General features: G+C 35.9%; 1 protein-coding gene and 1 long non-coding RNA gene across 3 annotated transcripts; one reads left to right on the top strand and one right to left on the bottom strand.

Annotated features, from left to right (window-relative positions):
- Positions 1 to 27855: 27855 nt before the first annotated feature.
- Positions 27856 to 51383, bottom strand: LOC132548302 (RNA-binding protein 38-like). Its single transcript, XM_060212157.1, has 4 exons — positions 50922 to 51383; positions 49258 to 49381; positions 44886 to 44937; positions 27856 to 32368 (listed from the first exon to the last, which is right to left on the bottom strand). The coding sequence occupies exons 1-4, from the start codon at positions 51093 to 51095 to the stop codon at positions 32056 to 32058; spliced, it is 663 nt and encodes a 220-aa protein (XP_060068140.1). The 5' UTR covers positions 51096 to 51383; the 3' UTR covers positions 27856 to 32055.
- A 166-nt stretch (positions 51384 to 51549) lies between these two features.
- On the top strand, positions 51550 to 52804 carry LOC132548301 (uncharacterized). Of its 2 annotated transcripts, none has more exons than XR_009554148.1 (2): positions 51550 to 51964; positions 52136 to 52804. It is a non-coding gene; the product is annotated as an uncharacterized LOC132548301 (long non-coding RNA). The 2 variants fall into 2 exon arrangements; XR_009554149.1 differs by having other exon boundaries at positions 51550 to 51978.
- The last annotated feature ends 19285 nt before the right edge of the window (positions 52805 to 72089 follow it).

Genomic DNA, 72089 nt, shown 5'->3' with positions numbered 1-72089 from the left:
TTATATCATCAACGAGGCTTCTATCTTGTTAATCATTTTTGACTCAGCTGTATCCAATTCCAAATTTGTAATGAAATGTGCTATTTTTTTAAATGTCTTTTGTGTTATTTGCAGAGCAAGTTCAAGGTCGCTCATGTTGTATCTGTATCTCTTTGTTTTACATCATAAATCCAAAATAATCATATGGACGTCAGCTTGATAGAAGGAATGAATGATTATGTTCACATTGTACAAAAAACACACGTAAATAGACAAATTTAGAATCAGATAGAGAAGAAACAAAAAATGAGTCAAACTGCACCATACATCCATTCGTAAGGTAAGGCAAATACGTTACTCATGGTTCGTTTGTACATATGCTAACATATTGGGACGAAATCAGTGATTTTCAAACTGGACATCCTTTCGTTTGATACTACAGTTGTGACAAGACTGAAAACATGTTCATACCTCAAAAGGGCAATTTGAAGTCTGACAAGTATTCATGGTTAAAACAGCATCGTATTACGAGCAGCATTCAAAGTCTCTGACGTCATCATTGGTTAAATACGCTGATTCATTGTTTAGTTTCGTATCTATTATTGTTAATTTGATACAGTTAGCCAGTTATTCTTTAGTGCTGCATGCTGGGATATCCGGATATTTGTTTGTTCTACAGAATGTATTATGTTTACAATATTACAACCAGACTTTACCTCCGGGATAATATCACAGACTTACCATTAGCATTATTTAGAGTGTGATTGAAATACTTTTTCCTATCGTTGACCTTAAAAGATAAGTGCATGCATTTGTAAAGTGTTTACGTGCAAAAGCTTTCCTAGCAATGTTTTAATCGTCGTTGAGTCAGTTTTGACTTTCATCAATCGCCAGTATGAAACCTTGCCATTTACTGTTTACTAAGGCATTCTTGTAATGTTGTCATGATATACGTGAAATATAGCAAGTACCTGCGGCTTATAATCGAGTACGGTTCATAGAAGTACCTGCGGCTTATAATCGAGTACGGTTTATAGGCAGGAAAATACGGTACCTCCCCCCACCCACCACCACCACAACCACAACCACCACCATCCCCGTCCTCCTTACCCAATATCCATTGATTCATTGAGATTTTGAAAGCTCTTTTGATAATAGTCTTCAGTCGCCTCCTAGGTTTCAATCATTAGGCCCTTAGCATCACTGACGAGTTCAAGAAGAACGAAACAGCTGTATGATGCAGTATAATTCATAAATTCTAAATTTGTTTTGAAAGGTGTCATTCACTTGTGTGTCTTTTGTAAATCTTGCTGATTGGTGTTCTGTAACCTTTTGATTGAATCTACATTCAATTTTATAAATTTATCAACGATCAGTTGTAAATTAAACAGAAATCGTTATTGAAATGTCACTGTTGCCTCTGATCTTATTTGTTTTAATATTCATCTCAGTAGTGTATATGTTTCGAACGAAGTTATAATAAGTTATCCTTATTGGAACAATGATATTATCTTTGTAAACATAATATTAATTCTAAAATAATTTGTGACTTAATTCGTTCGTTGGTCAATAATTGACTTACTTTGATTCTGCTTGATGTATAGTCCCTTTGGTTGTTTTCATTTTAAATAGGTAAGTCTGTGTTTAAGTGTTTCTAACACTTATCGCTTCTGAGAGAGAAGTTGTAAATCATTCAAAATTGGGGCGAAGCTGGTACCTGTGAACCTGTCGAAGAATTATACGGTAACTTACTCTCGTCATCGAGGACGATCGGACGGTTTCATTGGTCACATATCAGACGATCGGACAGTTTCATTGATCACATATCAGACGATTGGACAGTTTCATTGATCACATATCAGACGATTGGACAGTTTCATTGATCGCATAGCGGACGATCGGACTGTTTCATTGATCGCATAGCGGACGATCGGACAGTTTCATTGGTCGCATATCGGACGATCGGACAGTTTCATTGATCGCATATCGGACGATCGGACAGTTTCATTGATCGCATATCGGACGATCGGACAGTTTCATTGATCACATATCGGCCGATTGGACAGTTTCATTGATCACATATCGGACGATTGGACAGTTTTATTGATCACATATCAAAACTAATTAAAATTACAAAAGTAATTGACAAATTAATAATCATCTTTCCGTTGTATATTTTCCAAAGTATACAAATAGGAAGCATTTTGTGGAAGACGCAGAAAACACCATGAATAACCCAGGACACCTTTGCTGTTTAATGCTTGCCCTTCCCGTCGGCGTATTCAACCAAGAAAACGTTAAAGACCTCTACATCATTTGGACATTTTGTCTTTCTCAAGTTTGAACACATGTCATATTCCTCCTCCAAGCAAAGATCTTCAAATTACTTGTATATTGACAAAATCAATCGAAAACTGCGGGGAGGTAAAACAAGCAAACGTGCTTTAGGTACAATATATTATAGTTTTTATAAAGACAGAAGACACGTTCATGTCAGATCGCCTTTCAAATATGAGATTTGCGATTGGCAGTGTTCATGTCATATAAAGATTAATTTTCTGTATCAAACGGCTGCTATTGAAAAGAGAGGGCGGGGGCGGTATTTTTTTGTTTTTTGATCTGGAACTATTTCGCAAAGAGTTATGATCTTAGAAAAAAGAAAAGCTGATGTGAATGTCAAGTTAACGATATGTAAAAACATCTGATAAATTTTTTAAAATCGACAAAAACATGCTAATATGTCGGTTATAATGGAGCAGAAGAGATTTAGAAAAAGTATTAAAACAAGGATATTCTGTCGAGGTCGTCCTAATGTTATCTAGGGAAAGCACAACTGAAAAACATTTATCTATAGCTCCATAAAACTAACCAAATACTTATTCACATCTGTTAGGAACAGTATGAGCCGGATAGGGATTCCGTAACATTACTTAGTGGTCGGAACCAGGAAGTCACCGTATCTATAAATGTTGATTACACCAAGTACCTAGGTCCTTCAAACGAACGGTCCTCTAAACACAATATAGGGCACGCGTACCAATTAGAAAGGGGGCGTGACAGTTTCAGAATTGTGGGGATTGCTGTACATAACGATAGCCCGGTGAGAAATGTAGACTCACAGATTTATTGTGAAAGCTGGACATTTTGATAAAGATTACTAACTATATCTGGGCTTAAAAGTAAACCGAAAAAAAAACATTGCACAATATCTAAGAGAGATAAAACGCCTCCTCATTTATAAAAGAACTTTAAAAGTAAACTGAAAAAATGCACAATAGCAAACTCTCCCCTTTTCATGAAACGGTTTCTTGTTTAGATATCAAAACTAAAAGGCTATTAAGCTTTTCTGTAAACATGAAAAAGGAAGTTATCTTACAACGATTTAACCCTTGGAAACATTGATTTAAGATTTAGATAGACTATTGGGAGCTCCTTTTTACCAATATTGATGGAAACAAAATCTTGTTTTTTTTTGTTTTTTTTTTAAAGCCAAACCGAAAGGAAAGACAATTACATCGGCAAGGCAGAAGAAGTTGACTCTGTAAACGTCACACTTTTAGATATTTTAAACCTTTCGGTATAAATTAATGACGCAAACTGCATCATACTGTTGTTTCATCCTTCATAGACTCGTCAGTGATGCTAAGGACCTAAAATTGAAAATTGATTGAGAAAATTGTCAAACTCTTAAAGGGGAGGGGATGCACTAGCTCCACAATTCAATTAATTTCGTTATCTTATGTCTGATATGCTTCCTAGAGTGCCAGGTACATGTTCATGTGAATGATCGGTACAGTGTCACTGAAAAAAAAGACGGGGATTGCCAATGATGTAATGGAACTAATACAAATAAAGTGAAAAACTTCAACAGGGTGAAGTCAAAATCTGACAAATCATAACAAAACAGAAAAAAAATAGAACAATGTAAATAATCCATTGTTCAATAACGATTGTTAAGTAAATAATTTACCATTTTCACAAACAAGTGAAGTTGTTTAATCTTAGCAGACACTTGTTTAACCCTCGAGGTCTGACGTAACCTGTGTGCAACCTTTATTACACTCGAATAGTGACGTTCTTTTGAAATTATTCAGTAGTGAAAATTATATAAACTTTACTGAGTTCCGGATTGTTGATCTCTCCGTCTTGTTTTTGACATTTAGAATGAACAATTTCGACTCTCTCTCTTTCACATCCTTCTAGAAAGACGAAATAGCTATATGACGCAGTTTCAATTCATTATTTGATCAACTGTACCTAACTCTTAATTTGTATAGAGAGTTGCTTTTTATTTGTGTGTCTCTTGTATGATCTGTAATCGTCACATTTAAATATAAACATATGAAATAGAGACAGATAGACAAACAGACATGCAGACAGTCATGAAAATATACCAACGCAACCCCTGTACAAAGTGCAAATAGACATACACAGACAAACGAACAGACGACGATCAATGACACATAATTGTAGGCTACTAAACTACAGTGTCGCTGATGAATTGATAGGGGACTCCCACAGTGCCTGGATTAAAGTTATATAAATCTGATAGACTTAAATTCTGTAGAAGTAAACATTTTTACGGAGTAAATATGATGAAATATTACATGATAGGCCGATTGAACACCTTGGACACATTCGAAACCTAGTGATGTGATATCTGTGTAAAATACACGTTCTTTCAATCTCTATTGTATCTCGGCAACATTGTATTACGATCTGATAAATACGGAGTATACATGTAGTGGAAAAAGAAGTGATGACATAGCCGAGCTTTGATCTAGAGTTCCTTCGACCTCAACTTCTGAAAAATCCATTTTTGAAGTCTTCGGTGAAAAAACAATTCGAAATGAAAATGAGGTAGAACTGATGTTAACAATTTCAAGAAATTGCCACCATGTCGACACAATCTTCGAGGAAACAATGGAAGTTATTACAAACAAAAGAAATAATTACACTGGTTGCCCCGAAAAAAAGATGAGGGCAATAAGACCAGATGTTTAATAAGGTTAAGCGTCATCTTCTTAGTGAGAATAACTGATACGTATTTTTTGTCCGTTTAAGTATTCAATTTAATGACGCTTCCCAAATGACAAGATTGTACAAAAGACACTTATTTAGTGAATAGCACACCTGAATACTGTTTCAAAATTAGACACAAATTACGGAGACAAATTATGAATTCAACTGCATCAAACGGCTTTGTTTACCTTCTAGACTTGTCCATGACGCTAAGAACCTGAATTGTTGAAACCTGGGGAGGAAATTTATGTTGTAAACATAAACAACATAATGAATACATGCTTACCATTGTATCGGGTGAAACTGATGAGAAAGGGAGCTGTACTCTCATATAGGAATACCGCCACATCGTAAAACAATGAAAATGTCACTTCGTTTAGTTATATACTGGGTAAAGTTTTATATCGGTGTATATAACTGTGAAACGGACAATAGTTTAAATATATGTATATATATATATAAATCACTTATCACGCTGATCACAGGTCGTGTAACTGTACATATATACGGATATGAATAGCCTATGTATAACATTAAAGGGATGTGTTGGGCTGGGTAATTTTGACTCTGATGAATCATTTATGAATATTAACAAGTTGGCATATAATTATCAACTGGTTTTCTGTTTCAGCTATTTGTTGATATTAACCGGATACGTGTTTGGAGGGTAGTATTGGGTGGTTTCATTACATTAAGCGGATTATTTTACAACACCTCACTAACAAAATCGTAAATTTCTATTGTGGCATTTTAACAGTGATATTTGATCTTGTATTCTGAAAACATCATTAAAAAATATGTATTCTGACAGTGTTACTTTAAAAGAATACAGGTAGGACCTCTATAATCAAACACCAAGCTCTCAGTGACCAGCGCAACAGCTGTCTGCGTCGGTGATGTGCAAATACCAGAAAGCATAGGCAACTTAAACAAGGTGTTCCAATACCTCTCGGCTATCGAAACCATTATAAAGTACGTTACAATATGGTTGCATTTAAGGTAAATTATTGGTGTTTAAACATAGGGGTTTTGTGCACTTGTTTATTTATTGTACTTTGAAGAACAGCAAAGGTAAAATATAAAGAGTTCAAAGATAGTGACGTAGGATGAAAGTCTTAGTGCATGACACAGCATAAAAAATCGGGAAGGTAAGTTCCACATTAGTCGCCTCCTGTGATAACCATAATCGAGTATATATTTAATACAACAATGCAAAAATGACATTGACATCAGATATATGTGCACAAGTCTGTTCACCACAAACCGGAATTCTACTAAAGCACCTGCTTTGTATGACGTAATCATCTCTAGATCCGTAGTAATTTAGGATGATTAATTTCAATAAAATTGTTTTCGTTACAAACAATGGATGTTCTATATCAATTCGCTTGCTCCGTCTTCATCATTATACCATTAAAATTATCTTTATGCCAAATTCTTTTTATATTAAATTTTGGAGGATATTTTCAGCATGGATGCTTGTGAAGTTGGAATCGTGCCCAGAAACATTTTATAAATTAATTCTGTTTTATATTGTTGAGTGCAATAATACAATTTTGCATGCATTCTGTACAATCATTTCATAAACGAATTTTAATTTGACAATACTCCAACATTGCGATGCCTGGGACCGAGACAACAAGGCAAAATATGTGTAACCATTTTTTAATCATACTTCCTACGATTATCATGTACGAAGTCGTTGGCGTACGTTTCCTCATAAACTCTGAAATTCACAGTAAACTCTTCAAACACAAACACATGCATTGAGGGAACGATTATATTGTACAATTGTGTTGTAGATAGGAACATACTATGAAACTTTGTTTTTAGACATCATCATCTTAGGACAAAAAAGTAGAAAATGAATTATGTATATGGTATATATTTATCTATATGGTATATATTTATCTATATGGTATATATTTATCTATATGTTATATATTTATCTATTTATCTATATGGTATATATTTATCTATATGGTATATGTTTATCTATATGGTATATATTTATCTATATGGTATATATTTATCTATATGGTATATATTTATCTATATGTTTATCTATATGGTATATATTTATCTATATGGTATATATTTATCTATATGTTTATCTATATGGTATATATTTATCTATATGGTATATATTTATCTATATGTTTATCTATATGGTATATATTTATCTATATGGTATATATTTATCTATATGTTTATCTATATGGTATATGTTTATCTATATGGTATATATTTATCTATATGGTATATATTTATCTATATGTTTATCTATATGGTATATATTTATCTATATGGTATATATTTATCTATTTATCTATATGGTATATATTTATCTATATGGTATATATTTATCTATATGTTTATCTATATGGTATATATTTATCTATTTATCTATATGGTATATGTTTATCTATATGGTATATATTTATCTATATGGTATCTATTTATCTATATGTTATATATTTATCTATATGGTATATATTTATCTGTATGGTATATATTTATCTATATGGTATATATTTATCTATATGGTATATATTTATCTATATGGTATGTATTTATCTGTATGGTATATATTTATCTATATGTTTATCTATATGGTATATATTTATCTATATGGTATATATTTATCTATTTATCTATATGGTATATGTTTATCTATATGGTATATATTTATCTATATGGTATATATTTATCTATATGGTATGTATTTATCTGTATGGTATATATTTATCTATATGGTATATATTTATCTATATGGTATATATTTTATCCAAATGAGTTATTTCTTTCTATTGATTGATTCCATTACTTGACTTTTCATGGTTTTCATTGCGAAATACATTTATTACGAATTTTATGAAATTATGAATGCAACACATTGTTGGTCTGCCGCATCACAGGCGAGTCATAGAAGGACGAAATAGATGTATGAAGTAGCATCACTGACGAGTCCTAGATAGACGAAACAGCTGTATTATGTAGTATCAAAGATCCAGAAGGATGAAACTGCTGTAGGATGTAGCATCACAGACGAGTCCTAGAGGGACGAAATAGCTGTATGATGTAGCATCACAGACGAGTCCTAAAAACACGAAACAGACGTTTTATTTAGCATCACTGACGAGTCCTAGAGGGACGAAACAGCTGTATGAAGTAGCATCACTGATAAGTCATAGATAGACGAAACAGCTGTATGATGTAGCATCACAGACGAGTCCTAGAGGGACGAAATAGCTGTATGATGTAGCATCACAGACGAGTCCTAGAGGGACGAAACAACTGTATGATGTAGCATCACAGACGAGTCCTAGAGGGACGAAACAACTGTATGACACAGTTTCATTGATTATTTGACTTTATCTGATTATAAATTCCTATTAAAAGTATTTATTTTGTATAACCATTGAATTATCTATCCTCCCTAGTGTCCTTGTGAAGTGAGCTCTGTTGAGTTCTAGTATCTTAAGCTTTGAGTCAACAATATATCTCTGGCTGTATTTGCGTCTTTGAATTTATGGTGTTAACTACTTTCTGTGACATCTGCAACTGTTTCGTATACATATACTATTTGCATGAGTTTTTGCAGTGTTTTGTAAGAATGGCCGCTAACACTCAGTCGGTTAAACCTGTCACCTACGTAACCCCAGGTAAAGATCCGAGCTACTTGGCTCGAAGCTCTGTACCCATTACGACTTTTACTTCTCGGGAAGCTGAAGAACTGCTGAAGAAGTTTGGTCCATCGGTAAGACACTTTCAATTAATTATTCGTAATGTCATTCCGTATGTCATTCAATGACGTAGCCACCACTTAATAAAAAAAACTCTTCAAAATGATCTGAGCCGTTCACGAGACGATCAACCATTCAAAGAGCATTGTATCCTTATATGGTAAAAAAAATCATGATTTGTTTTTCTTTTTATTTCCCTGTGGACAGGAAGGACGCCGTGGCGAGCATCAGATGACACAAAGATTTCAATGCATAATTTAGAAACCAACCACTGTCTTGTCGATCAGGCATTAAACGACTTTATCGATTAGTTCAGCCTTGAATCATCTCTGTATGCATTCTTTATCCTTGTTTAGACTATTATGGGTGCAAACTTGTGAGTCTGCTATCACCGGTTCTCCTGATAAAGCCTGGCGAATAACTGACAGAAAATCGTTCAGATTTCACAAAGCAGGTAAGCCTCGTGCATGGCATGTAGACACTGCAAGGACATTTCGTACAGGTCTTCAGTGGAACATTTCAATATAAAGGCCTTTATAAGGTCTTTTTCTGTTCAGGTCAGATTTAACAGATTTCGGCACATTTTTCAGTGTCAAGAACTGTTAAAACAGACACCTTTCCCTCTGTATGATAGCCTTGTAAGAACATAACTGAATCCATATTTTTTTGTACGAAGGTCTATCAAGATCAAAATAAAATCTAGGTGGAAAATTTTCCTGGACATTTCCACATACAAGATTTTAAACACCTTATAAGGTAAAGGACCGTTGTAGTGTACATCTTTGGAGATGTTTGACAAGCATGAGGTTGATATTAGCACCAGAGACCATTATGTACAAGCCTTACCAACCCTGTCCTCAGCCCGTGAGATTCATTGGAAGTCCATGTGAAAACAAATTCCTGTCGAGTGTTCCGACTAAAATCGAACCACGGTCTCTGGCGCTTTAACACTACATACAAACCACACCAAACTGCGCCTTTTACTTATCAATTTATGGGACAATACCTAGTCTGTTATGTACAAAATGTATATGTCAGGATATTAAGTCTTGACTATGTGCATAGTCAGTGAGTTTATCAAAGTACCGATTTTAGAATTCTCTACATAATATATTAATATAAAGTGACGAATGTGACATATCAGTTGAGATCCTTAATTTTCATCGGATACTTAAAAGTTTAAAAATAAAATTCTGAAGCTGGAAGTATTCCCTAGTAATTCTATGTGAAATAACCAGTGCATCAAAGTTCGTGGTGAAGTGTGATTTATCAACCCCCCAACCCCCCACCCCTCACCCCACAATTATCTAACAAAGAAAAAAGAACGTCTGAACTTGAGTGTGACTAGGGAAGCCTCACATGTGAGTTACCTGTCATCCATACGACCCACGGCTGTGTTCGTGTGGCGTGCTTAAACATACTTACTCTGTCAGACAAATAACTCTGGCGTGTCTGATGTCAAAATCAATTAAAGATTCTTGATAGAGTAATTAAGTAGCATACCAAGCGAAGCCTATTATAACTGGACACATGGAAGAAACGGAACTCCTACAATATATATCGAGGTCGATGATCGAGACACTAGTTGACGAGCCTTTGTTAATTCAATAGAAAATGAAAGTAGAATCAATTGTTCTCACTCACGCCCAGGTATGGTCGCGTAACCACAGGGAGTCTTTAATTAGTGGTCGGGAATTAATCCAGGATACCGCAGTTCCCGTGGGGTCAAACGCACGTGCTTATAATAGGGAACGGGAAATGCTAAAAAAAGGGACAACAATATGTTTTGTTATTCTTTAAAACCGTAAAGTTTGCTTACAATGAGACAGACATATAAAAGAAATGGACACGAAGCAGCGGCGGTTTCGAAAGCGGTTCCGATGTCGCATTGTAACTGCCGTTGTTTTAATGCTTGATAAACTTTACCTACATGATAGCAAACACAACAGACAACTAATGATGTACGTATATTTTGATGTTGCGTGTTAAATATATCTTGAATTTGTTTACCGGTTTTTACTTTTTTTGCGGTTTCAATTAAAAATTTCGTATTTTAATAAGTTGTGGTCATTCAAAGTCCATGATAGCACGTGACAACTTCCTACCGGAAGCAGGGAAATGAAGTCAGTCGAGTGTGGGAAGATGCCATTCATGTGGAACGGTGTATACAGAAAACAGTAAAGTACCTTGATTGTCTGCCTGATTAGTCAACGGGTGTCTATATTATTAAGTTCCGAAACCAATAACAACCAGTGGTTGTGTTTAAATGAAGTGTATGCTCAAATACATTTTAACATTAACGTCAAATTACAGAAAACGTTAACGAATGTCTTGTTAGTCAAAATATACCTAGATTACATGGAAAATGATTCTTAGATTACGAATCACTGCGACAAAAATACATTCTGTAAACACACGTTGTAGTGGCAATTTTATTAACGTTTTTCACGCCGAATATAACGAAGTAAAAAAAGGATCGCGCTAAATGCAGTTAATGTATGCTGATAATATAAAAATATTTGTGGAAACGCTAATTCATCATCACGTTTATTTACCAACAAAGTGATTATGTGCTAAATTAAACATGTCTACAGTGCATGCAAATGTTTAAAGACATAATGAAAAAATATGTATCTTTTCCTAAGTTGCCATTACGCAAGAAATACCATGACATTCGCACATTTTATATATGGATCTTAACAACCCTAAATGATGTTAGAAATACCTGTTCTTAAATGCAACATAGTTGATATAACATCTTTAATAAAAAAAATGTTACCTCGTTGGAAATTGAGGTCAGGATTGGATTCATGAAACAGCCACCCACGCCAATTTACTTTTAATTTTGGTATTATCTATTGGACCATTGGATGTCCGACTCTCATGATCATTCGAATTAACAATTAAGGTTCCTCTACGACTTCAAATGGACCGGAACGGTTACTGAATATTTCATCCGGGTCAGCTTGACTTGAAAGTCGATATGTTCTGATCTGTCGCTATCCTACTGTATTAGTATTCATAATTCCACTGTGTGATATCAAACGGATGAATTAACTATAGCTTTGCTTTGTTCAATTTTATTGTTCAAGACAAAGTTATCAATTGTACAGTTTTGTAGCTATCTGTATTTATTAATTATTCAATGTGCTTTCATCTCGAGTGTTTTATTTCCATTTGTATTGCTAGTCAAACTTTCACAAAACCTTCTCGCTTTATATCGATAGAGCTTTTATCTACCTGGCTCATAAATTTCGTTTTTTGTTAGTTTGTTTATTTTTTTCTTGTGTGTTTTTCCCTTTCATTCTTTTAATTGCTAGCTCAGTTGTAACAGATTTAATACATGTCATATCATATGATGATATATTTCAGCTGCAAGCTTTCGATATCAGGTTAATGACGGGAATCTGTTCAACATGGTAATGTTCTGCATTTGTTATATAACAAGTATTGCGACATACGTGAAACGAGACTGAAGAACAACAACAAACATGAACAAATTTAGACCAAATAAACGAACAACATATATTTTTAAACGTTTTTACTGTCATATAGCTTTCTTACCGCCCATGAATTAAAATCCAACTAAATTTAGAACCAAACACGTCATTAAGGGGACCAACAATGACCTCCGCGAAAACAAAGACGTATTACCTCAAATCATTTATTTTTATATGTGTGTACTATTCTCGTGTCACAAATTTGATATTATACCATTTCCGGTATGTTACAGATATAAACAAAAACAACAATCGTAGTCATTTATGCACTTGTGGTTAACGTAATGTCCTGAAAAACACGCCACAGAGAACCACAGAAGAGGTGTACATTTACAGGTACGACATAAACCTGCCCGTTCATGGAATCCACGTTGCTTTCACATATTACAAAACTAAAAGTTTCCTTTTGTTCTTTTCTGTTATACGTATTTATTGTGCACGTGGGATTTCATCGTAACATTAAAAAGGAATTGTTTGAATTTCGTTCAGTAACAAATGCTGAAGAACTATTACAATCAGTTTGACCGGCTAAATGATGGTAGACAAGATAGTCACGGGGTCATGCTTTGCACTTTCTGTTTTTAAACGGGTAACTTTATGGTGACTTGATGATGCCGTTCAGTAGGATTGTTCTCGTACATAATGTATGATCCCACATTCCGGGTACTTCAACTCTTTGTTTATCGTGGGTCGAGTCATATTTCTGAGTACAAGGAGTACTAACGCCCCAGCGACATGCAACCTGTTTCAAGTTGACCCATGACTTTGCGCGATGTTCCTCACACTTGTCATTGTATTCCTAATTATAAGTTTACAGAACTCTTGTCAAACCACAACTTTCATAATGGTATGTATCACTACCTACCAGAAATTGTGTATATTCTGCTGTTTATCAAAAATACTTGCAAGCCGACGGTTTGTTGACAAAGGCTGCGATTTTCATATGAAAGAATTAATGGACACCAGTGCATATATAGCACACAAGAACAACATCAAAACCTGTATTCTATAAAACAAAAATAAACAATAATAAAAAAAACCCAACCAACTGACTGAACACAAGATGGACTGAGAAGTAAGACTATGACCGGCAACAGAGACTGGACAGAAGATTTTGGTGTTTTTGAGAGGTGGATATATTTTACCAATGATATTGTAAAGATATTTTGTATTTAATTTTAAAATGAATAACAAATAAAATTTTGAAAGTGACTTTCGTGTTAACAGATTGATATCATTACAGCCTGCTTGTTTTGTAGTTATCAGGGCTTTGTCAGGCCTGTCGAAGTACAGGTGTACGTGTCAAATGTCACAATAATCAAGCATTTTCCAAGTTTGCCGTAACCTGGCATTTTGGCATTTCTTGGGTCTCTTTGTATTTTCCTCAGTCGCTTCGTAGGTTTCAAATTTCAGTCATTAGCGTCACTGACTAGTCCTAAAAGGACGAAACAGTTGTATGGTGTAGCATCCATCACTGACGAGTCCGAGAAGGACAAAACAGCTGTAAGATGTAGCATCACAGACGAGTCATAGAAGGACGAAACAGTTGTATGATGTAGCATTACTGTCCTAAAAGGACGAAACAGTTGTATGATGTAGCATTACTGACGAGTCCTAGAAGGACGACACAGTTGTATGATGTAGCATCACTGTCCCAAAAGGACGAAACAGTTGCATGATGTAACATCCATCACTGACGAGTCATAGAAGAACGAAACAGCTGTATGATGTAGCATCAAAGATGAGTCCTAGAAAAACGAAACAGCTGTTTTTTCTTAGCATCATTGATGAGTCCTAAAAGGACGAAATAGTTGTATGATGTAGTATAACTGAAAAGACCTAGAAGGACGTAACAACTGTATGTTGCAGTTTAATTTATGGTTTAGCTCTACTGTATCTAATTGTAAATCTGTTAAAAGGATGTTATTCAATTGCGTGTCTTTTGTGCAATCTTTGGTAATTTGCCAGTCCTTTACGTGGTCGTTAACACTGAATGCACACGTCAAAACACAAATGCACGTCACCTTAGTTTGTCGAATAAAAATCAGAGATAAGAGCACGTTTAAATGTTGCTATGGTGGGCAACATTCAACTATCGGATAGACATCTCAAAGAAGACGGATTCTACTCGAAAAATATATTTCCTTTTCTCCTGTATAAATAGAGCGCTTTCCCTACAGTTACACCGGCCTTAAGTGGTGCTAGTATGATGTCTAGATTACCGGGTATCTTCAGTACTCTAGGAAACGTTCCCAGTATGTTGCCCAGATTGTACAGTAAGTGTTAAACATATATCACATCAAGTGTAAAATATTTACTGTAATGTTGTGCAGTGAAGTCAGTATCTACAATTTTTATCACCGTCTAAGGAAACGTGGATCCCTCGTCTAAGTTACTCCAGGTATAATGAGGGTAAAACCTATTATTAGGGATTACAGCTACCGATATTTGTGTTTCTGTGTGGTGTATCAATCTAACAACGTTTGTTTTATTGATATATGTTGATCCGTGGCTTTAATAAATTTTTACAGTAGTATTCTTACTGTTATGTATGTACTATAAAGATCACAACAGTAAGTACAAATCAACACAGGGATACATCACTAGGCTTTTCATGACCTATTACCTTCGTTGTAGTTTTGTCTCTAAAAAGAAAAAAAATATTTGATTCTAGATTTCAGTTCCGGTAGAGCAACATTGCTTAATAAAAACAAGAAAATACCAACATGTCAACATAATCATAATCCAAACTCAATTTCGATAAAACTAATTTAACGAATATGAACAAAAGAAAAATTTACACGGCGTCTCCAAAAAAAAGTACAACGAGAAAAAACATGTGTTCCGGAATAGTAAGCTTCCTCTGCTTTATGTACAACACCTGCCATAATAATCCTGGTCAATCCAGGTAAATAATGTCACGTTCTCAAATGAGAACACGGTAAAGAGCAAGACCTACAGGTACATTTTAATAGGTATGTAACATAAAGAAAATATGAATTTCAATATTAGGTAAATGTTGGAGAGATGGAAGAATTTTCCGGTACCAGGTATTACTTTAACGTGAAATCTCCTGCAATGAAAATAACTGAGCATTATTTCCGCTTTCTGTGATAAGAAACAGTTTTCCATATCATCCAGAACTAGCTTAACAAGTGGATTGCACTAGTATCGTTTGAAGCAAACAATCAGACGAGACAAAAAGGATGGAATATCGAATATAGACTAACATTTTCTGTATTGACATTGAATGCAGTATAAATCATTACAGTAGAAATAGACACAGAGTATGTGTGTTCCCATGGACCGCGACCACAATCAATTTCACTGTATGTTTCATTGTAGCATTAAACTTCATAACTAAGTCCCAAAGTCTCATCTGCAAATTTCCATCTCACCTGGACAAGATCAACATCTGAGAAGCAAAATGTAAAAGTTTCAACCCATTTTGTTCAGTATTTTCTGGAGATACTCCTCCATGTGTGTCACCAACGTCAACCATATACATCCGGGTCTGAAGCAGAGGTGAAAACAGGACTTTTCACTCGGGATCACACAGCCCAAAATACACGTTCAATATGAAGGATTTAAATACACACTGATAGTGATATTATCCTCTCTGTAACTGATCTACACCAAATTTAAAGACAAACATCCAATTCAAACAGGGATATCTTTTTTTCAATATACATTCATTTTTAGGGACTTCATTCATGGGGCGTGAACCCGAAGTATTCAATTGTGGTCTCAGTCCTATTGTGTAAGAATACAAGAACAGTATGATGAAGTAGCTACCTATTTATTTACCTCTATCATCATATTATCGCCTCAGTTAGTGACAGAGGTATAAAACAAACGAAATATTACAGTCAATTCCTGATTACAAACTAGTTGGCGTGACGTTGGTCTATCCTTTGGAAGCATATTAATGAGCATCTAACATATCTAACTTCATATCACACATCAGAACCGCCAGTCATACCACCTAGCATCGAACGCATTTAACTTCATATCGCTCTTGGAAACTTAATATTTTAGAAGAGATCACAGAGGCAACCATTAGACTTAACCATTAAACAACAAGAATACCAGCATGTCAACATAATCATTATCCAAACTCGAATTCCATAAGATATGGGAAAATATAAACAAAAGAAATATTTACATGGAGACTCCTGAAAAAGTACAAGGAAAATAATACCAGGTGTTCCGGAAGGGTAAGCGTCTTTGCTTCATCGACGACACCTGCCATCTAAATCTTGGTCAATCCAAGTAAGTAATGTCACGTTCTCAGTTGGAAACATGGCATACAACAATGGAACCTACAGACAAACTTACTCATAAAGAGATATACCATTTCAAAATGAGATTACTATGGCGATCGTTAAACTTCCCTGTAACTTTCATCAACTAGCATGCTTTCAAACCTTTTATTGGAAGTTTCCTAGATGTCGACATCTGACATGGAAATCAGGATATTGGGAAGTCTTTCAAAATCGTTTTTTTTTTCTAAAACAAGTTTTGAAACGATTAGAATTCACATGAAAAACACGAACAGCTAAAGCAATCGTGACCTTGGAAACCGTCCATGATGTAATGGAGTTGTAACCGACACGACATAGCCTCTGAACTGACACGAACATGAGCCATAACAATCAACATGACACGAATTAGCTATCGTTACATTCTAATATGTTGTCCTTACTTAAGGGACTAGTTGGCCAAATGGTTTGCAGCTCCTTTAAATGAACTTTCATAATTGTAAAAGGTTTTTAGAATTTTACATAATGGTAGATGTGACTGCTTAATTAATAAATGTTTCTGCATCACGAACGACACAGATGTCTCCTTGTTTTGTCTGTGAGAATTTAAAGCTGCCAAATTCTCCACTCCCACCACGACACCAAAGATTCTCTGTTAGGAAGTTTCCTGAAATCTACGGTAAGTAAAATATTTTTGTTATGCAAAAAACACCAACTCATAAAAAGTAAGATGAATTATAAAAAAACAGTCGAAGAAAATGACACAGGAATGTTAAATGATTGATATCATTTGTATAAGCATTGTCGTTGATACAAAATCTTTGATATAATTCATGTTTTCTTATATTTCTCTTAATTTTGAAGTTATTTCTACTAATATTCAACATAACGAATACACGATAACATCGATATATTTGGTATGTAACACAGGTAACATATAATACAACTAGTATTTAAAGTACCATAGGTATAAGTGAGATATCATTTAATGAAATATCATTCACGTTAAACATAAAAGATATTTATCAAGTCTACTTTTTCAGACTTGAGTGACGAAACGTAATCCTATATTTGAACCAATTGAATTTGGGTTTGTTTTTATAACTTACTTGATTAACGTCCTCTCAACAGCTATGATATTTTATTGACATCCTGTTTGTCGTGACTGTGAGTGTTTAGTGCTTGTGATTATACCAATCACAAAAGCAAAACTCATTACACTCATTTTGATCTCATGCATGAAAATTAATAACATTATTTTTGTTTTAAACTTATGGAAAAACACCAACAATCTTGGCCATGCAATAACCAGTCTGTACATTACTTCTGCATTACAATTACATGTATATTGCCGTACTAATTACTGAAGACCATAAACATATACTACAAAAACGAAATACAAATATATCATTCCGTAGATCGTAATGACGTACAGACTTTGACCTCTCTGAACGGAGAATCTCCGGGTCTACATTGTTGCATTGGTTAAGTGAATGTTAGAGTGTCCGGATAGCTAAAAGTTTTTTCGGCGCCCCCATGTTGGCTACCTTTGATTGGCCATCGAGAGCTAGGATTTTCAGGTACCGGCAATCGGTCAGTAAAGTTAGAATTAGACGTAGAAGAAGTGGATAAACGAACGAGAGAGTGCGAAAAAGTTAAACGTGCAGACTAAATGTTAACCTTTGAGCGATGACTTTTCTAAGCTCGATCAGGAGAAAGTGCTTTTTCCATGCGAAAGAACTTGATCACAGCATCATTCCGTGTGAAACTAGCAATTAGTTTTGTGACTTTTATTCTATATATTGTTGTTTTCTTGTTTTATTTCATTGCTTTCTGTCGACTCATTAAATTTTAGTCAAGAACTGCCCGTCGAAATGATATACTATCATAATCTCATGCTACAACATAAGGGAGTCTGAACGAAATCAGCAATCTTAAATACACAGTGACAGGTGGAGGTGAATTAATTTGGAGGACTACCCAATGAAATAGCATCATTCATTTATTTCTGTTTGTTTCTCAATAAACGTTGGATGATTAAATATGATCTAAACCTTGTTTAATCAATACGAACAAGGATTTGAGCATACGTTGAAATAGTGGTACAACTGTGTATAAACACACCGTTCAGATGAAATTAATCAAATTTAATTGAATACCTGAACTCTGAGAAACCTAGTCACCTGTTAGCTATGTAAATTGTGTACCTGGGAAATTTACCTGTACCATATAGTGAAATGTGTTCGATATCTGTAAGCATCATTAGGGTATAGTGTTGAAGGTATGTCGATATTTAGGTCAACTGTGAATTGGGACAATGAGTGTTGATTTCCTATATTCAACGTTTTGGAATGTTGATGATATAAAAAATTACTCACCGTGCTCAGGATCAAATATTGAACGTAACGGGTACAGGTAACTCTCGATGGCAAATGGTATTTTTATTGCCGTTACTTATGGCGAGGTTTCTTTAACACTTGTTAAAAAGGGTCAGCTCCTAATTTTATATGAATTGTGTTTATCTATTACTTAACCTGAAAAGATTGAAATTCAATGTTTTTAACAGAAAACAGAACTCCAAATTACAGTGACAATCAAATAATGTAAGAATACAACCAAAATACCATATACAATTACATAGTAAATGGAACTTCACACCAAATACTGTCAAATAGTTAAAACAACAAAATACCACATAAAATTAAACAGTTAAAGATAATTAACGATAAACACAATCCAATGCTGAATACTATACCATTAAAATTTCGAATGGAATAAAATAAAAGTTATCAAACATAGCATACAATCTAGAACGTAAGCCATAAAGTAAATGCATGATACCATAAAACACTGATTCAGTTAAATAATTAAATTTGGAAGTGTTTGTGTTGGATGTGTAGTTTTTTGGTTTACAGGACTGAACGTCCTAACAACAGATAAGGTCATATGAAGACGATTGTCAAGAGGGAAAAAATGAAGTGCAGAAAAGAAAGACCAAGAAAGGAAAGAAAGCAAAAACTCAAAATTACAAGCGTTACAATGGCGGTCCTCAATAAAAGACATGCAGCAGTCCCTTTTCTTTGGCTCTCTGAAGAAGGCATCACAGAAACCAGCCTGGATATGCAGGTCATGACCCATAGTTAGTTACCAGGTAGAGACATACGGCAGGCGGAAGTCGCTGAACAATGCATTGATACCATTTCTGAAATAGGTAAGTTTGCAGTAACGAATTGTCATCAAGACCTATGACCAAATGCCGAGAACAACAATATTGCAGTTGTGATGAAGGAAAAGGCATTTTCAAAGAACGACCAGTGTAATTTTGAGCGATATGAAGTAGGCTTCCTTATTGAAACTTCTAGGATAAGTAGGATATTGTGTCTTGCCAAAGGACAAACCAGTCAAAACTTCATGGAAAGTACAAACCACGGGTAAGACAACGGGGAAAAGGTTCAACAAGAGAAATGTTCGATAGTTTCGACTTTGGACTTGTTGTTTTTGTCCTAAAAGAAGCTCGAATTTTTTCATGTCGGTAGTGGGCCTTCTGATGGTTTCGATGTTAATACACATCGGTTCTCATATTGGGAACGTGACATCATTTGTATTTGTAATGATAGAGTCGCTGTTTTTACTAAGCCTATACATTCGAATTCAATAATATTGATAAAGATAAAATGATAAAAACACGAATTCAAACAAAGCAACAAAAACTATAGACAAGAAAGAAAAAATAAAACAAAGAAATAAAAAACAAAAAATATAAACAACAAAATATTTTGATCCCCTCGATCAAAAAAGCTGTAAACATTTTTTTGCTAGAAAACCATGATGTCTCGATTACCAGGTAAATATATTTTCATGTTATAATGTCCAAGCCTCGTGTTTAACGTAAAAGTAGGTGAAGGTGTTATTTTCACAACCCTCATTTTCCAGTCACGATTTCGGACAATCGCCCTCTTGAAAAAAGAATTGTAGTAGTTAAAATTATGCTTCAATAATCAGGTCGGTTATGTACATTTTAATTTCTTTATCATTACCTCCCAAAGCGTTAATGATGCATTTCACTTCGCCCAGTGAGGCAGACTGTCAACAATTCCAAGTCCTGCCTTGCGCAGAAACAAGAAGTGAATGCAAACCACCTTGGTATCAAGTGCCTAAATTTGATGCTAATTTCAAACGAAAAAAAAAAGACATATTTTTTCTCGACAATCAAATTCTATTCTGTTGTACATGCAATTGATTAACGAAATTGGAGCATCAGTAAAGACAACGAATTTGAGAATATTTTCTGTTTTCATTAGCTTGTGAGTTCAAGGCAACACAGCCGCAATAACATGAATTCTGTTTCAATGTTTACAAATCGCATTTAACCGAAAAGGTCAAGTGAGGAGAGTGGGGGCGTGTAATGAACGTGCACTGTTTGGCTCCGAATTATCAGAGGTATGTAGAAACATGATACACACAAGGTTATATAAATACACATGTATATCTGGAATAGTTCGTGCCTTAAAATAATGTTTACGTATTAGAATAATGAGTGTGGTGATGTCACGGTTTCCCTAGTGTATCACACGCACATTAAACTTTAACTGACGCTACAATTCGTTACCAGGCACACAGTAAAACAAGAAATTAAATGTATGTCGTGTGGTCATACATGGGCAAATCGAAGGACTGGCCACATTCTGCCTGTACCGGAGACTCGATATGATTTTAATTCCCAGTCTCTACATTGGGTTGATGGAGGGGCGCTGGAGTTAGGAGAAGGGCCACATTCTGCCTGTACCGCAGACTCGATGAGATTTCAGTTCCCAGTCTCTATATACTTCCGGCATACACGTAAAAGTAATTGGATGATGGAGGGAATGGGGATAGGGTAAGGGTAGGAGTATGAAAGACCTGTCATTAGCAACAGGCTAATAGGCATGGATGAGGGTAGAAGTTGTGAAGGCTGGCAATACGTGGCAGTGGAGAGTGGGCATCAGTGACTATGCTGGTTGATACATTTGTGGGAAGGGGCAGAAGGAAGAGAACTGGCCATCGGCGAAGATTTATGTGTAGGAAGGAAGGGGGACTGCAAATCATGAGAGTCAGGGGGTGTTAGACTTGAAACCGTACAGGCTTTAGGGTCGGGTATGTAAAATTGCAGGAAGTGACAAGTGTGCTTTGAAGAGATGGTGAAAGGGTTGTCGGTATGGAAAGAGATGTCTTGTTAAAATGATTCACTTCGATCAGGTGTAAATACAAACCCTGAAGATTCGGGATGTATTCTTGGGTATATTATAAAGTGTGGCCTGACATGTGTTTTGTTAAACTTGATGATGTCGTTAGTCATGAAGTCACAATTATACCTCAATTGAAATTCTTCTCTATTAACATCAACATTAAAAAATTAAATAGAAATGCTGACTTGATCTGGACGATCAGGTAAATAAAATACAAGGTTAGAGGTATGAGTCACCACATTTTTGTTTGCATTAAAAACGCATAGGCTTGCGACTGATTTTCATTCTTTTTTTACATGACTTGGAATTTTCTCAACTATGAGGTGCAAACACGAGATGAAAGTGGTATGACGTCATCAAATCATAGACCTACTTTGGCGGCCATATTTGTTTATTGTGCTGTTGATAATTACGACCGCCTAAGGTACTTGCCGCGTTAGAGTCTAAATAGTGGTGATATTTTCGTTGTGATTTTGTGATAGATCAGAGAACATACCGGGAAGGGAAAATGGGAGTATACTGACTAGTATTTAGTCTACAAAATAAAATGTTGATGAAATCTTCATTTGTGGCAAATGAGAACCCTACGGTAGTTGTGTCAGTCAATCTATCATTTGTTATCCATATTGAAGTGACTTCTCTTTCGGTGATATTCCTATATATGTGTGCCTAAATCATGAGACTTGATGTTGTTTGTTTTAAGAAGTTTAGACTGAATAAGTGTATGACCCTAGTTTAAACAGTTTGATCCAGTGTTCTCATCAATTAAATGTTAAGATGACAAGCATGCTCAGTGTACAGTGTAACTAATACTAGTGTTGTCAGGATTAAGGAGAGACTGATTTACACTTAAAAACACAAACTGTATATATGACTCTCTCTCTCTCTCTCTCTCTCTCCCCCTCTCTCTCTCTCTCTCTCTCTCTCTCTTAACCCCCCCTCTCTCTTTCTCTCTTTCTCCTACTCTACCCTCTCTCTCTCTCTCTCTCTCTCTCTCTCTCTCTCTCTCTCTCTCTCTCTCTCTCTCTCTCTCTCTCTCTCTCTCTCTCTCTCTCTCTCTCTCTCTCCCCCCCCCGTGTATTTTTGTATTTAAACATGTCGTTTTGTCTTGTCATAATGCATTTTGTCAAACTTTTTGGGGAAAGGGCTTGATATAAGTTGGAAAAGTTGTGTCCAATCCCATTGAAATTGTTTAATAAAATATCTTTATATCAAATTATCTTTATATCAAACATGCTCATTCTTTGTTCTCTGTTTTATATATCTAAAATCACAAAAGAGACCAAGAACAAATCAGTACAACTCAAGAGCACAATATCCAAAATACTGAAAGTATGTCTTTGTATGTAGTATGTGTATTTATTCCAAAATGTTTTCTCAATATTTCATGTATTTTACTACCAGTTTATCCCAATATGTTTTGTTGATATCCCAATATGTTTCATAATTTGAAATTTAGCAGAGAGGCAAATACCTTTATCTACATATATGTATTTCCGATACAAGAAAAGAGAAAATAAAAACATTCTCCATTGGTTTTATGTCATATAACCGATTCAGTATTAGTATCAAACGGATCAGTTCAGAAACGAATTATGAGTTAAGTTATGATAATTTTGGAGGACAATGTTGACGTCATCCTGTTTGTTTACATAATGAAGCAGTCACGTGTTTCTATGTGAATACATTAGTCTGTTATGGGAATGATTTTATGTCCTGTTGATAGGTTTCCATAGAAACAGACCAGGATACGACTTATCAGCTGAAATCTACGTAATTGAGTGGTTTCATAGGAATTTTTTTTAAACGGTCGTTTCTCCGAAACTTGTGAATATGACAATAGTGACTAAAATATTTGTATTCATTGAAGATTTGTTTTCGTCGACTTTGAATGTTCATACACTAAACGATTTTTTTTTGTCCACGAACATTAAAAATGATTGTAGGTAGATTTTTAAAGTTATACTTATCCACTTAACCAAGTGTCCACGAAATAATATTTTTCTGAAAACCATGAAAATTACTACCCACAAAAAATATGATTCTGCAGTAAATAAAAAAAAATGATATTAAGTAATATTAAGGCAGTACAAAAATATATGTGAATAAAGAGCTAGTCTATGATATTTGTAGGTAACGAAGAACATCAGTTTTCCAGCTTCACGTACTGGCAGACATCACCTTGGGGACCAGCCGACACGAGCCTTGTCATATACATTCACAATATACATACATTTTTTACTAAACATACAGATACATGTCGCTAGCACTGACAATCACTGGAGCAGCATGTAAATCCTCTAATTTTAAGCTTCAAGTTTAAAAACATTCCCCAGCTTAGTGTGAAGTATAAGTGCATAATTAGGGACATGCGAGAAGGTAATCGGTTGTATTCACATACAAACGAGCCTTTCAAAAACATGACTGAGGAGAAACACATGAAAATTAAATTTCCAAAATTTGAAACATCAAACTAGTATATGTGTGTGAAGTAATTATGATAAAAGGGAAACGCATTTATTTACGAAAACAAAGAAAATATCGTTTTTGTTTGAACCAAAGAGAGCATGTTCCTCGTCATGCGCAATTGTGTTTCTACAACAATGTAAATTTTTTGTTGCAAATGGTTTATTTGGATAGTCAAACATTTATCATTGTTTTTTATCTTTAAAAACTTAAGAGTACAACGAAAAGTAAAGTGAAGACTCCCAATTTCTCGTTCCGTTAGATCTGTATCTTCTAACGGAAACACCAGCGGTAACTTTGAAATGCAATATCAGTAGAAAAGCCACGTGACTCTGGAACTGACATGCACGTGCTCACAAAAGGATATATTACTCATGATAAATTCATGTCTGTTTCAAACAACTCTATTTAATTACACAATATAGATACATTGAAACCTGCCTCTAATATTATCAAATATTTCCATAAATGAATCAAAACGTCTTGCATTAATTTGCCAACAAACCTTTCTCTGGATAAAAAATGACATAGGAAATGTCCAACGAAAGCGGATGTAACAATTTATCTATTGAATTGCCCCTATATAGGAAATTCAAAAGTAACACTCACCGTTCTTTAAAGCATTCAGACAAATAAACTTTTAAGCGGAATCAAGTTTCTAGTTCTTACATTTTATGTAAACGATAATAACTTGTATTGTTTTGATTTGTTAAATTGAGGTATCTGTCTATCTCACGTACTATTCCGACCTCCAACGTAAAAAGGAGTGGGGATCTAACTGCTCTATAAGATTATACAATCCCCGCGAAGTAAGTTTCACCTGAACCAAAGTCTGTTTAACTTGCCTATGATAATACCCATTGTTTATATATTGAAGTCTGTTTCATATGATCCTCTGTACCAAGGCTTTTTCCAGATCTATAAATAAATAAATACGGATTTCGCGGTATGTTTTTTCACTGAAACACATCTTACGATTCCTGGAATGTAATTTTATTTTTGTCACGGTTAAGATAACAATGCTTTTGCTAATTAGAATCCGGATATGAAATAACATCCCCGACCTTGTATAGCGTTAGTGGAACCTCATCGATACACTGTAAAACATCTGTTTGTGATATACCCAAGGCAATGATCGCTTCTAGTGAATAAGACGTCGGATAAATAACAAAAGAAAGATGAGAAATTCTTTTCAGATCTCATAATAAAAATCTCGAGAGATTCCACAATTGTTATAGAACAACTGATTATAAACACTGTCTGTGTTTCTGTCCTTCATTCATCCTTCCATTTCACACTTTCTGTTTATCCGCTCTGTCCTTCCTTTTCACAGAAAATCTTCTATATCATAAGTTCCTATTTCGCTTTCTATCTAACCTGCCCTCTAATCATTCCCATCAGCGGATAAGCTGTTAGAAACCCATAATTTGTCGTGTGTATCATAGCAAGCCTGAGAAGAGGGTTGAGGGTACCCCGGCTCAGAATGACCCTAGCTGTTTACAGGGTGATAAACACAGCACACAAACAGGTAGCGTGGTATATTGAAGCTATTGACATGTTAACTGGCTATCCCTGGCTATCTATAGAAATGATTACAGCTAGGTAAGCAAGGATCTGGCATATTTGTTGGCTGACCAATCTAAACTGACCATTGTTATCTAGTCTTGTCAGAGATTGATTGTGGGCCCACTTAATATTTAACACAGAAAAATAAACAAACGCGGACCTGGTGTCGACAGACAAATACAGGTGATACTATCAGTATTACCTCTTGTATGTTAGCAGAACTGGTTTTACACCTTCTCAAGTGTTTAAGTGGTCACCTATTCTGTTCAGAATCGATACACACCACATAACGTATAGAAGGAACCCAGTATATTCTCAATTCAGATAATATGCCATGAGTACGTGACCGGTGCTGTGTTTCTGATGTGACATTCTCTCTATATATAACGCTACTAACCCGGGGAGTACTGAAATCATTACTGAGACCTTGACCTACTTTGATCTTGACTGTATGGGTACGTTCAATAGGCATTACTGTGTCCTTGACCTATTTTGACTTTGACCTATGATCCCGTAACCGATGGGTTCCCAAATCCATTCTGTGGTCTTGGTGGTATATCGAGTATAGAATCTTGACTTTTACGTTACAGTCCTAGGGTATCAAACCTAATTGTAGTGAACCTCGACTATTGTGATACAAACCTAAGATATCATTAATCCTTTAATTTGTGACGATATCATTTATAATCACCCAGAGGTGATACTCTGAATAGCCATTTACGAAATGTCATAAAAAGTTTTCAATAAATAGTCAGAATTTAAAATCAGAATGATATCGAATTTTGACCATACGCCATGACACGTCGTTTTGGGAAACAGAACGAGTAGTAATGCAGATTGATTGGTTTCACCTTGACATATAAGGGACCTTGACCTATGACTTATAGTTGAGAAATGTGATAAATTATTAATTGTGTACACCATTGTTATAAGTTTTTCTTCAAATATTGAGACACTCATATCTTCTCCTTCTTCTGACGATGATGATGAAATTTGACTTTATAAACTTAATTTAGTATTCGCAAACCTAAAACATATCCATCAAAAACTTGATACCAATGAGTTTTTACAACAATGTTATTTCAATCTTCTGCATAGTTTTGGAGAGACAATGCTAGACTTTTGCCCTCCCTCCTTTATGTTAGAACAATAATAACATAAGGTCTTAATCCTCTATTCTCAAATATACGTATATCATATCAATTTATAATATAGATTATATAGAAGTTGATCTTACTAAGACACACTGCCGAATACTTTACGTATTTAGGATTTACAACGCATGACATCAAATTAAAACAGCGAAGCGAAGAGCTTTGAAATCTCTTGAAGGATTTTTGGATGACATGGAAGCGGACATCTGATATAGATAATTAAAAAAAATGGAATGAAATTCTCCATGACATTCTGCTTCAGTGGAGTTAGTGGTATGATGTGGCCATGTAGGGTATCCAGGTTCCAACATTTCAGTATGACCACACTATAAAAATGTAATCCAATAGCTTCATCATCAGTGGTTGTTTCGTGAATGTTGTTCTCATTTCAGAACCTGATATCATCGTTGGAATAGCCAAGATTTACATAAGATTTTTTGTTAATATTTTCCCTCTTTTCATTGTGTTTTAGGCATCAATTTCATTGAGTTGTTGAATAGGTTAACATATTGTCAATTTCTTATCGTTTTTGACGTTAGTCAATAAACAATTTTATATAACAATCAACAGGGTATTCTCTCTGTTCTATGGTAGAAATATTTGACGTTCTGTGCATTTTCCACTAAACATTGACCGATAACTCTGTCTCTCTCCCTTAAATTGATAGGATTCCCTTTAATCAAATAGATCACTGTGACCCGGAACTTATTAATGATCTTAGGGAGCATAGGTCACGCCAGGAAACTGTCTACAAACACGTGATTTAAAATTCAAACATAGTAATGACGCTGTTACGTCAAAAGGTCATAAAGGTCATAAGGACAATTGTTCACTCAGAAACACGATTTCCATCCCCTTTCGTATTAACACTGTGAAAGGTCAAATTCGAGGTTACGGTATCATTGACATATATATATAAAACAAACAACAATTCATACATTTTACATTTTTATTTCCATGATTTTAACATAGGTAAATTTAAACATAATAAATGGTCTGATCGTTAACAGTAAATTATGCTTACATACGGGTCTTTCGCCCGGCTCAAGTATAGTACTGATTTCACTAAATACTTTAAGTAATGTTGATAACTAAGCGAGAATTTACGTGGCATGACGAGATTTGATCGTCAAATGATTCGCAATGTAATTAGTTCTGTTTTTTTATAAGTTAGCCATTCACATTTAAATTTTAATTTTAATTTACATACAATCTTAATCAATGATGCATCTATGGATTAACAAAATTTACATATATATGATATATCTGCACATCTGATCACGTGACTTAACTAAAACATTTTGGACATTGTTACAGCGGCTATTTTGATAATAACGCTACTTATCTAATTTATACAGAGGACAATAATGAATGTAAAAAACTACAATAAACTACTCGATGCCGTTAGAATTCTACTTGAATTTCTTCCTACAAATAACAGTGAAATACTTCATTAAAACATTACCGAAGTACATCGATCAATAGTTAAACAAAATATGTAAATTAGTCACGTGATCAGATTTGCATATTAATTCGCTATATACAATAACGATAGCTTGGTAATAAATAATATAATAACAAATATTCTGCCCCTGCTTTTTACATACATGTGATGGCTTCTCAAAGCAGAGGCTACAATAAATAGTGTAGACCAACAAATGTATCTTGGTGGAGTCATGTTAAATTAAAGCATTCGGCAAAAATCGTATTCTACGAAAAATGTCGAATAGCTTTCGGTAAATGTCGTATATGCGAATTTGCGCTACGAAATCGAATGATTCCATTCAGAAAGGAATTGAGGTGTTTCTCTTCTGTGGTGAAGCAATGCCCGTAACATGACGTTGAATTGTGTGCCTTTACCAGTAAAAGTCCTGTCTATTCTAAAGAAAATGAACCGTTGCTTGGAAAAGAAAAACTTCGAATTACACAATCTTTACAATGATATTGTATCAATGTTACTAAACATGTCTAAAAATAACCTCTTTCACAAAAGTAACATATTTTTTATCTTTGGTTTTTTTAAAGAAAGATGAATATGCTTGTGAATGACGTGACGTCATCGTACCTGACACATTGTCAATGGAACAGTTACCCCTGAGCTTTTAATAGTGGCACATTGTGGAATGCAGTGGGCACATGTTACAGGGAGAGCTCGACAGAAGATGGACCACAATGCACTGCGCCAATAAACAATCGGAGATTTCTAGATTCCTAACACATCATTGATTTCCAAGCTTCAATGAATTCGAGTTACTCAGGACACGATTTACATATTTACTTTCAACAGGACCAGGCGTTATTGCAGGATCTTAAAAGTGCATTGTGGGTTTACCATCGGTATGAGAAACACGTCACTTCCGGTCTTGATAATAAATAGATGAGCTGATATATGCATTTGATTTGATGGATCTTTGTTCTCGGAGGGAACACATCTCTTATCAAGCGGTATTGTGAATGTGAGGTTCGGACGAGGAACTGATCAGGGTTTGAGACAATGTTGATTGTATTAAGCTAGCGATGAAACCCCCTACAACTCACAATCCTTCATCTTAACTGAGATTCAAAAAAGGCTTAATAAATAGAAATAAAAATATAACTTTATCACAATCACGTGACATCTGTACAACCAATCAATGCATTTCAATTTCTGCATCATCTCATTTAAACTTCTCAGTATCACTCATGCTTATCACCTCAGCGTTGCTTATTATCACATCACATAACCATTACACAAGCTTACAACGTCACAAATTCCAAAAATTTGAACGAACCAATCACGCTTCGCTATTCACCATTCGCTCTGTAGTGTGTATATACATAATAAATATGGGGCTTTTTTTTGTCAAACTAAATGACGTCATGATGAGACATAGTCTTCCGTGTTATTTTAGTTATAAAATAAAAATAAATAAGTATAAAAAGCTTTTGATTAACATAATGTACCATCTCCTTCCGGGACCCATCAGATATAACAGTTCATTCTCAGCTAATTAATTAGCCCAAGGCACTACGACACTTTGTAGGCTGGCTCGTTCAAATTATAACAGTCTACGGTCTCATTAAATTAGTATTCCTAGATATGAAGATTCAGTAGTTCTCGTATGTAAAACACACTCGGATGGAGCGTTTGAAAACAAACGGTTTTGCTTATGAGACAAAGACTAGATTTGTCACCATTGTTTCAATAGGATAAAATGCACTATGTTTTATTACAATGGTGATGAATTTTCGACATTTGAATTTTTTCAATGACTGTATTCAGCTTCTAAACTTATAATATCAATATAGCACTTACTAAGGCTGCTACTGTTCTACTAAAAATACAACAGTATATATCAGGATTCCAGAATACATTGCCCAAATAGGAAGCATCCAGTAGGTTTCTTAAATTGATGGTCTCATGTCTAAGCTAATTAACTGAACGTCTCGCGATAACTAGGATTTTTCGGGTATATTAAACTCATTGAACTGATCCTATGTTAATGATATTGAAAACATCGTCTCGCAAAGTCTTAGATGTTGAACATAATTGTCTTATATTTAGACATAACACATATCATCTTAACTGAATTTCTGATGTTTAATTCATTGAACAGATCTCTTAAAAGACCGTATTGTGTTTACAATCTGGTCGTTTTTATAGTTAAGACATTAAACTAGTCTTAATTTATCTTCACGTGTCAAGACATTGAAATGGCATCTAAACTTAATTTCTTATGTTATAACATCGGACATATATCTTCAAAAGATCATCTTTTATTTATGGATTGGCCGTTTAATGTTTAAGACTCTGAACTCGTCTCAATTGATCTTCAAGTGTTAAGACGTTAAACATTTCGCCTTAACTGATTTTTTTTATGTTTTTAAACATCGGACAGATCTTTTAAACCCATCTATGTTTATAATCTTGTCGTTTTATGATGAAGACGTTACACATAATCGTCTCAATTATTAATCTTAGGTTAAGATGTTGAACAGATCATTTGACTGGATTATCATTTTTTCTGTAATCTGATATACTACTCTAATTTACAATAGATTTAATTAATGACTAATACAATTACATATTATGAATATTGATGAATACACTAAATATGCTATCAGTTATAAGTTTATGAATGATACATGAAATATATATATATACAATGTATTATGGTGACGTCATACCTACAGCTACGATGACGTGAGAAACCGTTGATTTTTTTTTGTCTCTAAAAGTTTATAATATATTTTGTCTAAAACTACCCAGTAATCCCTTACAAGATTTGTACTGTTGCATATTCATGAAGACTCATTAAATATTCATTATCATCATGAATATGGATTATACTTATGAATAATGTATCCGATTTATTTTACTTATTATGAATATGCATCAGACTTTTTTTCTTTATATGCCTTTGTCAAGAATAAATCACATTTCATGTGATTCATTGATAAAAATGAAAATTTATATGACCTTGAAAACCGGCAAGGCTGAGCAGCTGGACGTTGTAGCCATGGTAACAAATATATTATATGAAACATGAAAATTTGAACATTATAGTAACATCGACAACATAAAGTAGCTTATTAAAGCTAAACGTATGAACAAATATTTGACAATAATGATAATAATAATAATATTAATGATAATTAGAAATAATATTCATATGCATACGAATGTACAAAAACTGATGTTGTAACCATATTTACGTCTTTTCTTCCATCTTCCATTTACCACATTTCGTCTCGCACAGTCTCTCCATTCACACAATATATAACTCACATTGGGATATTTCAATGCTTCAGTCATATACATACATTTACAAACGACTTAACGTTGCAGTTTAGTCATATACAATGTTACTTTGCATAGAGATCAACATTTAAAATGGGCATGCGCACTCACATTTATCAAAATGAAATAATCCATTCATGGCGCAGCAAATTTCGACAGTCTTTGTAGAAATGTGAATGCAATGTAACATCGATCGTGTACAAAATACACGTTCAAAGTTCGAATCCAAGTACTTGAATGAAAATCTCTCTCTCTTTCCTTATTTTATCACCGAGAAGGATAAAAGTTCCTTGGTCATTCTTGTCCCTAGCAGTAAATAAAAGTATTGTTCTATATATCTTTGAATGAGCTCTCATTATTGCATCCTTTCTTGAATCTGTTGTGGCTGGTAGTGGATAGCATGACCACCTGCGGCGATGGTCGGCGGCACGGCATAGGTGTATGCCGCGGCGGGCGTCACAAACCCATTCGTCGAGGCGGTGTAGGGGAGCTCGTACGCGCCATTGGCGAATTGTGAAGCATAGGCACTATAGTCAATGAATTGCCCAGTGGCGGTTGTGGCCGCTGTCGGGCTCAAACTGCTGTGTTGCATCGACGCAAGGAGACTCGGCGACGTGGCTGCGGCGGCAGAGAGGTATGCTGTTGACGGGTACACATACTGTGGTATTCTGAAATGTACAAAGGGTTAACTAAAATAAGAATGGCGTCTAATCAGAAAAATATACCAGACAGCATTTAAATTTTACGAGGGTTAAAAAGAGTGAAACTTTAACAGATACCGTAGGAGTTTTTTTCAATAGACATGTAACACAACTCATAGCTTACATATATAAGTTAATCAGACACATTTCAACATTTTACCATGTATGAAGTATCAGTACAGTATCAATTCACATTTTAGAGATGTTGAAAACAGAACAGGATTAAACTTTTGTATGATGCATAAAAAGTTTCCAAGTCAAAGTTAATGATATTAAGTGAGTTTACAATTATTTCATTCAATCTTCAACATTTAGCATGAACCTTATACCGGGGAGGTAAAAGGAACACATATTTAGAACAGTAAAGAAAACCAATCAAATCTGTGATATATGCGTGCGATACTAGGCTATTCCGTCAAACATACACACTTAAACGTGAGGATTAAAATTCAGTGTTTATATATGGATGGACAGACTATATATTAATAGGGGTCGGAAACTCTCCACACACAGCGTGGGGAATGATCTCCCTTTACTTAGCTAAATAAAGCCCTAAGTAGGAAATAGGGAACTACGAAGCAATTCAAAAATTTAATCAAGCTTGACATTTGGGACATGATATATCACACCATGTGACTAAAGCAAAATATATGTTGGCGTTATTATTACGATAAAGAGAACGTAACAGAGCGGTACCCTACAAAGTGTGGAGACTCTTAAACCTTGTCGTATTTGTAGAATCCCTGTTGACATTAAACTATCAAAAGTAGCTATGATAGAAAAGGACAGACATGGCAAAATCAAAACACTTTCCCGTCCCCACGCCCCTCCCCAAAAATAAAAACAAAATCAATGACCACTGTTAAATGAAATGACCAAAGAATGACCGATGACCATAGAAAGGAAGGTAACTCCTTGTTGTCCATAGACGAGAGAGAAATGTGCATTTTGCCGATCAAATGGATGTAATCAGCCCAAACAAACATGTGACACAACAAAACCGGAAGTACACGAATTAGTAGCTAAAAGGAATCCTCGAAATATGCCAGAACTTCACTTAACGAACAGCTGAATGGCTTTTGTATTGAAAACGATAACATGTCCACATCAAAAGTGACAAAGTTGGAATCAATAGGCCGTATTTTATCTGTGAATACATGCACTGAATGCCAACTATCGAAGTGAGGAAAAGCGCAGAAAGTATTCAAATGCGAAAAAATGGCAAACAAAGCATTTGAATAACTCAGACTTGTAACAAGCATTATGCTGACCTTGAATAGTTCGACACGTGTTACACAACCCACACAAGTAAATAGGACATCGTTATTAGCGGGTTTAAGTTCGACATCGCCCTACGATTATATGATACTATATATGATAACCCCCTTCTTTCTCTAAGTGCCACCCTTCGTAAATCAATTTCTTTACTTTTTGCCTCAAAATGAGCCATGATTTATTTTCTGTAATTAAACTCCTCGTATGACGGTGTCCTCGGCCATCAAAACATGCACCTTTAACGCAAGCTTTAAAAAATGTGATTTTTATGTGATGGCTGTGCTGAGATAGCTTTATTCGTAATTAACCAGTGCTAAATTAAAGTACACAAATCATTTACCGACTCCAAGATTTAAACTCGGAAATCTAAACACTAACTGAGAACCACGCATACATCAGTATTATATCACGTGTCCTCTGTTTTCAGTAATAAATTTACATCTAGTGAAGACATTTATTCGAAAATAGTTGTTCTATCCAGCCCTGTTAAAGGCATTTCTTTTCTATATATACTCGAATACAACAAAAACGTAAGTAGAGTTGTGTACTTATTGAAACTCCAGACACAACATATGTCTAAAATCACCTAATACTAGAAACCCTTACATAAAGGACATTTAATCTTTTCTAAAGTTTCAAGGCGTAACAATTTTAGTGTGTCATACCTAAAATCACCTACTTAAAATATTTTACCGATTATAAAGCAAATATTTAAAAAGACTATCACAACGTTTTAGTATTGAACTTTATGGCAAGATCACAGAATTTGAATTAAATTGTAAAATAAACTCAGATTGTACTGAGAAGGGCATGTTGAATACCAAATGACCCCTGGTCAGTATTTCTTGACCGTTGGTCATAACCACACGTAGAGTATGGATTACAAAGTTATCGTGTCAATACTGTCACGCAACAATAGGTGAGATGACCAATGAGTTCGGTGTTGAAGAAAATGTTCTTGAACAATACGTCAACTACGGCCACAAGCTGAACCGGTCAACACCAATGAACTGGGCCCATTAGATATCAGTTAGAATGCTTCAACGTTTTTAGTTGATGTAAATTTAGTTTTTGGAAAGTCTATTTTAACGTTGTGAAATTGGACACACTACAACAGCAAAGTTCTTTTGTACGGCAGCATGAATATCAGTTTATATAACGAATTAATATATCGTTTCGTGTGACACAACCTTCTTTCACTATGGACAAATAAATATTGCTCAAAACGTTTTTCATGACGCTTGGTGATATGGTAATTCGATGTACGACAGACTACAAATAATTCATGGCAAGTTAAGCCACACACGTCACATCATAACAAATTCTACTTCCATCCTGCTTTAACGTATCAACGTATTTGTAAAACAAAGTCACGTTTGATTGGTCAAATAATGAAACAACGTCACGTTTGATTGGTCAAATCGATATCAAAGCGATCGGTCAGGTAAATAAGACGTGATGTTTGATAAGCAGGTTCGATTGAACCTGATTCTGTTTCTCAGATCAGTCATATTGCCGTGTTACATCACGAGCTTATTGATATTTTCGCCGGTGGATCTTGCATGTTTGCAAAGGAATTTCTGATCAATATTTTCCAATCTATCAAATCCGGATTCATGGCTTGACGGGACCTAATCCGGTTCTGTCTGTTAGTGTGGGATCACACGGTAAAAACGTTGGGCCGGTGTGTTGACGAGTACACAATAACGAGGGGCTCATTTTCAAACATTCATGCTTTTGGAAAATCAGACAATGAATCATCGACACGATTTTTTTTTATCTTTGCCTTCTTCACATTCGATCACATTAACTGCTCGTTTACCATTTATCCGACAAGAAACGTCTACACCGCGCCCCAGACAGACTTTACTAATTATTACCAAGACAGATCATAAGGAACTCGATTGCCCGTTTAATAATCGATTTCTTTTTCTTTTCACACAATTAATGAACTTCTTTGCTTCATAAAAAACAATAGCAAATGATAACAACACTACCCGTTGCTTGCTCTACTAAGCATGTCATCCTACAGGTATGAAGATAGACACAGTTCCCGTTAGTGTAACGGTCAATACTATGGTACCGCGTTCGTTTATGTTGGCAAACCTACCGGACTATATTGTACAAGAGAATGGTCGACAAGCGTTTGTTGTTTATTCTGTATAATGGAATAATTAGCACTTAGGTCGATCATTGTTAGTGAAAGGTTCAGTGCGGAGTCAAAACGCAGTACTTCAATCTTACAATGCAAAAAAAACCTACTTCTCAAAAAAGTTCGTGTTCAAGAAAAATAATTTTAAGAAAAAAATGAAACACGAAGATATGTAAACACGTTATGGATGAATAACACACTCTCAAAGTATTCAGCATTAATTAGTCTTCCTTAAATCCGTACCAGATAATTGGCATCGTTCCACTTTCAAGCTAACATGGGTAAAGTGAGCGCGATGACGATAACACGTCTCTCTATTCCATTGTTTTCTCTCACAAGTATAAACATATTGTTTCAGCCAGCGTCTCCTGTGAATGAATGGTAAACTCAGCCGACGGGAAAAAACTTGTATTTGGCATAGTTAGATGACTGGACGGCTGGGCTAACGAATATAAGTGCGCAATTGATTTTTGCTGTCTATAGACGTCTGAATTGACAGAGAAATAGTCTTTTTAAAGTGTCGTTCAGCTTTAGTACTAATTGGCGGTCTCTGAACATTCATTCATTCATGAACTACATTAATATAGAATATAGCACGTCGAAAGACTGGTGAAAGCATGAGATCTTGTAACGACTCTAGTGTGATTTACGATGGAACAGCAGACTTGCACTACAGGCACATAGGCTGTTCCATGTGTCTCGTTGCACAATAAAGATTACGATAACACTGTATCCATGATTTCTACAAGTGTGATAAATTAGTCTTATCTTTTTACTATCTGAAAGATATTTTCAATTTATCACTTGTAAGTCTATAAAAACCCGAAGGCGAGTACGTTAAAGGTGTTAGTGAAAAAGCTTCCCGTGTAAAAGGGTGGCGGCGGTGGGATAATATCACAGAAAAAAAACTTCGATAATATGAATCAAGAAAAAAATATGGGATAAAACGAAAGATAATTTGTTATTTTTAACTTAAAGCTTTTAAGGGATTGATAGCAAGATAGGCGCACAACGCGACCGGTTTTTACTTCTAAAATCGGACCAAAAGTAAACAACAAGGTTCGTCTTCTATATTTACTTAAAACTGAACTCGTATGTCCTTAATTGGTTCACCAGGGTCACAGGGAAAAGTTAAATAAAAACAGCAAAGTCTATCGTTTTTTTCAAACAGTGAGAATGTTTTTAGCGGCATTACTGTCTGCCTCGTAAGGGCTTTAAAATTTAAAAATTTAATTTAAAAGCAATATATGAATAACCGGCACAAATGTTGTAATGAGGTATATACAAACCTAACATTACTTTAGATTACGAAGCATATTCCTGGCGTGGAAGGAGGTCTTGAGCTCGTGCTCTCAGACCCTACTGTGTGTTGTGAAACTATATCTATTACTATAAAGTCTTGCTAAATCCATCTACAAGTTTCTTATTATACAGCGGTAACGTATTGGGATCGTATCCCCTTCAATACCCACCTACATCCCACTAGACAGGTTACGGCAGACGTTTTAAACTAACTCATTTATCACAAATTAAATCTAAAACGCTAATTTGCATTTTTGTGCGTATTTTTAAGACTTCTTGATCTTGCGAGATACGTCGGGAGCTGATTGCGTGGAAGATTTCATTTTTGATTAAGAGATTTTTTCTTTAAAGTTTTATTTCAAATCACGTGTTTGTTTGATATCATGTATTTTATTCGGATATACACCTTTTTCGTACATGGAACACGTGCACGTGTGAAAGTTTTCAAAGCTCAATTATTCTCATCTTCTATCTCTAAATTGGCTCTTTGTCTTCTTACCAAGCCAAAACCTAAAGGAACAGAACATGTTGTTTCCAAGCGAGACCTAATTGTATTGGCTGACGTAAAAATGATCGTATTATTTAATTATTTTGGCCAGTGCTTACGACAAGGAATTATTCTAACACCAATCAATGTTCAACTTGAACATGTAAAATCCTTTCCCGTGATACCATTCACACGATTTTCATTTGCCACAGGAAAACGCGATGAAATAGACACAAGCACAAGGCTTTGTTTTATCGTGTTAGGCGTCGGCTGCACTTGACTGGTAGTAGGTCATAATCTCATGAATAATACCATTGTATTCTAAAACAAGATTTACGTCAATGAAAGATTAAAATTTCGTTTTGAAAAATGAATTAAATTATCCGTTGATGTGTAACAGCAGACCTTTCAATCCGGAGATATAAGCATTGTGTTTTAAACTAATTTCAAAGATGTTAAATTTTTCATCTTTTAATACATCCAGTGACTGTACCTAAAGTTGAAACTTTCACTAACTTTGGCTGTTCAGAGCGTATCTTAAAAAAAGATTTATCAAATGATGCGTGTCTTTAGGTAGGACTAAAAATAAAACAAACATGATCTACATCGGCTGAAGGTTTGGAATGCCTGTTGATACTATCAAGGCACTTAAGGGACGGTACCTATCCCCCAACAGACCAGACTTGGGGTTAGAGATTATTCTCCAATGTATAGGGATTTCAAATTTCAATATATACAAAACTGTCTCATTTTAGATATAAAAGATGTTGATATCACAGATGGTGGATTTCTAAGTAAACTGATTAAGACCCCTTTCAGTATCTGACCATGGCATGTCTGTTATCATTGTCAAGTAAAGCGGCGAAAATCTCTCATTTTATCGCGAGATAAAGCGCGACGTCTGACAATCAACATTTACATGTTTCCATGGTAAAGTTCCTGGTACTAAAATCTCAAAGCAATCTAAAAAGTGAAAAGAAAACAGTTTATTCTAGATTTAGCAACAATCCGACAGTTTGTAAGCCAAGCAATCATTTGTTCACAACAGTTTTAATCACTTATATATTTGGGCGTGTTATCCTATGAACAAATCCGGAATTGTGCTGTAATCGGTTCTTTTCTTAACTGAGTAGAGAATAAAAATGTATTCCGGAACCCCGGCGAGAACTTCTTTATTATATTGAATACATCTGTGCCCAACCAAAAACTCATAACTTAGCCGAAATGTGTGGACGAGGCATGTTGTAATGATAAAAGGTTTAAATAATTCACTTCAGTGTTTTAATGCCCAAGAACGACCTTTTTCTATAAATCTGCTGCTAATAATAACAACGGAGCATAAATACATAGAATGCAGAGCAGAGAAAGTGAACTGTTTAACGCTCTAATAAATCTATGTCGAACGCGGTAGCGGACCGGAACCTAACAGTTGGCTCCCAGTATTTTCTCCGTGGGGTGTGTCTAATTTGGTGTATCATTATAAGTTCTGGAGAAGGGAGAGAAGGAAGGGGAGGGATGCTGGTCCTATATCTAGGCGCTACTAAGTCATAAACTAGCATCGTGTTAATAAAATCATTTCTTACTATCTGTACCATTGGATTTGTCAGACACCGCTGCGAGATACGGGACATTTGTAACTAATCCTGGAATTTTCATAGTCATTGAGTAAGTGTTCTCTTAATGTTCCGACCAGGGGGTAGGTCAACTATGTTACTACACATGTCAATAGAGTATGTCAAAGTTCATATCTTATTCTGCTGGAGGTAACGGGGCAGTCTCGCTCGTCCCAGAGGTGAGTGAGCATCGACAGATACATTTCACTCCTCTGGGAGTCAGGAAAAGGCTAATTAGATGTGCCTTACGTCCATTTCAGCCATACATACGCTGACATGTGAAGTGACCACAAACGCGCGCTAATGAATACCAGAAATTGGACAAAGATGCCCTTAGTGATTATCTCCCTTGTTAGTACTCTTCTGGAGTAATTTACATCATAAACAACGTGATGTTGGTGGCTCGCCCACATGGGTATATTAAGAACAATAATTCATCAACGTTAGCAATGAGTGTTGCGAAGGTTGTAAATTGGCAGGTTTTACACTAGTCATGGCGTCTACATGTACATGTTCGTAAACGCATTGAAGATTCTTTTTCTCTATTTCGCTGTTCTTGGTTTAGTGGGCTTTGTTCACGGTGGGCAAATGAAATTACCGCGACATCGAAAGCTTCTCGGACTGTTGGAAATCTCTAGCCGGGTGGTATCATAACAATTTTATAACATTATTGTTCCGTCTGACGTATTGTGAAATAGACCGTGTTTGTGTACATATAATCAACGCGGTGAATACACCATCCTTCTTGGAGGTTCACATACATCTGGAAACTTAATGTAAAAGTGACATTTAATTCCGTGAAGAATAGACAGTTGAAAATATCGGCCTATGTGTTGACAGAGTTACTCTTAACATAGTTAATCCCCTCAGTAATCGTTTCTCATGTATACATATATTAAAATACGATCAGAATTGTGATCGTTTTAGATATTGGCGTAGTTTCGTGTATTTTCATCAACAGAACTCATATTTTCAATTAAAAGACCCGCGCTCTATTTTTTTTTTTTTTTCTAATTTAAATATTCAGCTATTTTCTTTAAAGGGAGACGACTTTAAGCTGTAGCATGCATAACAAAGGCCATGAATGTATGAAGGACGAGGTCAAGATTTCTCCTTATTTAGGACCAATACAGAAATTGGTAGTTACGTAACCATAGTGTTAAAGCAAATATGACCAAAATGTTAATATTAGATAATCTACCACATCCGGTTTGAGAGTAACAATCCACATCCGGTTACAAACCCCAGGAGGTTTCTATAGAAACATATCTAGAAGTCATTGTCTGATCTTTGATAACATGATAGTATTAATTTGTTCGTAGGTGTTTTCATATCGTATAAACGACAGTCGATGTGGAATAGGTTGTCGGCAGACACTTACTTACTCCTGTATAACACGGCGCAACATTAGCATTTCAAAGGAAAACCCAGTCTATGTTTACATGGTACAAGCAAGAGCCATACATATGAAAATGAAAAGCCTGGCAATTTCCGTTATCCTAACAATGTTGATTGTTTGTTTGTTATTTTTTTGCATTATTTATTATTAGTATTATTTCCAGTCAACAGTTCTGAAATATGACGTTATATTATCTAAGTCTCGACTAAGGAGATATTTATGCATTCATTAAATTTTTTTTGCTAAAAGGAAATCCGAAATTGGATTTAAATGATATTTGAATAGCTGAAAGAAGAATGATATGATTGATTTAGTGGAGACCTTTCCACCACACGTCGGATAAACACGAAATCTTCACCAGAGACAGGTGCCCACTGGTATACGAGCTCTCACGTAAACCCATTAATTAACAGAGTTTACAGAAGTTGAGATTGGCCTAATTAGAATATATCTATTAGATGGGGTCAGGGTGGTACTTCGTCACGTGTCGGACTAAATGAAACGGAATCAAACTAGTGGAGGATATTGAGTTCAAACACTTTTTCTCGATCAAGTGTCGATTAAATTGTTTAAATCTGTTTGCTCGCTCGGCATTCTTGTTGATAACAATAAATAGTTAAGTTTGCATGTTTTATAAACAAACTTTGATGATGTAGATTTTTTTTGTTTTATGTTTGTAAGGTATTCGCTTTTTTTTAAAACTTATTGATAACCGATAGACTCTGTGAATTTTGGTGAAAGCTAAACTCCGGAGTTGAAATAAATCCGGATCTTTTTGATCGGCCAGGGAACCTAGCTTGATCCATGGGCAAAAGCTCTCCTTATCTTTATTAGATATTATGTGTAAGTTTGTATGTAAACATGTAGACTTTCTTTTAACACATGGTCAGTTTAGAAACCCAACAGGAAGCTCACGCAAGCCCATGTCTGCAAATATTTACACGTGCTCTAGGAACCATTCAGTACCCGCCTTTGAACGTCGAGTATGCAGTTCACATGTAAAATGCTTCGCTATCCTGAGCCATCTGTTACTACAGACTGTGAGAATTGGCTGGGATATTTTTGGTATTTTATGAACTACAGATAATACGTTACTTCGTATCATACGAGAGACGATTTCAAAGATTTAGGTAACACCAGTTTCTTTTATCGTTTCTAATAAGTCTGGTTTTCTACTTTAAAATCCCCAAAGTGTATCTACATATGTTTTGTATATAGCAAGATTTAACTCTTGTTTTGCAAAATTTCGAGATATCACTTTTCATATCCCATTAATAACATAAATTCCATTTTTCTTACAGTCAGGTTGTAATCAAACGTGTTTTTAACTTTCAACGCATTTGTTACATAATCAAACGGTTCTAAATCTAGAACAATCAACCAAATATATAAGGAGCACTTTGTAAAGATAGCCTTCTGTCTCTTTCTATATTCCATCCATTGTTTAAAACTTTTGGGTCTGACTTTAAATATGTTTTAAAAGTTCTTTTGAATCTAGTGAAACTGTAATAAATGTTTCCCATATGCTGTTAAAATGGGGCTTTAAGTTTAATTTTAGACAGCATCTCTCGTCTCGGAGTTTATAGGCATACTCATTCCATTTAAATGTAATTCACGTTGGCGTGTACATCTAATAACGATCTAACACGTGATATCTGTTTTAAAATTACGTGATGAGGTAAAATTTGATTTTAAAAATTCCTCATTGACTTGTTCCTGATGGTAAATGAATATTTTCTTATCAAGGGTTTTATGTTCTGGATTTCAATAACAAAACCTTATCATATCACTTCAAAATATATGCAGCTCTATACTGAAACACCATTCACAAGTGTAAGATTTTTGATGTACATCACAGCCGATATGTATCCAGAGTAACGAGATCTCGCGATGTGCTGAAGTTGTTTTTAATTCCCAGATCTAATGACGAATAGCGCCACCTAGCGGTATGTTGTACAACACCTATAGTGGAGTGTATTTACATCCCATGTTTACATGTGCTGCACTGCACTTATTACACTGGCTTATCACCAAACACATTCTAGCGTTATAATACTGAATAAGAACATCTCTCCCCCTCCTCTAGCCCCTCTTTCCCTCAAGATCTGTTTCTAATCTCCACACCACACCCTTCGTGTATAAAACCACCAAGATAACAAAAGATATTACATTTACGACACCGCCATTTTGGGGCATTGCTCAAGACTTGTCGTATTTTCGAACCACCACTTAAATGAAACACGTTGTCTACATCATTCTTTATTTTGTGTACTGAGGCCCCGGGTGTTTCCTGAGTGATTGAAACAGACAAAACTATTGTATATCTTGAACTAACTCGCGCGTGCGATCCACCGGAGAGCTAAAAGTGAAACCTCCAGAGTAAATTACCCCTCCCTATGGTGTCACGTGCCTGGGGCACGAGACTCCGACCCCTGTCTGGCACGTGCCACACAGCTACACAGCTTTGTAACATTAAACATACCTCGACCCCTGCTAGGTCCCAACATTTGGTTTGGTTTTGAATATTTTTAGAAAAATATACATGTCTTTGAAATTTGTTGTAAAGTTGATCCCAGCATGCGGACCCATCATAACCTATCTGGCATATACCTCGTGATGCGTGCGAGATCTGGACCCCTTATCGTGTGCTGTCAGCATGTGGAATACAGTCACTTATACTTCGCTAGTTTCATTGAGTTAAACTTCGTCATATTTAAACCAACTGGGCACTAACTATGTGTTAACTCGAGACCTATTGGGAAAATGAAACAGTTTACAACAGGCACGTCAAAAGCAACAATGACTAAAAATAAATTCCGTATTATCAATGACAGATTTAGAACATCTGCTCTTCACCAAAAAAATGCTGTCTAACGTACGGACTTACCGGTGAAAAATATCCGGAGGGTTTTGAAACTCATTTGCAATTAACAGAAATATATAATTAAACCCTTAAGTAAACTGGTAATGATTTAAATATAAACATGATATGCATGAGTTGGTGATGGGTCTACGTGTGTCTAAATCAAGGAACCGGTGAAGAGATTTTAGAACGCTTGACTACAGTGTCTAATGCAGGGGTCGTAACCAGTGACCAGAAGTCCGGACGGTGTTAGTAAATAACGTAATGGACGTTTTAGTAGTAAAACACCCCAACTTGTCTCCACAACGTGTGCAGCATCAACACGCCACTCTATGTATGGTTTCAACCCAATCACCCCTAAATCTCACAAAAGAAATCAACCATCCATTGTTTAGACTATTCGAAAGAGTTTTCTAGGGGTGAAAGGGTTATTTAAAAGAAACAAAGACCACACAGGGGGTATGATAATAAACAGAAATTTGTCAATAGAAAACTGCACTGTGAATTGTTTCGAGAGAAAAATGCCAAAATAAATCACAGTAATTTTAAATACAGCAAATCATTCCATGGCCTACAAAAACACCCAACATTTATGATAACAACTTCAAAATTTCAAAGTTCAATTACCAAAAGGACAAAGTAGAGTATTACATAGGATACCACACTCTGTACAAGCAAAAGGAACGAAAGTTTGAAAAAAGAAATGACCAAAAATACACATCAAACGTCACAGTCAAACAGCCAATCAGAATCACCGTTTTATGTGTTGTTTGGGGCGAGCCCTGTGGCAGGTCGAACATTTTTGTCCGGAAAAGGGTACCGAGCCCTATTCCGGATGTTAATGACTGCACTTCCGGTTGTAGCGGTATCACTGTCACGTGACAACTCAGTGGAGTTTATCCTAGCCTCTATAAATTGATAAAAGACATACTTGATCAATCCCCGGTCAATTTTCACTTCTAAATACATCAGAATTAGTGATAAATCGCTATTTTAAACCGTATTTCAAAGGCCCAATTCACAAAACACGGTCCCACTTTATACAACTGTAGGTCAAGATTTGCAGTTCAACAATTCCCTGCTAGAAGTTATAGATCATAATTCAAATAAATGGTTTGGTCAATAAATTAAAAAAAAGTGATTGAAATTAAAATGGATGATATATGCATGTCTGAATATTAAGCGGATTTCACTTTTTGACAGTAACGTAAATGTTTCTGAGTACACGATATACCTATAGACTAGTGCTAAACTCCCTACATATCCCTCCTGACCCCTAATCCTGTGTTGTCCCTCCCGTCCCTTATCTAGATTATAATCATTTTTGACTAGGTATTTTCTGTTTCGTGGTTTTAATGTGTTAGGAAACTTTCAGCAGAAAATTCAAACTTACCCGTATTGACTTGGTAGAATTCCTGGTACCCCTTTGATGGCTAAGGGGATTCCTGCCAATAAAGAATAAAAACATTTCAAAGACTTTGTAAGTATAAGACCAACATTTTTAATATTCTGATAGAATATCGAATTAGCATGTCAGGAACGAAATCTTTTGTTCCGGATTACACAAGTTCAAATGATGACGTCTACATTGCTACTTAAGTACATGAGTTTTTTTTTCGACCTCGGTGGAAGAAAAGACACTTAGCAGAGAGAGGACAGGCGTACTTGGACTCCACAATTATGAAACATTCAAGGTTTTTAAATCGTAATCATTGTCGATAGGTTAAACATGTTAGTTGATCAACATTCGTCCAATACAATATTGTGATTGATCTTCCTTCGCTATACCATAGTATCGTTACAGACCTATTTTCGGCAAATCGAGCCTTCACCTAGACTGACATGTAATCGGCAAATCTAACCTTCACCTAGACTGACATAAGTTCGGCAAATCTAACCTATACTGAACCATCATAGCGCCGTTACTGATCTAGGTTGAGTAACTTACAACCAGTATTTTGCAAAAGATGTTCATTCATGTGAGGTTTTTGGTACAGATGCTTAAGATTTCAGTAATTTTCAATTCCAAAAAGTGCCATTTACTATTCATAGTGAAGAATTTTTTTTTTTTAAAATTAAATCAATATACTCGGACGTTAGGAAATCACTGATACTTGGTTACCCTAGCTGCCATTTTGATTGCGTTGCTAAGGATGCCACGTTCTACGTTTACTGGAAACTAATCGAGCCATTCCGTAATAAATTGAAGTTGACCATGAATGAGAGGACCCAACTGGTTTCTCGGTTATAGGAAATATTCAAGTGTCATCATTTTATGTGTTCGCGGGTTAATAGCAGCACGTTGGGTTGGAGGGTTTCACAGCTGAAAATATGAAAAACTGTGTTTCTTTTTAAACCACGCCATCACAAATGAAAGCATTTGTACCGAAGTCAATGCAATCTTTACAGGGTAGCTATATATTATCAGTTGAACATCCAGTTTAAAAGTAACATGGCTGTGTATATTAAGTTCTCTTTCATATTGAAATTACCATTAAAATACATAAATCCACAAATAGAATTCAGATCAATGTAGTCACTCTTAATTAAGATGATTTCGAAAATATATCTTAATTGGATTTTTTGTTGAACTTTTAACCCTGTTATTTTCTGATTACAGATTAACGTGGGAATTAACACAAATCTCGATATATCCGGACAAATCCCGTCTGATTTTCTAAAGACCTGTATTCACAATCTTACACCCCATTGTCATTTATGTAGCTATTGAATGTTGAATGCTTACCACGTGACCTATATATTAATTTGGATTATATTTCATATCATGCTGTCTTAAATTTGGATTAAAAAAAATACGGACAGTTTTAATTCCTGTGAGCAGATTAGTGTACATGTAAGGACTTGCCATATGAAAATTACCTTTATTTGGACTATACAATTTCACGGATGACTGGCTACTCAAAAGAAACTGATTAACGTCATAACCTTAAGCGCTAACACTAGAACGTGTTGTTTGATTGACATTAAGCGAGTGATGTCACATGACGTAAAAGTAAAATTAAAACCGGTAGTGTGGTCAAATAATAGGAATGATTACAGTGGCTTTCACGAGTTATAAAACTGTTGACAATCTCGCTTCTCTGATTGCCACAACGATGTCTTCAATGTCATCACAAATATTTAATAGATTAATAGATGTTGTGATCCCTCTGACAAATGATTATCTCTCTTGTGTATGGCGTTTAAGGCAGATGATACTGCTAATATTATTATTCACAAAGGAGGAAAATGAAGACTTTTATAAACACGAATACGGAATGGTGTTGTTTTGTGTATAGGAGACGAACCACCATGTGCTTGTTGTACCTAGACCTGGATTACGTTTCAACAGAAGTTCACCACAACCAAACTCGGTATTATGATGTCTGCGGTGGGTCAATGGATCCTATAAAACATCCGGGTATTGTTATTATCAATATCCGGGTATTGTTACAATTAACAATTGTATTTATGTTGGGGAGTGTTGTCGTTATTCCTTGCAGTAACAAGGCCATACTCCGAATATCACACGAGAGCGCGTGCTGTAGTAAGCGAGTGGCACGCGCGCTCTGTGAGAGCGCGATAGTGATACTCTAATAATCTTGCTACACAACTCCAAACACACTTTTGTTCAAATATGTCAGAAATTCGCTGGAAGCCGAGTTTGGCCATGAACGTTTGCCATGTTTTCGTGTGTTGACTACAGTTGTATAAAACTTAGGACCTCTGAATTGCATTTTCTCACTCAGAGGCAACTTGAAATACGACCCCAACGTTCACACGTAAAGCTCATATTTCAGACAGTGTTAGAATCTTTATCAAAGCAGTCTTATATACATTTTCAGTGCCATTTCAAATAACTAATGACGACCTTTGACCTTTGACATAGAGTTCGGCGTACGTGTTATTGTATTTGATGGAAGAAAGGAAACTACAAAGAAAGGACCTTAAAATGCCATAGATTCAACATATGGCATACTACCCGTCCGAACCGTGTAATCTCCCAAACTTGCGGACCGACTTTAAAATACCAATCCCGTGTGCTGTCTGTTTAGCGGATCACCGGTTACACCAACTAGACAACATATGGCACTGATAATCTTAGGGTTCCTTACAGCATGATCAATTCCAAGAATCATTATTATATTTATTTCTAAGTTAAATTCCACGAGGCGACAATTTATTCAAAGAATTCGTTATCTTAAGAGTTTTTTTTTCAAAGATTAATAACAAAAACTTTCAAATGAGTATTTTTTTTTCAATTTTAGGGAAGGTGGTGTTTATATGCCACACGTTTGAAAGTTAAGATCGGCATCATTTTAAATGTTTGTGTGAAATGAACAAATTTCATCTACAGGGAGATGATGAAAATAGTTTATAATTCTAATTCGTCAGCACTTCTTATTCATGTAAACACACGCCTGTTGCACACACGTGTGTTTTTGGTTCACAATCACATCCTTACTCTCAACAGAAAATTAATTCACCAAAAATCCATACAGGATACATGTTAAGCGCATTCAACATTTTTATCAGTGTTTATTGTCGCGTACCTGCAACATGTCATACCTAACCAATTACAGGTAACTCTAATGCCAGTAAATATTATGAGTCATCCCTGCTACCTGTAATAATGGTAGACCCGATAAGTCCTTCTATAAATGGCTATTTACGCAACAAGATACAGATTTTGCACACATTTAATGCACCTGCTAGCTTTTTTTTTTTAATATTCGACAATACGAATGAAAATTGTTCAACACTGGTTATCTACATGAAATATCATATCCAGGTAAAGACACGCATTGAATTTACAGTTATACAGGTAAAAGACTTCAGCAGTTATCTTAAGTTACACAACCCGTGTATAAACTCCTAGATAACCGTATACACTGATATTTTGTTAAATTTCATTGTCAAAATATGAAATTTACATTATTTAGGATAGGGACAATAAAATAAAAATTGAAATGTATAAAATTATGATTTTAAATATCATCATCTTAGTATTTGATTTCAATTTCAGTAAGGCAATTTTATTCTGTGTTTGTTCACATTACTGACTGTGTAGTCATCGGCTCCGCTGGTAAGCACGTGTTTATCTGTATACAGGTAACTGGGTTTTAAATATAACAGTAGTGTAAGATTTAAGTGTTTGATTTCTTTACAGTTGTGTAAAACCACACCGCATACAAAATGCTGCCTTTCATACCACCCTGAACCTCAAGTCCTTTATTTCGTTTACCGGAGAGTTAAATGCCCGTACCTTTCTCAGAGAATAACAACAACGGATGCCCAAGGGGGTGGGTCATATTCTTATATTGGCAAACGCTTTGTTCGTTTTGAAGGTCTTTTGTACGCGTTTTCAAAAATTATTCAAATACATACGATTTGACACGTGAGAATTCATGAAAATTCAGTCTATATATTCTATGTGCGAATTGCATATTCGAGGTTGAGAATGTTTATAGTGTACATGCACGAGGACTAGAATACTCCACAATGTTTACCATACAGTCAAAAAGTTATTACAGCCACGTGGTCTATTGGTCGCCGAGAAATGGCGCATGTTATCATTATTCTAATTAAAACGCCACATTGTGGTGGAAGGTGTTCTACTGATGCACCAAGTTAACAAGTTAATAAACAGAACAGGTTATCCCAGAGCTAACGCTACGTGTACCTGTTCACACAGGTAATCTTATCTGCTTTCCAGGTAACTATTCACAGAAGTAAATGTTAACAGTCCTAAGACCAACCCTTACCTGTTTGGATGCCGCGTGGTTTTGCACCCAGATAAGCTAGATTAACGTTGGCTTTCCTTCCGTCGATGATTGGGTTGGGGTCCTTACAGGCCCTGTCGGCGGCCTCTCTGTTGGCCATTGTTACCTGCAAGAAGAAAGGACGACCGTTAAACCGCAATACGATAACCAGTGCTTTACCGTGTTATGCAGTCCGCGATTTACCTCAGTGGGGCCACAGAAGGGGTAAAGAAAAATAACTTGATGTTAATCATTATACCAAACAATATATGCTTAATCTGTTTTGACTTAATGAGTTTTTTTTAAACTATTTACACAATGACCGTAAACCAGACGTAAAGAATGTAATTGAACATAACTAGGGACATGGAAAATGAACTGTTTAACATGCAAAATACCATAGTCATACATGTGTATTATTAGACTCAGCACGTGCTTTGTATAGCAGCAGACTCCTGTGTGTATTAAAAGGTAATGCACGTGATTTGAAGCCTATAAAACAGTGAGAAACGACTTTAGATTTTAATCAATACTTCACATGATAACTGAATAATTTATGTGTCTACAAAGCTGTTACGATTGTCATCTTCCACGATAGAATGTACACGACCGAGCAGCGCAAGTACATGCAACATTTGTCATGTAAAACACGTGTAAATGAACACAGGAATGTGTAGACATTGTCATTTGATAAGGGACATCTTTTTTTTTGACCTAGTATAGTTAAGATCTCTTCATAATATTCGTCAGATATTAAATGACATTAACTATGTATAATTATCAAAGTAATTTAAATTTCAACTTTAAAATGAAAGAAAGAAAAATGTTCAGTCAAAATTTTCTGTAATAGATAGTAAAGGATAACTGCAGTGTAAGGCAATACTTTTGCCATGGTCGACCCGAGCCACATCAATTTAAATATATTACGTTATACAACTGTCGTGTTCGGGCCCAAATACACCAGCGACATTACTTTAATTGAAAAGGTATAAAGGAGTTCAATGACGGGTAAAGAGTTAATGGTAAACGAAATAGTCACCGTCGACGGTGATCCGGAGTAGAAAGTGCTATATATACATATATAAATAGACAACTATGGCTATCAGGTGTGTACTTTTACAGATCGATATCACAAATGTACCCAAGTATTCTTAATAATATGAAGATAAAACCGACACGAAACCAGTGCAAGATTTCAAAAGTTGACTTAAGGGTTTATGATGTGATTTGACATAAATTTGTATGTAAAGATTTTTAATCGTTTTTTTGACAATGCCTGTTTTTATAATAGTTATAACATATTATACGTCGCAAGCATTAACACCGTTATCTACTAGGGGCAATCTGCTATTACCAGCTTGTTTTATTTGGGAGGTCGTTCTAGAGAGGAAGATTTTATTACATCACATTGTGCAAAAAGACAGATTGATTCGAAACTGCGATTATCAAAATGAGAGACATATTGTTTTTCATATGTCTTAGTCAAAATATGGAAATGTTTCATAAATGTGGTTTTACGATCGACATCACAGTGGTACGTACGTTCAATATTGGATGGAGTTACCAAAACATTTATCAAAACTATTGAATCTTTCGAAAGTTTTCGATTAGCATATTGTTACATAATCAAGTTAAGATTTGTTTGATATTATGAAATGGTTACTTACGAATCCATAACCACGACTTTTGCCCGTCTGTCGATCAGTGATGACCACCGCCTCCTCAATGTCACCAAACTTATCAAAGAATTCCCTCAGTGAGGTATCCGTAGTGTGATACGGCAGTCCACCGACAAAGATCTTGGTATAAGTCGTGTCCTTCTGCTGAATAGTGGTTGCCATTGTGTAGAAGATAAATAAGATGAAATCGTAGATGAAAATATAAATTAAACTTCTCTAAAGAAATAAAAATATCCCGCACAACGTAAGAGTAGCTGTGTGACGTATTTGTTGTGTAAATACTCTTCTTAAATAACACGAGTAGAAACAATAATATCACAGCCCTATGCACTGATTACAGATGATAACTAAAGACTACGAAAAAGGGGAGCTTTGCTATCCGTAGACCGAACATACACAGTATATCCCCCGTTGGTATGTTTTTGGCACTCAACTAAACAGTGAACTGTTCCAATAGCATGGTGCTGTGTTATTATCACATAGGCCACACCCCTTGCGCATATTTTATGAAGCACGTGGAGCAATATTCATAAACTCCGCCCCTAACTCCGCCTTCCTGAAACCCCGCCCATGTTAGATATCAAGTTCACCCGCCTAGCGTTCTGTGCTATGAAGGGATATCGCCACGATGTAGTTTAAATTGATCAAAACAGATATTCAAGGTTGATTTACTTTTCATACACTTATTTTTTTTTCTATCGCACACAAAAAATGTCCATGATATGGACTGTTTTGACGAGGAGAGGATTTATCAGATGAAAACTGTAACTACACGAAATCAGCATATTTTTGTGCAGTTATTCATACGAGACTTGTACCGGTTTCTCAAGGTAGTTTACACCTGTGTGACTTTTAACGTGTTCTGGCAGAACGCCACATGGGTAACGGGAGACATCTGTTTTAACTTGCTACGGAATATGGGACGTCAACTTACTACTCTAGATTATAATATTTAAAACTGATCGTAATCTCTAATCAGCGCCTACCCTGAATTAACTCCAGACGTGGATTTCGGGTGTAAGTCCTGTTTTGTAAGTGAGATTTGGTAAGATAAACAATAGAAAGATCAGTTCACTAAGTTCTATAAATCGGATTTTTATTGTTAAAGTACTTCTTAATCTCAATCGAACACAATAGGACATATTTGCATAGGTGCGCGGTACGTTTTTTTTTGGCTAGTATTTCCACTCCTTTGTCTACAGACGCCGTTGGGAGGCTGGGCATTGTGTAATTTGTTGTAGTAACAACGACTCGGGAGTATGGACGATCAACAAAGGACGAAAGTCCAACCCTTTTTAGTGACCTTTAAGTGGCCATATCGTTGGATGATATGACTTTGTTCTTCCAGCTTATAACGTCAGAAAAATGAGTCTGCTTGTCGCTCTGAGGCGATAAAATGCACTTGTTACGCGAACACAGCACGGACTGTAGTACATCTCGTGTGCACGTGAAAGGATTGTGTATTTCTGTATACTTAGCAAACAGGGAGATTTTTGGATAATACAAAAAGCTAAAATCACATAAGGTAGGCAAAGAGTGGCGTGATTTGTTATCGACTAGTTTGCCGTGATTTTTATCGACTAGTTTGCTGTGGTTGAACAGTCGCATTAATACTAACATAATTTCAAAATTCCTAACATTGTTTGTTTCTGGAAAATAATTTGTTATTTTCAAGTAAACAGTAACTTTAGTTTTGAATTATAGCGTGGAATTTGAATCTAAGAACAAAAAAGTAACATAACAGTTCTCATCTCTATGTCTGACCTAATCTTTGATACGAACACGGGATGGAAATCCGGAATTCTGTGTTTTTGATTGATGCTAATTAATAAAGTTTGGTTTTGATGAAATAAAATTTGACACTTCTTACAGTTTTTGCTTTTGATCTTTTTTTTCATTTTTGAGTGTGTTGTGTTCTTTTGTTTTTTCTCTCTTACCCCGTAAACAAACAGAATGGGTTACCATGGAAACACCTTCCGTGCCTGCTGTTTTATCGTTTGCTGTGGTAGTTCTGACCTGAAATTGATGTTTTGAGTGTTTGAGTGTGTTGAACGCTAGAATGACCAGCGGTCAAAACTGACCATCACTGGCTTTGAAGGGTGTGGTAGTAACATGCTCACTGCGTGGTTTTTTCTTATTTCTCTAGCAACTAACTACTCTTTTCTTTCCCTCACTCTCTCCTTTAAAGTCTTACATTCCTCCTTTCAACAATTTCTTCATTTTATCTCAGTTCTTTAATCATTCTCCTCCGTATTTCTTTCCTTTCTTTATTTCTTTATCTTAAATTATTTTTCCTGATAATTCTTTATCTATCCTCAAATATCTGTTCCTTAAGATTAATCTCTTTCTCTATCTCCCGCTTACACTGCTTTAGAAAAAAGACGTTTGTGCTGTGTTTTAGAATTGAAAAATAAATGAATTAGAAGTTACAAATGTATCAAAGAATGTTCATTATGGAATAGCAGAATCAAGATCGTGGTAATATGAAAAAAAAAAAAAATAAAAACACTTTTAACAAAAACCAACCCCAACGCGAATCATGTATTTTGAGACGACATCAGCTGAAGGTGAATACAAGGTCGCTGGAGATGTATCATTGCCAGGGGTCAAGGTTGCCGAGGATCCAATGCCAAGGTTAGTACGGAACAAACATAAACAATACTAGCAGACAAGCGCGTACACAAATAACAGCGACGCATTTAGGAACTTCCAGTGTCTGCTAATTAGACCATTCAGGACTTAGCTAATAATTATGGTTCCTATTAATAGACGATACGCTTTCGAATTACGTGAAAATCACCAAAACGCATTTGGACGTCATTAATTCACATTCAAAACCAGTTGGGACTGACCTATTATCACCGTACCGAAGAAATGTCTTTTGTTACAAAATATAATCATCTACCATAATACAGCTTTTTAAGTATTTAATTAAAATGTACAATCCAACCAAGACAGTATAATAGATAAACGTTTACATCGACAAATGAATAGGGAGTAATTTAGCGAAGGTTGGCTGATGGGATCACAAAGATTTGTCCCTCGGCATTTTTCTTTATGTAAAACTCGCTTCCATGTTCATATTGAATTAAATTTCTTTGCTGTTATAAATGAAAGTGAATTGTGATATTCTGTGATATAATGGTGTGTAAAGATGTCAGCACCGACTTATTTTCCCCGTCTACTCATACGAGGAAGATTATAAGCTTAGCCACCGTAATACCAATATTTTCTATTGCATAGACACTCTTTCAGCGAAATTATAAAAGGATTTATGAACTGAAAAGAATCGTTCTCCAGACTCGTTAGATAATGACGTCATCATATTTTAATCAATTGAATGTTTGAATTGAATGGATATAACACTAGGTAAATTTCACACGTGCTTTAGTGGTTAAACAGCTGCTTTTATTGAAAACTGGTACCGAAAAGCTAATAAAACGTTAGACACAATTAAAGTAGAATTGTCATATTTACTTGAAAGCCCTGTCCAAACATTTAAGAGACGTAAACATCATAGTGTTGACCCTGAATCGAGTTTAGGTCTAATCAATAGGTCCTTTTAGAATAAACGTTTGTCACAGTGAGTGTAAACGTTTAAGATAAATAATTGAAGTTCGAGGCCTTTTATAGAAAATGTAGCATTGCCTATACAGTCTACAGGAACAGATGGGTTTCTTTAGTTTCGCCGTGTAAAAACTCACGGTAGTTTTTCATATTATTGTGACCCCGATAACAGAAAAAAATGGCCGCATTATTGTTATTTACTTTGAACCATGGCTCATAAATATATACACATCTACATTTGTATAAACAATTTCCCCGGGTCTCCGATAAAATCAAAAAGATATTATCAAATGTTGAATAACTTCACCGATCACTTCCTCTATTGTACATCGTAATGGCTTTGTCGAGTTTTCACTCAATCAATTACTGTGTTTTTGCGCGTGATTAAACACAAAGTATAAACCACTTCTTTTACTGGTCAGTTGATCAGATAACAGAGATAAATTTTGCTAATATATTCAATTTTACTGTATAAACATAAATAATTAATCATAGAGTTGTTTATTTTCCGACATTTTATACAAACTATTTTTTCTTGTACTTAAGGTGATATATTTACTTATATTGGAATATACACTTAAAAAACGTACATATCTTCATTATCATATGATTGGTAGTGAGTTAAGAAAGATTCATATCGTATTGATATTCTGAAATGCTAAGATTAACTGACATTTCTCATTGGGAGATTTAAAGTGACATATATTTCATAAACTTAAAAGCAATTTTTTGCTCCTTCCTCGTGATGTCCTAGATTTTAATCTCTCTCTAGAATTTTACCAATTTTAAACCAATTCAATAGTAAGGAGGAATTAACTCAGAAAAAATAATATGAGACTTTTTTATTTTGAAGAAGTCAGCGCTCACTGAAATTGTATAAACCAACTTCAGAGAATGAAAAATCCACTTCATGCATTTAAATATCTATTTCAACAAAACTTAAATTTCAATTGTATTTTTTGGGGGGGAGGGGTGGGGGAGGGGGGTTAAGTATGAAATTGTAGAATATCTAACTTTTCAAAAGAAGACCAATTCAGCTTCAATGTGATATGTGAAGGCCTTATAGAAATCAGTTTTATTAAAATCTAGAAACAAAAACATGGGTGTAAAATGTAGAATTAAAGGATATGTCTGTCGTTTGGAGAGATTTTACAAAGACTGTAGATATTCTCTTGAGAATATTTATCCTGTCTGGGAGCTTTGAAAGGACTATGGAAGGGTGGCTAATACAGAAATATTGTTGAGAATGTCTGGCTTTGTAGGGAACTGTACAGATGTATAAAGAGAATTTAACCATCGGCAACCAGCTCTTGTATACTAACTATCGTTGGTGTTTTGTTAGCTGGTACATTGGGAGTTTACAACGGTCTGTTTTAGTATGTAAACGTGTTGTATTACACAAAATATTGTTTAAGAACAATACATTAGCTTTTATAGACACAGAACCACACGTATTGTACACTGTTAGATTTTTGGTTCATGGCTAGACAAATGCAGCCATAGAATACAAACAAAAGGTTTACCAACTTATATAAAACACCGTTAATATCCTCAACATTGTAAAGCACAAAAAAGATGGCGGCGATAGGTTTTAGTTATATTTCAGGTTTAGCAAAATGAATATTCAAACATTCTCTATTGGCAACAAAACTCAAGCCATATTCTTTTCTCGACATCTGCATTTTGTAGATAGAATATGTTAAAATATTATCCCGTGAAAACTAGACGAAGGTAACACCTTAAGAAGGTTTTTAGTTATATAATGTGTAGATTTAGTTTTCAAGGCTGTCTATCGTCACAGCATTTGGAAGAATCATTTTGTCATTGTTTTTCCTTAAGAGTGATAACTTGAGAGAAAGTGTCGAGACTGGGTAAAGGACAATGACGTAGATTCGTCAAGGTCAAGGGTCCCTGGGTCAAACAATTCTTATCGTAATTATGACATAGCTTGTCACGTGAAAACTAAGCACGCGAAACATATTTTCACACTTTTGAAATTGATTATGTCACAGATATCATATATAATTTGTATATAAGCTGTTTATTTATATCATAAAATGTGATAGACCAACACATTTGTATAAATATCATTACTGCTCATAAGAATTATGAAATTGGCAGGATAGTAATTCACACCGTTTTTCATTATGGATACATACATAAACATGAACTTAAGTATCAATATCATTTTGCATATGAATGTGATTAAACTTTTTAGAAAGCAATTTGTAACTCATTGAAGCGAATCAGGTAAAGCACGCGCACACGGACGCGATGAAAATGTAATATATCAACCCCATACAAACGGGATAAGGAGATGGTAATTAGTGGAGTGTTCAGTAAACACGGGACTAGGACAAGGACGCTAATCAAAGACAGACAATCCGCCGGTTACAGACAAAATGTACGGGAGGGGGTCGTTCGAATTCTTCATCCGCGGCCAGTTGCTTTTGTTGGCGTGCATGTGGTCAATATTTGGCTAGCTGATGGTCAGTTAGTTTGATACAGTTTGAACAAACATGTGTTATATTTAGACTGTCCAGTCCCTTATGTTGGGTCGTTATCGGTACAACCCCCTCGGGCCCAATATGCCAACCCCTGACACACTTCAGAACGCTGTAATGAGGTATTGAAAGGGTGCGCTGTTGGACGAATGAACAATATTGGGTCGAGTGTTAGTTAAATAGGATAAATATACTGGTGTCTCTTGGCGAAACATATCTCTTACAAAACAATGGCGTTTGCAAGCATGCTGCACGTGAGTGTATCTTATTCAAACATTTGAAGTTTTCAGAATCTATACACGACTATGAAACAGTTAAATTAAACACACATGGAGTGAAGGAAATTACCATGATCACAATGGCTGTTTCATAATGACCAGGCTGTACAACAACTTACCTACACATAATTTACATTTGCATATATCCGCCAGCTTCTCTCGTAAATCTATTAAAATAAAATAGAAATTAAAAAAAGACACAAATTAAAAAATATAGTATGTCCTAGAAGATCTGAACAAAGGAATCCATCCTTCCTAGTTTTATTTATGTATATTCGCAAATGTCTGTATATTGTTTTCAAACTTCCCAATGCTTTAATGTGTTGTGTAGAAAAAAACTATCGTTTTACTACAGACTGACTTATACAAGTCCTGAAGAAACTTTCTCGTACTTTCGAGGATAACGCCGACATTTGTCATTTGGACGACCACATGTTCTCCATATATCATGCGGGGTGCTGTACATATCCCAACACATCAACACGTCACACCTCTGTTGCTATGATCGCCTTCATTTTAAACGGCTGGTGCGATGTGAACGGGTTTACTCACAAGATAGATAAAATAGAATACACCCTATAATGATTTGTTTTACCAAAATGTTTTTTTTTTAAAAACAGATAAATGAAAAGTATACTCGAAATTTTGCATGAGACAGGAAGTTTTTTAATATTCTGAAACAAACAAGAACCATTATATATAATATATGTATTATTTTACATAAAAAAACAACGGCCAACTGACGTACGTTTTCATTTTCGATATGTTATCAGAAATTCGATACGACGTTATATCAAAGTGTTACAAAATGTCAATAAAACACGGTATATCATTCATAAATATATAAGATATTGAATTGTTCATCCTTACTAAATTTCGGGGACAATTTATCACGTTCAGCTCGTTCGATAAGACAAGTAGCCGTTATGTCCTTACATTGAGTAGAATTGATATTTGGGTCTAGTGTTACCTGTCAATATTTTCACAGGTGTGTATTTTAACGATATCTACATGCGGTATGCTCGGTAGGTGTAGATACTATATTTTGTATAAATAAATAAATAAATACAGATTCTGCACGTGCATCCTATCCATTAATTACATGTAGGTAATTTATACTAAGATCGATTTACAATTATCGGTTTCAAATATATATACAAATACGGATTCACTTTATCAAGATTTTGTCCCTTTCGATAAAAAATTGACATAATGTAAGAATATTGTAAGCTAATCGATAAAATATATATGCAGTGTTTCTCCTTTCATGTCAACCTCTTCAGTGGCAAATTAGCCTCTACCCCATCATAATGACGTAGTGATATGTACCCTCAAGTACTCTACTGTACACTGTTTTAATAATAACGCCCGCAACTTTAACCTCCCTCCTTCCCACCCCCGAATCTATTAACAGCAGACATATCCTCTTGATCACATTACGTAACTTCATTTCGTTTTGAATTATGATTTTCTTACTATAAGATGGCACTGCACTGTGCACGCGGAGTGATACCACTATTGATTTTTAACTTTCAAATATAGTCTGACGCAAATAAAAATAATCCGGATACCCTAGTTACGGCACGATTCCGACTTTAGAACGTTATTTCCATAGACAGGTTATTACTGTCGGATGTTTTTTCTCCAATAAAAACTAGAAAAGATATTGAAGTTTGTTAACCTGACTGTCACAGGATCAGGACTCGCTGGTCGTTATTACTAATTTGTGTCTGAAGATGGCGTCCGAGAAATGTTTGGACCAATTAATCAAAACGAGGCTCTGGACTGAAAGATGTCACACGTGTTCGAACTTACTTTTAAGTAAACATTCTTTCAGATGTCAGCTGGGTGATCTTTTTAAGGCAATTAGACAAAACTGAAGTGCAGTTAATTGTTTCGTAAATCCAGGCATCCGGTTGGTTAAAACATGACTAGAAATTAATTTTGTCTGTGAGCTTAATATAATTCTTTGTAATAATCGATGTCTCAATTGAAAACTTGATACATTTTCCATAAAAAGAAATTAAAACTTTTTTTATGTTAAGTAAAGGGATGTCTAGAAGTATTACCCTATGCCTACGTATATAAAACTCACAATAACGAAGTCTGTACAGCTTGTATGTGATATCGTTGTAATAATGTATGGCATATTTATATTTCAACCTTGGTATCAGAACATGTACATATTTGATAAACTCGTTGCGTTTTTGTGCTTCCCGTGAACTAATGTGATTGTCTCATTTAGCAAGACACCTCACCCTAATGGCTCTGCATGGAATTAACGCCGGGCCTCTCGTAAGTTTTTCAGTGAGGAAATGTAGAATGTATTTTTTTTTTCATTTTTCAGCTAGTTGTCAGGTTAACTCCTAGTTTACAAGTTTTACAATGATAGTTGCATATAAACAATATTTATCATTCAAGTTGTATTCGGCCTGGTATTTTCATAGTAAACATCGAAATATTGGTTCAGAACTGAAAGTGTTCTTCATCGACGGGCGATCATCTGACACACACGTGATAACGTCTTAGCAAAAAAATCCAACACATAGCTGCTCTGTTGTTTAAAATCCGCCATCTTGAAATGTCCCCTCCGGACCACGTACACGACAGTTAAAAAACAGGCGACGTAGATTATCTCATAAAATTGATCCATCAAATAATAGACTGAAGATCAAAATACACAAATTTGATAGTTTTTATAAGTTATGGTTAAATTTCTACTTGTATGGCGGCACTATTAAATATCATTTATATGAAAAAGCGAAAAAAATACTAACAACATCAATGACTGCCCCTATCCATGCTCCCTGGACCCCCCACCCCCACCCCCACCCCCCACTCTCCAATCTCCCCCCTGGACCCCCTCTCCAATCGCCCCCTCTCCAATCGCCCCCCCCCCTCCACTCTCCAATCTCCCCCCTGGACCCCCCCTCTCCAATCGCCCCCCGCCCCCACCGTAACTTGAGGACAATTTGAAGATCTGTTTGCTATATTCTTTTTACCCTACCCCTCCCGTAACATATGAATTCAAGATTCCCTCGACGTATCTGTCTGGACTTGACTCAGGTACCCTGATATATAACAGAGGACAAGGTGAATTCGTATTTGTATTAAGGGATTTAGACTAAGGCAGATTCAGAAGACTTACATCTGATTTACATTCCCAGTTGAATAACAGACTTGATATAAGTTGCTAACCCGTACACATTACATATATACAATATTACCGTGGAAAAATTATAAAGTTGGTCATAGGCAAGTCTGGTTAAATAGTTCATACTAATAGGCTTGAATGACACTTAACAAACTACAAATCCTTTAGCGGGTTAATACTGAATTATAACACAGAAGAACTAGACAAAGAGATGTATAAATATTCCTGAGGAATTTTTCTTTGTGATTTTAATGGTTGTCGGTAATTAAACTTGACAATAAACGTTTAAAGTTGATGCGAGGGTTAAAGTAAACAGATACCAGATCTGTGCTGGGGTGATTTTAACGTCGTAATAAAACGTACACAAATAATTACATGTATTTAATGATAACAATAGGGTTTTCTAGCTTTGATATATTAACTTTATCGATCGCGATTTATTTTATCATTCGATCACACATCTACATTGTACTTCTGACCTATTCCTCCCCTTCCTTTATCCATTTTTCTCTCCACTTCCCCGTTTGTTTTCTTTATATTCCTCTCTTCTCCTTGTTTCCTTCCTTATCTAATATTTCCTCTCATTCCTAATTGTTACCCTCTCTATATGAAATCTATTACTTAGATGTCTTTTAAATCTATCATTCTTCCCTACCATTATCAATCACATTTTTCCTTTAACACCCTCTCTCTTCCTCCCTCCCTCTCTCTCCCTCCCTCTCTCTCTCTCTTACTCTCCCCCTCTCTCTCCACTACCCCTCTCACCCCTCTCTCCACTACCCCTCTCTCCCCCTCTCTCTTTCCTTCTCTCTCTCCAACACCTCTCTCCCCTCTCTCTTTCCTTCTCTCTCTCCAACACCTCTCTCCCCCTCTCTCTTTCCTTCTCTCTCTCCAACACCTCTCTCCCCCTCTCTCACTTTCTCTCTCCCTCGCTCTCCACTACCCCCTCCCCACTCTCTCTCCCCTCTCTCCCCCTCTCTCTCCCTTTCTCTCCATTACCCTTCCCCCCTCTCCCCTCTCTCTCCACTACCCCTCTTTTCCCCTCTCTCCCTCCCCCTCTCTCCCCCCTCTCTCGCCACTATCCCCCTCTCTCCCCCTCCTTTCTCTATCTCTCCTTTCTCTCTCTCCTTTCTCCCCCCTCTCTCCTTTCTCCACCTCTCTCTCCCTCTCTCTCTCCCTTTAACAGAAGATGCACTAGTCGTAACCCCGTGTTAGGTTGTTATATCTGATAACTTTGACTTTGGTCGAGTTTCTCCAGCCCACACAGCCAATATGTACCAACCACCCATGTATCTGTTAAACTAATTCACCACATACCGTGAGTATTGTGTCTCTTTATTGACATTGTATTTAACTAAAGTAAATACGAAATATTTAACACTATTTTCAAGATTAATTTAGTGGAAGTTTAATTACTAATACTACTGTAGATTCTTATTCAAACATAATTATTGGATATTTTGAAAAAGAAATTGAATTGAAAATAGTAAGACCTTATACCTAAATATTCTTTGGCCTAGAAGTACTTAGTCCAGTTAAGCATATTGTTTACCTTGAACAGCCGGGACCAATTTCAGATGGGGTTTTCTGCAATATCTTGTTACTACCTCACTGAACAACATACGGGAGGTCCGTTGCATGCCAACAGAGCAATAAGGGTAAAGTTTCTAGACCAAGGACATGGTTAGCTAAAGTATCACAGAACGATCTGTTTCTTAGCTTCCTGAGAAACACAAACCGCCAAGGGTTGGGAACAACGCACCCCGAGTATATGCACAGTTGGCCATTGGTAAAGGTTTTAAACAAGGTGGAGGCGGAGGGCTTATCAAGAAACACTGCAGTGTTATATAAACATAACTTATACGAATCGGGGCATTTATTTTATAACACATAATTTCTGTATTTATTTAGTAATGTTTTGTCAAGATCTGTAACTAGAATAAGCAAATATTGCACAAAAAACGACTGTTGAGCAGATAAAACCATGTTGTTAAATATGTTTTTGCATCCAATAGACAGGTACACAAACAGCCAACAAAACAAGACCCAGACTTAGAACTAAGCCCGTTATCAAGATAAGCAGTTAACTGAATATAGGGGATCTAAGATAAACTTCGATATATTTGTTCAAAACAATTCGTAAGCAACAACATTTTTAAAATAAAATTTCTTCAAAATTCGGACAGGTTGCTAAATGTCTCGTAATTATCATATTTAAACAGGAAGTGTCAAAACTTCGGTTTGGTGGTCAGGGATTCCAATTACCGGTGTTACCAGTATACAAGTCGCGAGCGTCACAGCGCGTGCCACCAGGAAATCAGCATGACGTATAAAGGTATTAATTGACCTACCTATAGTATACTGATATTTGCATGTCAACGACCAAACTCTCCTGAAATAACATCTGCCCAGGGGCAGGGGCCGTCATTAGGATTCAAAGTATCCTGTGGAGTGAGTGTGTGGTGGTGGAGAAGTAAGGGAATGGAGACACCCCCCCCCCCGCCCCCATCGTCCAAAATAAATAAAACAACTCCGTCCACAGTACACAGTACAGAAACAACTCCGCCCACAGTACAGAAACAACTCCCCCCCCCCCCCACAATACAGCCCCCACAATACAGTCCACAATACAGAAAACAACTCCGTCCACAATACAGAAACAACTCCGTACACAACTCCGCCCACAATACAGAAACAACTCCGTCCACAATACAGAAACAACTCCGCCCACAATACAGAAACAACTCCGTCCACAATACAGAAACAACTCCGTCCACAATACAGAAACAACTCCGCCCACAATACAGAAACAACTCCGCCCACAATACAGAAACAACTCCGTCCACAATAGAGAAACAACTCCGCTCCGATTTAATTTACGATTTCTGTTTGGGATTCTTTCTTAAAAGATTTTAACAACAAACATTAGTTAAACAGGTTTTTTCAATCCTTGTTAACTAACCGTCTGATAATTTCTTGAAACTTATAAACATACCTCTAAATAAGTTGTTTTAAGTTCCATATAGAAATTGTAACGGAAATGCTCAAGTCTCGAATCAAGATATTATGATATAGAAAATTGTTTAAACTATCCGTATAAATGTAATTGTTTCGTAAAGTTCCAGATAGACAGATATTGTAATATAACACCCAGATATAATGTACTGAGTTATTGAGGTATGGTATCGATGCCTGCCATGAGCTGATTCGATCTTAATCCGAGATAAATTAACCACAATTATATTTGATTTCCTTCCCTAGGGAATGATAAATAATATAGACACACCTTGTTACAGGTAAATTTAATTGATTTAAAAAGTGATTATTATTCAATTTAATATAATTTATTTCAATTTCAATATGTTTCCCTTATTTCTGTCTCGCCGTTGTTAGTAGTGAATTAGACTTTCGGGTTTGTCAGGTTGCCTTCTCGAAATACTTTGGGCTATATCTGATTTCTCTGTCTGTTTGGACTCGTCGTATTTGGTTTCAAAGCGTGTATATATATATATAAGTATCATATTGCAGAATGCATGGACTGAGGATAGGCCTGAAGAAAAGCTCTGACACAATATTACATATGGCACTGACAAAAACACGCCGAGTATCCCATTTCATAATAACTGTAGAGATAGGAAGTCGGGCAGTCGTATGGGTTTAACATACATTATATAACATAATTACTACCCTTCATTCCATTTTTGATACATTTTATCACGTACGGAACGAAATTCAGATTATCTGGTGTCGGCTACAATTAATTTGTGTTTTGGTAAATTATTTTGCGGGAAACTGCATGCACTTTTATACGGAAACATCACACGTGAGTGATAGCATTACATATAAAAATGTAGCTAATTCACCTTTTGATAATGTTAAAAATGACAAAGAAGATTAAACGACAGAAGTCTGTTGCGTTCAAACTTTGATGAACGGCTAATGAGTGGGGTTCATATGGTACATGGTACACACCTTTTATCAAATCTCCGGTACTATGAAACTGTAGAGCATTTATCGAAATGCTACAATCGAGGCGAGCACTAATTTCACATAAACACAAACACAGAAACCTTTATAGGTCCAAGAAGGCATAACCCGTAATCGCTGGTTTATTGCAAAGCAAAATGATAAACTATTGCTTTGAGATTGTCCTTTGACGAAGCGCTTCAGTTCAGTGTCAGCCAGGTCTGTTTTTGTAACGAGAAGTATGAAAGACAATACCGTTCACTGGCCGATGAAAATTATCTCTCTGTAACCATTTCGATTCCGATTATGATAGAAATTATTTTAATTACTCATATTTCAATACTGACACCGACAGTACTGTATAATATATCTGCTCGCCAAATAAAGGTCATCTACATAAGTTACTTTGAAGTGATAATGGAGAATTATTCCAGGAATGTGTTCCTCATTTTACTGGCGACATGTTTGTTTGTTACAGGACAGACACGACTAAAACGTATCGATGATTGTTATATAGTCAATGCTTTGACGGTTTTAATATATATGAAATATAATATACATGTATTCAGGCCGGAATCGGTTTCACTTAAGGGAGACAACTCGCCAGTAGTCAGAAACACGACACACAGATATATGAAGTATGAGGCAGGATATTAATATAGCGCCATACATCATGTAAAGTTGACTCGTTTTTTTCTGTCGAACTACTTTTCATTGACAATATATCTTGATATTACATTGTTATATGTATAACTAATAGTGGATAATCAATTATAAACTAATATTTTTGGCAAAAATACCTGGACTCTGGGGGTGATATCACGTGACTGTGAGGGTGATATTACTGGGCTGTGAGGGTGATATAACTGGGCTGTGAGGGTGATATAACTGGGCTGTGAGGGTGATATCACGTGACTGTGAGGGTGATATTACTGGGCTGTGAGGGTGATATTACTGGGCTTTGAGGATGATATTACTAAACTGTGAGGGTGATATTACTAGACTGTGAGGGTGATATCACGTGACTGTGAGGGAGATATCACGTGACTGTGGGGTGATATCACGTGACTGTGGGGTGATATCACTAGACTGTGAGGGTGATATTACTGGGCTGTGAGGGTGATATTACTGGGCCGTGAGAGTGATATCACTAGACTGTGAGGGAGATATCACGTGACTGTGGGGTGATATCACGTGACTGTGAGGTGATATTACTAGACTGTGAGGGTGATATTACTAGACTGTGGGGTGATATCACGTGACTGTGGGGTGATATCACTAGACTGTGAGGGTGATATTACTGGGCTGTGAGGGTGATATTACTAGACTGTGAGGGTGATATCACTAGACTGTGAGGGTGTTATAACTGGGCCGTGAGGGTGATATCACTAGACTGTGAGGGTGTTATAACTGGGCCGTGAGGGTGATATTACTAGACTGTGAGGGTGATATCACGTGACTGTGAAGGTGATATCACGTGACTGTGAGGTTGATATTACTAGACTGTGAGGGTGATATCACTAGACTGTGAGGGTGATATCACTAGACTGTGAGGGTGATATTACTAGACTGTGAGGGTGATATTACTAGACTGTGAGGGTGATATCACTAGACTGTGAGGGTGATATCACGTGACTGTGAGGGTGATATCACTAGACTGTGAGGGTGATATCACGTGACTGTGAGGGTGATATCACTAGACTGTGAGGGTGATATCACTAGACTGTGAGGGTGTTATAACTGGGCCGTGAGGGTGATATTACTAGACTGTGAGGATGATATCACGTGACTGTGGGGTGATATCACTAGACTGTGAGGGTGATATTACTGGGCCTTGAGGGTGATATTACTAGACTGTGAGGGTGATATTACTGGGCCTTGAGGGTGATATCACTAGACTGTGAGGGTGATATTACTGGGCTTTGAGGGTGATATTACTAGACTGTGAGGGTGATATCACTAGACTGTGAGGGTGATATTACTGGGCTGTGAGGGCGATATTACTGGGCCGTGAGGGTGATATTACTAGACTGTGAGGATGATATCACTAGACTGTGAGGGAGATATCACGTGACTGTGGGGTGATATCACGTGACTGTGGGGTGATATCACGTGACTGTGATGGTGATATTACTAGACTGTGAGGGTGATATTACTAGACTGTGGGGTGATATCACGTGACTGTGGGGTGATATCACTAGACTGTGAGGGTGATATTACTGGGCTGTGAGGGTGATATTACTAGACTGTGAGGGTGATATCAATAGACTGTGAGGGTGTTATAACTGGGCCGTGAGGGTGATATCACTAGACTGTGAGGATGTTATAACTGGGCCGTGAGGGTGATATTACTAGACTGTGAGGATGATATCACGTGACTGGGGGTGATATCACTACACTGTGAGGGTGATATTACTGGGCCTTGAGGGTGATATTACTAGACTGTGAGGGTGATATTACTGGGCCTTGAGGGTGATATCACTAGACTGTGAGGGTGATATTACTGGGCTTTGAGGGTGATATTGCTAGACTGTGAGGGTGATATCACTAGACTGTGAGGGTGATATTACTGGGCTTTGAGGGTGATATTATTGGGCCTTGAGGGTGATATCACTAGACTGTGAGGGTGTTATAACTGGGCCGTGAGGGTTATATTACTAGACTGTGAGGATGATATCACGTGACTGTGGGGTGATATCACGTGACTGTGAGGGTGATATTACTAGACTGTGAGGGTGATATTACTGGGCCTTGAGGGTGATATCACTAGACTGTGAGGGTGTTATAACTGGGCCATGAGGGTGATATTACTAGACTGTGAGGATGATATCACGTGACTGTGGGTTGATATCACTAGACTGTGAGGGTGATATTACTGGGCATTGAGGGTGATATTACTAGACTGTGAGGGTGATATCACGTGACTGTGGGGGTGATATTACTAGACTGTGAGGGTGATATCACGTGACTGTGGGGGTGATATAACTTGACTGTGAGGGTGATATCACGTGACTGTGGGTGTTGATATTACTAGACTGTGAGGGTGATAGCACGTGACTGTGGGGTGATATCACGTGACTGTGGGGGTGATATAACTAGACTGTGAGGGTGATATCACGTGACTGTGAAGGTGATATCACTAGACTGTGAGGGTGATATAACTAGACTGTAGTGGTGATATTACTAGACTGTAAGGGTGATATTACTGGGCCGTGAGGGTGATATCACTAGACTATGAGGGTGGTATTACTAGACTGTGAGGGTGATATCACGTGACTGTGAGGTTGATATTACTAGATTGAAAGGGAGTTGGATGATTAGAGAAGGAGGTAGTAGGATTATAATATGTATAAGTAGTGATAAGTAGGGAATTACAGGATTGTTCATAACGTTTATCGTGATCTGTGAGGACTTCCGGGAGAGAACATCGTTGTCACGTGCCACAGGTGACAAACCCAAAACAACCATAGGGGAAATGCTAAAATTAAAATTGGATTCATCTACGTATTTTCTTAACTATTTTTTTTCTTTTACTATTCGCGACTAGAATCGAATCAGAAATGATTATCTAAGATGTTACAGAACAACAATCTTTTGTGTAGACAACTGACAGGTATACAGACACAATTTACTTGAAATCTAAAGACAAGGACAATTTTTGTTCATAACAAAAGCGGGTGGGACTATTTCGTCATTACAAAGTTTTACCTGTGTTAACACAAAACTGATACATAACAGTGTATTAATACGCCATGCATTGTGTTGTGTCCTGGCAGTCTAACAATTCAAGTTCCGACTCTACGAAAAATCCTTTATTTTTCTAAAAAATATCAGTAGATGCTGTACAATACATATTGTCCTGTATTCTTTTGTTTTCTCGCCACAACAATGGATGAACATTACGCACATTTTACAGCCGTTAAAGTGTTTTTATGTTAGACCTGACAAAAGCACTGTAACGGTAAATAAAATTCAACCCGTTTTAATGGCCTCGTGTTTCCTCCTTTTTTGTGGGGATGACGGGAACAATTAGAGTGGAACGGTATGTCCCGTGACTGAAATACGAACTCGTCTGTTCTGAGTAGATATTGTTTGTGACAGACCGTACAGTCCTTCATAGACTTAGATCAGCTAAGCCTGAGCTGTAACAACAAAGTTACACGTTCAACTCATTTATAGAATAATTTTCTAACCGGGAAAATTTATATACATTAAATCAGTGAATTACTTTTTAGTAGTCGTTTATCTCTTGATATTATGGGAGTTCAGTTTTGTCCTTGAACAAAATACATCATTTGTACAGGGTTTGTCGCCCTTCTAGTATCTGGTGTCTATATCACTGAAAATCATGCGGGCGATCCGTTGCTTCCCATTCAAAGAAATTGGGATGAAAAAGACCACAAACACGACAGCATGATATGGTCCGTAATTACAGTTTGGTGAGAAATACCAACTGTGGAAGACGGAATAGAAAGGAAACCGTTTTATGAGATACAACTCCAGTGGATTTGTGTGATTGATTTTGTTGATACCATATGAACAAGATTTCTCATGTGTATAAATGGGTACCACAACAGAGTGACGTTTTACCACAACTGTAGTGACGTTTTACCACAACTGTAATGACGCTTTACCACAACTCTAGTAACGTTTTATCAAAATTCTAGTGACGTTTTGCCACAACTGTAATTACGTTTTACCACAATTTCTCTCTAAAATTCGGTTTTACCAAAAGAAAGTGTTAAATTTTGTGTTGCACGGCTAAGAACACAAACTTAAACTGATGTATATAGAATATTCACGGAAACAGGGGAAGGTGCTAGTTGAAATTTATATGAGTTAACAACAAGTTGGTACAGAAGTGGGTCTCACTGTGGGGGGCAACCGGAATTAATGAGAAAACTGCTTGTGGCCAGACAGATGAATATATACATTTTCCCGTCCGATACAGGAATCGAACTCTGGTCGCGTAGGACGCAAGGCGAATCATTACTCCCATCCGATCATCATTAAGAATTACGCTGAACTGTAAAAATTTGGACCCAAAACAAATGGCCGACACTGTTTGTGTCTCTTTGTTACAACTAAAGCTATTTAAACACAGCCTATATTCCCCTTGGCTTAGAATTTGCACTTATTTGAGTGCATATAAATTAAAACAGAAGAAACACGTTGAAACCATATACAGTTAGTATAACTATTTTTTTTTCTTGCCTTTTCAATAGATCAAACAAATGACATAATTTTTTTTACATTTACATCATTCGGAAAATTTCAAATCGAGGCAATTACCAATAAAGCAAACACTATTGAAAAATCTGTGTCATAACCTTTGTAGATTACCGATCCTTCTAAATAGAACGATTATATTTTTCTCTTTTTCCTGGTAATAAGTACTTCAGAAGGTTCGTAAACTATCGACCTCGCTCACCCTATTGTAGATGTTCGTTAAACATTCACACGCCTCAACAAGTTTCGGTAATTTATCGAACTAATTAATTATTTATAATTACGAAGGCTTAGAAAACGGCGGTTAAGATGTTTTGGCCCTTTTGTTTGTTGAATGACAAGCTTTCGACGAACTTTCAACAAAAATAGCCCGTTAACGATGTTATATATATAATATGTATACCTATATAATTTTAAAAATTGCAAAACGAAGTGTCATAGGTCATCTTTAAATCTTTAACAGCTCTGACGTCATTATCTGCTAATTGGCTTGTGTATTGTATTCCATTTGTTAACGGGGGCAGTTTTTGTCATTCCGTGCAATAAGCAATAAACTTTAGACTATCAGATGATAAATATGTCTGTATACATGCATTCTACATCAAAAATCGCCCCGACAATAATTAGTACTATGAGTTAAGTAGGTGACAAGTCATCATATCTATCACATGTATTAACTTCTTTACATACTCACTTCACAAAGTGAGTGTAAATGCAAGAACGTTTAGAGATCGAAATACCGACCATTACGTAGACTTTGCGATTAAAGTCCAGAATAAGCCCCTTTCAAGCCACACAGATCTGATACTGCATTTTTTATTCAATTTATAAATATAAAAACTAATTACATAATTATGGAGTCATTTTTTTCTTTGGCCTCCACTTGAAAAAACTTCTCAAAGCTTTGTTTAGGATTTTTTCAACACTTCGATATAGACTTAACATACCTATTACAAAGCCATTCGCTGTCCCATTGATTAGCAGTGAACAGGGAATAACAAGCCTCGAACTTGTAGAAAGACCGGCTAGTTTCCGTTATTTCATTTGTGTTTTCACAATCAGAAGCCTGCTAACATTCTCTACCATCAATGTTACTGGAAAATTTACCGATTACCGATAATTACAGCATTGATATCATCAGTAGCTAGGTTTTATTGTATGTGTGTGGATATCGTCTTTGGTTTTATATGTAGAATTGGTAAATATCGATAAGTAACGAAAGAAAGAAAGAAAGAAAGAAAGAAGGGAGAGTGAGAGACAGACAGAGAAAGAAAGAAAGAAAGAGAGAGAGAAGAGAGAGAGAGAAGAGAGAGAGAGAGACAGGTAGGAAGGAATGGCGAGAAAGAAAGTTTGATCTGGTGGCACGGTATATTGTGCGGCCGGGGTTCGATTCCTATCGGCAGTAAACATAGGTATTAGTCTACTTTTATTTCTTTTATTCTGTTTTCGTCATTGTGTGGAGAGAAAAAGAAAAAATTGAATATCTCTGAACACAGACGGTGATATCATAACAGCGAGGCATGGTTCTAATTCTATATGATAATATATGTTACATACATGTATGTTATTTTTATTAATACAAAATTAGTCAACATGTTTATCAAAATCATTCCTTGACGATACAGTCAGAGTAATTTACTTCAAAGTGCGTTAGGATTATAGTCAGAACACACTCGTGGAATGTAAAATCGTTGTGCTTCGGGATACATTTAATCCGAAACTAAACAAGTTTTGATTCAATAGAACATGTCGAATTTTAACACCGAAACCTCATTATTGATGTAGTTTATGACCCCGATCATGAATTAAAAGCTAAAATCTTTCTAGTCTTTGAATTTTTAAATCAGCTAATACACTATTAGTTGACCGATGCTTGTTAACTTATGATAAACGTAGAATTTATTTGTCGCATCAGGATCGCTCATTACTAATCTCTTAATGTTATTTCTCCAGTATCCAATGTCTATTGTCTACAACAAAGCCCGAAATCCCTTATCAAAGCCTGGGACGTGAATTTAGAACGACCGACATGGGATTACGTTTATACCTTTAAAAGGAAAACACGAACAAAATTAAAAATAAACGTCAATTTCTATCTTTCTAACGGTAGCTTTTGAAAGTATGCTGACCTCATATTGAAAACATCTCCCGATTTGTTAGTTTAAATTATTCGAAAATGACTTACCCGATATCGTAATTAAGTTGGATTTCAAACAACATTACTTTTAAATTTTTAGATATAACGTAGCACTTGAACTTTTTATTTCGTAGTGTGTAAGCTAACATATATTTAGTCTATTGATATTGAATGGTGTTATTGGATTAAAACCATGACAAGGTCGACGTTTCTGAAAGTCCGGATTCTAATCCGGTACCGCTTTGTACACTAATGTACCAGACCTCCACTAATCGGATTGGATTCTTGGGTGTATCACGTGCACATGACGAAGACCAGATA

The sequence above is a fragment of the Ylistrum balloti genome, unplaced genomic scaffold (genome assembly GCF_031769215.1).
Source record: "Ylistrum balloti isolate Yb309-2 unplaced genomic scaffold, AGI_CSIRO_Ybal_v1 Utg370008, whole genome shotgun sequence".
Taxonomy (NCBI): domain Eukaryota; kingdom Metazoa; phylum Mollusca; class Bivalvia; order Pectinida; family Pectinidae; genus Ylistrum; species Ylistrum balloti.
Note: the sequence above shows the minus strand (reverse complement) of the source record. Positions and strands in the feature narration are given on the sequence as shown.

Excerpts from the sequence above, each read along its gene's own strand:
- LOC132548302 (XM_060212157.1), bottom strand. The coding sequence starts at position 51,095 with ATGGCAACCACTATTCAGCAGAAGGACACGACTTATACCAAGATCTTT. Across the intron at positions 44,938-49,257 it reads ACCACGCGGCATCCAAACAG|GAATCCCCTTAGCCATCAAA; the intron begins GTAAGGGTTGGT and ends CTTTATTGGCAG. Across the intron at positions 32,369-44,885 it reads ATTCTACCAAGTCAATACGG|AATACCACAGTATGTGTACC; the intron begins GTAAGTTTGAAT and ends TGTACATTTCAG.